This window comes from Acomys russatus, chromosome 9 (genome assembly GCF_903995435.1).
Source record: "Acomys russatus chromosome 9, mAcoRus1.1, whole genome shotgun sequence".
Classification (NCBI taxonomy): Eukaryota; Metazoa; Chordata; class Mammalia; order Rodentia; family Muridae; genus Acomys; species Acomys russatus.
The window spans coordinates 34,577,351-34,648,542 of NC_067145.1; the positions used below are offsets into that span (position 1 = coordinate 34,577,351).

The 71,192-nt window shown below is 41.8% G+C and overlaps 4 protein-coding genes across 5 annotated transcripts in view; 3 read left to right on the forward strand and 1 right to left on the reverse strand.

Annotated features, from left to right (window-relative positions):
* Positions 1 to 7,647: 7,647 nt before the first annotated feature.
* LOC127193610 (zinc finger protein 431-like) lies at positions 7,648 to 14,325 on the reverse strand. Its single transcript, XM_051150854.1, has 4 exons — positions 14,017 to 14,325; positions 10,615 to 10,741; positions 10,350 to 10,410; positions 7,648 to 9,300 (listed from the first exon to the last, which is right to left on the reverse strand). The coding sequence occupies exons 1-4, from the start codon at positions 14,323 to 14,325 to the stop codon at positions 7,710 to 7,712; spliced, it is 2,088 nt and encodes a 695-aa protein (XP_051006811.1). The 3' UTR covers positions 7,648 to 7,709.
* An 8,190-nt stretch (positions 14,326 to 22,515) lies between these two features.
* LOC127193850 (zinc finger protein 431-like) lies at positions 22,516 to 37,056 on the forward strand. The gene is made up of 4 exons (XM_051151102.1): positions 22,516 to 22,566; positions 33,724 to 33,850; positions 34,045 to 34,105; positions 35,283 to 37,056. Exons 1-4 carry the CDS (start codon positions 22,564 to 22,566, stop codon positions 36,853 to 36,855), a joined length of 1,764 nt encoding a protein of 587 aa, XP_051007059.1. The 5' UTR covers positions 22,516 to 22,563; the 3' UTR covers positions 36,856 to 37,056.
* Positions 37,057 to 49,259: 12,203 nt separating this feature from the next.
* On the forward strand, positions 49,260 to 55,365 carry LOC127193858 (zinc finger protein 120-like). The gene is made up of 4 exons (XM_051151114.1): positions 49,260 to 49,407; positions 52,453 to 52,579; positions 52,894 to 52,954; positions 54,264 to 55,365. Exons 2-4 carry the CDS (start codon positions 52,546 to 52,548, stop codon positions 55,057 to 55,059), a joined length of 891 nt encoding a protein of 296 aa, XP_051007071.1. The 5' UTR covers positions 49,260 to 49,407; positions 52,453 to 52,545; the 3' UTR covers positions 55,060 to 55,365.
* A 9,979-nt stretch (positions 55,366 to 65,344) lies between these two features.
* Positions 65,345 to 71,192, forward strand: part of LOC127193874 (zinc finger protein 431-like) — a 9,167-nt gene continuing 3,319 nt past the window's right edge. Inside the window, exon 1 of one of the 2 annotated variants that reach the window (XM_051151132.1) lies at positions 65,345 to 65,470. In XM_051151132.1, coding sequence (XP_051007089.1) covers positions 65,468 to 65,470 — 3 coding nt within the window. In that variant the 5' untranslated portion in view covers positions 65,345 to 65,467. The remainder of the gene's footprint in view (positions 65,471 to 71,192) is intronic. The other variant, XM_051151133.1, reaches the window with a different exon arrangement.

Below are 71,192 nucleotides of genomic sequence, written 5' to 3' on the forward strand. Positions count from 1 at the left end.
CAGCAGAACAGGAACAGGATGTCTTTCCACTGACAGGTGGTCTAGAAATAGCAAAGGTGTCAGATTTTAGAAACGAAATGACACAAATATGTCGCTAACTCTCCAGAGGGTAAAAAAAAACAACATTGTGAACAGGTGTGATGAGTTGGTTGTTCCAGCTGTAAAGGGATCTCAGAAGGAAGACTTTGCATGGATATGATTTGCAGTTCAAGTCCGAGATCCCACATAAAGAATGGACTGAAGTAGCAAATGTCAGATGCAAAGGAAATTCAAGGAATCCTAAAGAGTACTTTTTGAACTTTTCAGAAAATCATTCTGACAGTCTGGCTGAAATAAACGGTTTTCTAAGAACACACAAGTGATCAGCTTTCATACCAGAGAGCACTCGTTAGACAAATAAACATTTCCCACAGTTCCAGGTGGCCCTTTGTCATAGCTGGGAGTTGTCAGCATCAGGAAATTCAGGCAGCTGGTTATGGCGTATCCACAGTTAGGGAGGAGATAGTAATGAGTGCCTATGCTCAGCTCAGGGCCTTCTTTTTACGCAGTGTAGGATCCTAGCCTAGAGATGGTGCTACCCGGAGTGGACAAGTCTTCCCACTTTAGTCAACCTCATCAATTCAGGCATGCCCAGAGACCCAGCCCTGGGTTGATTCTTGACCTCAAGATGACTGTAGATGATTACAACAATTAAGGGCCAGTGAGAAAAAAATGATTTATATTTATAAAACATGGCAAAAAATGTGGCTTTATTTTGTCATGTGTTCTAACCAATTCTTTTTTAAAGCTCACCCCCACCAAATAAGAATTCAGTATAACTCAGAGCAGTCAACCAAATCTGGTGTTCTGACTTATTGTCCATGGGAGTAAAAATTGGCTTAACTTTTTTTTTCCAAGACAGGATTTCTCTATGTAACCCTATTTGTCCTGGATTCACTTTGTAGACCAGGCTACAAAGATCACGGAGATCTGCCTGCTCTGCTCCCGAGTGCTAGGATTAAAAGTGTGTACAACCACACCTGGCTGATTCAAATGTTTGGAGAGCACTTAGGTAATATTCATAAAGTATTAATGCATGTTCTTGGCACAGTACATTGTTAGGCATTCCATCAAAATGAAAGTGAGGATAATGTTCACCTCAGCATTTTTGGAAAAACCACTGCCCCAGATTCTCAGGAGGTGTCTGCTGGTATAGTACCTACTCACTTCTCCCGTGCTCAATATGAAAATGGTGGCTTGAGCTGTGGTACCCATGTTGTGACCATGAGGTGCCTAATATAAAGTTGAAAGTGGGAAATGTAAAGCCTAGAGTTCTGACTCTGCTGGTGAGTCAACCTGTGCTCTCTGAGGCAGTCTGTGTGTTTTCTGTTGCCACAGCTAAAATACAAATGGAATTGGGTATAGTCATGGCTAATTGCTTAGAAGGAAGGGCTTCTATGGTAGACATGCCCACAGGAGAATCAAGGGAATATTCAGAGAAATGAGCTATAACTAGTGCATCATACAAAATAATAATATTAATAATAAATACAGAGCGCCTCTGAGAAAAGGTCAGGTAGAAGCATGAAGTCCTGAATATAAATCATATGCTTGTTTTGTTACTGGGTTTGCTTATTGTCCATTAAAGGGCATGCTGTTAAGTTGAATGCTTTGAGAATGTCAATCTGTCTTTCACGTTCAGTATTTTTTTTAAGTAATGTATTTATCATTTATACAGTATTCTGCCTGTATGCCAGAGGGGACCAGATCTCATTATATATGGTTATGAGCCCACCAGGTGGTTACTGATAATTGAACTCCTGACCTTTGGAAGAATAGCCAGTGTTCTTAATCTCTGAGCTCTCCCCAGCTTCCCTTCACTTTCTAGGACCACCCTGGAGAGCACTGGGCATCTTCTGCCTTGAGCTGTGTTTGGTCTGTCAATTGAGTTGCCATCTGAAGGCAGGAGGCTTAGCTACTGTTCCTAAAGCTCCCTTATTTACGACTCCCCAAATATCTAGGTGATCCCTCATCCCTAACAGCCTCCTTTCCAAAACTAAGAGCTGTTCACTTTGCACACTGGGATTTCTGATAACTCCAGCAGGCTAATCCTTTTAACAGAAGTGGTGATGTGCACTGTGGCAGCTGAATAGTTCCTTACCAGCATTAGAGAACAATCCGTGAACTCATTCATGATTGCTTTCCATTTACACTTCAAATGAACATGCCAGTTGTTTGCATTACTGTTGCAGACATGAGGATAAGTCATAGAGGCTTTGATTGACAAAGTTCCAGAGACCTCAGACTATCCAGGATGATCTCTAGATGTACAGAACAGCTGTTGAGGCTTTGCTTGACAAGGTTCCAAAGATCTCCAGCTGACCACCACTGTCTAAATATTATGTATGGTCCAGGTGCAATATTATTTGAAAATCTGCTATTTCTCCTAAAACTTTTTTTTTTCTCGGTTATAAGGAAATTCATACAGGGAAAAACTTTTTCCCACAGAGAATGTTGAAAGAGGACATCCAGCCACAGGCTTAAGACAATAATAGTTTTTTGCTCTCACTGTGAGCACCCAAGCAGAAACTGCATGTAAGAAAGTTAAGACCTAGACATAACAATACCTGGCTAGACACTGTTACTTGCAGAAAAGTTTCCTTAGAATCTGCTTTGAGAGAAATAGAAGGTAGGTTTGGCATGGCATGCTTTATACATATTTTATAATAGAGGACCCCTTGGCAGTTAGCCTAGGCTCGGATAGCACACCTGTTGGTCCAGGACTGATAGTAGGTCAAGTTTTTTCTTTAGAGAATATTTATCTCAAGCTATATTGCTATGGCCATCTTGTAAACACATTGGCTTCAGCCTGAGGAAATTTATGATTAAACTTTCCTGTGTATTGTGTAAAAAATTAACAATCAGGTCATGCTGACCATTGCTTGAAAATTGATTGATTTTGTTGTATACTTTGTTTAACGTTACAGAACTTTTTGTATTTCCTTGTTATTCTGTTGATTTTTGTTTGTCCTAGTGATTGTAAAAGAAAAAAATCTCATGATGCAATCTGTAAATTGAACTGCATTTCAATAAAATACCGGGGTTTGCAAGCAAGCAAGTAACAGTTGTGAGAAAGTAAGCTACAGTGAGATGGGGAACAGCAAGAGAGATGGCTGGATGGGAAACAGTAAGAGAGATAGTGGGGAACAAGCAAGAAGAGAAATAGAAAGACAGGTAACATCAAGCAAGAAAAATTAGAAAGATGGGCAACAGCAAGGAGATAGGAAAATGAGTAACAGCAAGCAAGCAAGAGTAGATAGATAGATAGATAGATAGATAGATAGATAGATAGATACATAGATAGATAGGTAGATAGATAGATAGATAGATAGATAGATAGATAGATAGATAGATAGATAGATAGATAGATAGATAAAAAAACAGCAAGCAAGTAAGCAAGCAAAGGCTGGAGTCCAGCTTCGGATAAGGGTTGGGCCCTGAAGAAGGGTGAGTGTATGAGCAATGAGGGAAGAAAGAATCAGACATGGAACACCACTCAATTTCTTTGATGAGGGGCTGGAGAGATAGCTCAGAGGTTAAGAGCACCGTCAGCTCTTCCAAAGGTCCTGAGTTCAATTCCCAACAACCACATGGTGGTTCACAACCATCTATAATGAGCTCTGGCCTGCAGGTGTACATGCATAAAAAACATTGTATACGTAATAAATAAATAAATCTTTGAAAAAATTTCTTTTGATGAGAGATGGGACAGAGAGGAAGCCTTTGTGGCTTTACCTGCTCTGGCAACTTGTATCTCTTGTAAGCTTCACTTATATACAAAATAATTTCCTTAAAGACTTTAATCATTGGTTGCTCAGCTTGAAATCTTTTTTGGTTACATAGGTATATAGGAACAAGGGGAACAGAACAAGCAAACAGCAAATTTCCTGAGGACTAAAACTTAACTTTAGGATAAAATCAGTTTTCTTTTAATTCAAAACTTTCTTCCTTATAATTGGTATCATAAAGTCTTGTGGTTACAAAAGGTGTTAAACAAAGTGACTCTGTTTGATTTTAAATCGGCATATAGTTAACAAATCAAAGTTCAATCCCTCCACCTGATACAGTAAACTTGTCTTCCTGACCTTTAGATGATCCTTTCTTTTCATTTTTTTATATTTAAAATAAAAGTATCATTTAAAATATTATGCAGCCTTTTTACTTAGAGGCAGTTTGCCCTTTTGTCTTTCCATAACACCAGACAAGTCCTGGCCTGTCAAGTTTATTCAAAAGGGCAGGCAGCTCACTGAGCCAACACGCCTGTCTCTGTGACTTTGTCTTGAATTCCTGCATCAATACAATTTCTATCTTTACTGTAGTTTTGTAAAGAATAGGAAACTATTAGGACTTTAGGACTGTCTCCAAAGTATTCCTTTAACCTCATCATGAACTTTTACTTCAATATAATTTCTATACTTACTATAATCCTGTAAAGGAACATTAGAATTTTGAAAATGTCTTCTTTGGCTTTTAAGCAGGCACCAAGGTCTGTTGATAATGGCATGATGAAAATCTCTTTCTAATCTAGTTCCTAGTTTCCGAAGCTGAGCATAAAGAAATAGTGATTTTAATTACAGATTGTCAGCTTTCAATTATTCCCTAACTTTTTCTTAATTCTTCTAAAATCCTCTAAATCATTTACCAAAATCATTTGTTAATAATCTAACAATGAATCTGAATAAATTCTATGAAAGAGTCAATTTTCCGCATAGCTGTATTCTCCCAGGGAATCACCAATAACTTCATTAGTTTTTGTTAGGATCGGCTTTTAGTAATTTCCAATTCTAGCCTTTGGAAAGAAGCCAAACAGTGAGGAATTTCCACAGAAAAGGGTCAGTCCAAGGCATCCAGGCACTGGAACTTTATCAGGCAAGCCTTAGGGACATCTGGTTGTTGGGGCACTGGAACTTTGTCAAGCATTGCCCCCAGAATTCTTGCCCTCACCAAGCAAGGAGCAAGGAGTCAGAAAGACAGTAAGCAAGACAGAGTCTGGGGCACATAGAGAGAAAAAAAAAAAACTCCGGGACTTTAAGACCTTCAGCTTGTACCACATACGCCTGAGTTTCCTAGTGTTTCTTTTTTCTCCATTCCTCAACCTCTAGTCAAGAAGTGGTCCCTCTGGCTAGTTGTTTAGTCAACGGTTGCTTTCCCTTAACCAGCCGTTCACCACCTGCTAAATTCCCCCTAGCGCAGATCCGCCTCTCTTCTCTCCTCACCATTCTTGGACCTGGTCTGCCGTCATTATAAGTCAGTACTGCCTTGTAATTATTTAAGCTGTTTGGATTCTAGAAACACAATAAGTCTAATTAATTCTGCCCTCAGAAAACTGGAACTTGCTGCGCCTGATGCAGTCTAGGTTGGAATTGTGTCTTTGCCCTCTCTGTGAGTCGTTTCTTGGTTCATAAACTAAGGTGAAAGACCTTATCATGAAAATTATGAAGCCAGCCCAGATGCCCACAAATGATGAGGTGGCAAGCTTAAACCAGTGCCAGAGGAGTCACCTCCAACACACTCGAGTCTCCACTCTCAGTGGAAAGGTGAATGGGAGACATATTGCTCCTTTCTCTATTTCTTCTTTAACTTTAGTTATAAGAAACACATTAAAAGTATGTGTATACAGCAGGGAGTATGAGGCATCTATACAAGCGCATGGGCAATGCTTAAACCAGGCAGAACACGCTGATTAAAGCACCATCTTCCATCAGTGACCATCACCATCATCCTCTCCTCAGCACCAGCACTGCTGCCAACTCCCAATTGTCAAGGGACTTTAGAGCATCTTCCTCCTTTGTCTCTTTGTGAGCTTCATTTCTGGTGAATTACAGAGCTGGCTGTCATGCCTCCTCCGCAGTACCTTCCTGCTTCCTGACAGTGTGACTCTCTGGCAAAGGGACACTTCCTTTTTACGTCAGCACTATGCTTCCAGAACCCTCCGTCAGCCTTCAGTGCTTCTATGTATCAGGCCTATGGCTGTACAGACTGGCTTTTCTGATTCAAATAACCATTTGCCAGTCCCTAGGGGCACCTAGGTTCATTTCACACTGAACTTTGTATCCTCAGAGTCTCCTGCACCTTAGGTTTGCATGAACTAACTACTCTCTGGGTGTAAGCCTATATTACTTTGAGGAAAAATCCCCCTAGCCTCTTTTTTCTAGATGGGGATCATAAGACTTGACTTGTATATTCAATAAGTGTGGTTCAAAGAAACCATGATTAAACTGTTCTTGTTGAAGGTGGTTGCAGGCTGTCCAGACTTGTCTCTTCATGAAACAGGTTCAAGACTTCCACACAACCACAAAAACACTACATTAGCAAAGTGAACCACGACAGCATAATTTCCACATTCCTATTACGCATACTGATTTTTCTGCAGTGTGGGCTTGTTGATGTATTCCCAACAAAGTAGGAAAACCAATTAATTATAACTTGTATCACACTCAACAAGTCGACTCTGACTGAGGACTACTACATATCTCCCAATTGTATTGGGAGAGACAGAGAAAATATACAGCTTTCAGCACCAGTGCAGTTAAAGACCATTCAAAGCACACATTGAAATCCAGTCAATATTTTCTTCTATGCTGTGTTTGGATGTGTCTCTGAAATTCCAGAAACAGAGATGCCCATGTATTGATGAAAGAAAGAAAGAAAGAAAGAAAGAAAGAAAGAAAGAAAGAAAGAAAGAAAGAAAGAAAGAGACAGAGTGTTTGTTTTCCTCTGAGATTCCATAGAAACCCTGTCTCAAAAATAAGTAAGTAAAAGATAAACATAAGGGCAACAGCTGTGTACTCGGGTCTCTCCTCCTCTGGCCTTTATTTCCTTCTTCTGGGAAAACATTAGAGCATTGCTGATCCAAAGACATATTTTATCAGGCCGATTCTCGATGTGATGTGGCCACAGAGAGCAGACATCCTAAGACATGGATGGTGCCTTCATTTCAATGAGTCTGCTGACAAAACACTGAGAAGTCTGAGGTCCTTACAGCAGGGGAGTGAGCAGGAAAGCAGGAGCCCAGTAGCTGTGGCTGAGCCCAGGGGTTGTTGGCAAAGTGGATGACATTGAGGCTGAGTGAAGAGTAGTTTGGGGTCCATTGCCTGCCAGCTGTGCACTAGTGACCTTACTTGCCAATCATGAGAGAGGAACTCTGTATGTGTTCTGTTATGCATTTAGAGATTACTATGTCATAAAAAAGCCTTTTCCACAGTAGTTACAATCAAATGGTTTTTCTCCCATATGGTTTTGTGTGCTTTTATGCAATAGTAAATCACTGTGATGTGCAGAAGGGTTCAGTTTTCTTGGAAAAGACAGGCACCCAGTGAGCTCATGGAAGTTACTTTATTCAAACTTTATACAAAGCTACCTGGGGCTGGGAAAGGTTACCTTGCCCTTGCTGTCTGTGAGAACAGACAAGGCAGAAGAAAGAGCTCCAGGTCTGCCAGGAGCATCTTAGGACCAAGGTCAGTGCAGCTGCAAGCTCCCATGTAGCAGAACAAGTGCAGTTTTCTTCAATCCCTCAAGATTCAAACAGTCTCAAGACAATTTCTCAGCCTCTAATAATTAACCCAAGCATAGCAAAGGCCTTACTGCAACATTTCACTCAAAGCCGGTTATAAAAGTTTTACTTTATTTATCACCACATTTTATCACATTGACTTACATTTGTAAGGTTTCTATATTGTATGAATTCTTTCATGCCTTTTAACAGCACTGTGACATGCAAAGGCTTTCCCACATTGATTACATTTGTAGGGTTTCTCTCCAGTAGGAATTCTTTCATGCGCTTGAAGATTACTATGACATGAAAAGCCTTTTGTACACTGATTACATTTATAGGGTTTATCTAAAGCATGAATTCTTTCATGCCTTTTAACATCACTTTGACATGCAAAGGCTTTACCACATTGACTACATTTATAGGGTTTTTGTCCAATATGTCTTCTTTTATGAATTAGGAGAGAACTCTGATATGCAAAGGCTTTATCACAATGATTACATTTGTAAGGTTTCTCCATAGTATGAATTCTTCCATGCCTTTGAAAACTACTGTAATATGCAAAGGCTTTCCCACATTGATTACACTCATATGGTTTCTCACCGGTGTGTGTTCTTTTATGAATTAGGAGATAACTCTGACATACAAAGGCTTTTCCACAATTACATGTGTAAAGTTTCTCTTGAGTATGTGTTCTTTTATGTCTTCGGAGACCACTGCGATTTGCAAAGGCATTGCCACATTGTTTGCATTCATGGGGTTTCTCTCCAGGATGTGTTTTTTTACGTTGTTGGAGACTACTGTTACATGCAAAGACTTTACCACATTGGTTACATTCATAGGGTTTTTCTCCGGTATGTGTTCTTTTATGTATTAGGAAACTACTGTGTTGTTTAAAGTCTTTCCCACATTGATTACATGTATAGGGTTTCTCTCCAGTATGTGATCTTTTATGAACTAGGAGATTACTCTGACATGCAAAGGATTTATAACATTTATTACATGTAAAAGGTTTCTTTCCACTATGAATTCTTTCATGAGTTTGAAGATGACTGTAACTTGCAAAAGCTTTATCACAGTGACTACATCCAGTATGTGTTCTTTTATGTCTTAGGAAAGTACTGAGATGTTCAAAGGCTTTATCACACTGTTCACATTCATGGGGTTTCTCACCAGTATGTGTTCTTTTATGTTGTTGGAGACTACTGTTAGATGCAAAGACTTTACTACACTGATTACATTCATAGGGTTTCTCTCCAGTATGTGTTCTTTTGTGCATTTGAAAATAATGGTAACTTGTAAAGGCTTTCTCACACTGATTACATTTGTAAGGTTTCTCTCTAGTATGTGTTCTTTTATGCATTACAAGATCGTTGTGATATGGAAAGACCTTCCCACATTGTTCACATTCATGTGGTTTCTCTCCGATATGTGTTTTTTTGTGCCCTCTAAGACGACTTTGACGTGCAAAGGCTTTGCCGCACTGACTACATTTGTAGGGTTTTTCTCCACTATGAAACCTTTCATGCCTTTTAAGGGCACTGTGACATGCAAAGGCTTTCCCACATTGATTACATTTATAGTGCTTCTTATCAGTATGTGTTCTTTTATGAATTAGGAGAAAACTCTGACACGCAAAGGCTTTACCACACTGATTACATTTGTAAGGTTTCTTTCCAGTGTGCGTTCTTTTATGTATTCGGAGAACACATCTTTCGCCACATGGAATAACTTCAGAAGGTTTCTCTTCAATATGACTTCTTTCATGCCTGTGAAGATAATTGGCACATGTGAAAGCTTTCCCACACTTATACTTATGAATCTTTTTATCTGCATGAATTAATTTTATAATTTGGTCTGACTATAAGGAAGAATCAGATCTTAAGGTTTATCACTATGTTTACATTCATGGTGTTCCCTGTCATTACAGATTGCTTTTCATCTTTGAAGATACCCGAGATGGTGAGGGCACTTATTACAGGGCTCACATTTATAGCATCCTTTTCCTATAAGAGGTTTTATTCATATATTTGAAGAGAACTGGGAGATTTCAGAGCTATACCACACTGACTGCATTCATAATTTTTGTGCTAGTGTGAGCCATACTGTATATATAAAGTGAACCAGGACAAACAAAAGGATGTCCACATTCCTAAAGTTTTATCACATTCAAAAGTATACTCTAACTGTGGACTACATTATCTTGCACAGAAAGTGGCAAATTGCTTTTTATACATACATGGCTTGTATCTACTGTGACATATTACACACCTATTGAAGAAGAAATAAAAAATAAAAGGTTTCCATACTGCATTCACAGAGTTTGGCTCTTTGTTTCTCATAGACATGTGGTATAGGGATTAAGGTTTCTCCCAAATAACCTTCTGACCTACCATAACTGCCCCTCTCACTGAACTTAGCAATGTCAATACAGGTAATGCCAGGTTACTATGGACTATTTGCCTTTTATAAGATTTTAAATACATCTCATCACCTATTCAAGGGTACACCTTTTGTAATATCTGAATGTAGAACTAAAGGTCCTGGCAGTTCTACAGTGAAGCTCTAGTCGGGCTATGATTCAAATGGTGATATCTTTTAAGGCATTGTTTCCATGTCTTCTTTCTTGAAGAAATACCTTGCAAACACAAATCAGATACCTGACATTGAGGTGCATGGTTTTGTGAGAACTTAATAATCATCAACACACCTAAAGCTGTGTTTATTGTATTCCCACTGTGGCTTTCTCTTAAAACTTCCAGGACACATGAAAATGTCTTCAGAGGCATATTTGTATCAACTTGCACATGAAAATTACCTTCTATGTCTTCTAGAACTTCGATAGTGTTCTTCAATATTGTGGCTTTCCCAGTTATAGCCTAAAATATAGTACAAGAAAATGTTTGATATACTATTGGAAATTATGCAACATTTAAGTTGCTATCTTCAGTGAACATTAGAACCATGTCTGATTTATTCACCTAATACTTCCTCTTCCTCAATTGATATTACAGAAGATTATACACAACAAAGAAAGAGTTGTCCCCTCATTATACAAAGTTACAGAAAATTCACAGTCTTACCTATAGCAGTGAGGTTCCTGTAGGTCTCCAGCATCACGTCTTTGTAGAGAGTCTTCTGGGAAGGATCCAGCAAAGCCCACTCTTCCCGAGTGAAGCTCACATGCACATCATCATAGGTCACTGCATCCTAAAACATCACATACACGAGTACAACAGAAAGCATGATAGTGACAACACTGGACATGTATGCTTCATTGACAATATATTCCTATAATTCTGGTGCTTTCTCCACTTAATTTTTGACACAGAACTTCTGGCATAATTAACAAGTCTTATAGAGAGAAATTTAATAATGAGATTCACCATGTTGGCCCACATCTAACCCCAGATTCTGAATCCAGAATCACTCAGTGTGATCATTTCTAGTTCAATTCGTTTGTCCACAAATTTTGGGAATTCCTTATTTTTAATAGCTGAGTAGTATTCCACAGTGTAAATGTACCACAGTTTCTTCACCATTCTTCTACTGAGGAACACTTAGGCTGTTTCCATGTTCTGGCTATTATGAATAAAGCCGCTATGAACACACTTGCACATATGTCCTTGTTGTGTGCTGGACCCAATACATTTTATATAGCCACAGTCACCCTAACATCCAAAGCACATAAAGATTGAACAAAGACCAACTTCTTTCATGAACACAGATGTAAAACTACTCAATAAAATTCTTGCAAACTGACTCCAAGAACACATCAAAAAGATCACTCACAATGATCAAATAGGCTTCATCCCAGAGATGCTCAGGTGCTTAAACAAATAAACATCAGTAACAGAAGTAATATGACATAAATAAACCACAGCATCATCTCATTAGACACTGAACAAGCTTTCATCAAAATCTAACACCACTTCAGGATAACAGTTCTGGAAGCTGGTCATGATGGCACACACCTTTAAACCAGCCCTTGGGAGGCAGGGGTAGGCAGATCTCTGTGAGTTCAAGGTCATCCTGGTCTACAAAGAATGTTCAGGACAGCCAAGGCTATCACAGAGAAACCCTGTCTCAGAAAAATAAAACAAAACAAAAGTTATGGAACACAAGGGACATTTCTAAACATAAGAAAGTAACTTTACAGAAATCCTATAGCCAACATCAAATTCAATGCAGAGAAACTCAAAGAAGCTCCTGATTTTTTTTATAAGGAACCCAGGAGCATACAATGGGAAGAAGATAGCACCTTCAACAAATGGTGCTGGTTAAACTGCACCTCTGCAAGTAGAAAAATGCAAATAGCTCCATATTCATCAGCCTGCACAAAGCCTCGGATCAAGTGGATCAAAGACCTTAATATAAAGCACTGAAACTGACAGAAGGAAAAAGTGGGGAACAGCCCTGAACACACTGGTACAAGAGATAAACCTCTGATAAACCAATAGTGCAGACACTAACATCAACAATTAGTAAATGAGACCTCAAACCGAAAACCTTCTCTAGACTAAAAGTGACAGTCAATCAGACAAAGGGACTACCTAAGGAATGGGAAAAGATTCTTGCCAACTCTATAACTGATAAGAGACCAAACATACAAATATATACCTAGAAACTAAATGTTCACAAAACAAAAAAAATTCTATTAAAAATGGGGTACAGAACCTGAGACTGCTCAAGAAGAAAATCTCAAACAGCTATGAGACTCTTAAAGAAATCTTCTTTTGCCATTATGGAAATACAAATCAAAACTACTATGAGATTCTATCTTTAAAAGAAAGTCAGAACCAAGCGTGGTGGCACATACCTTTAATCCCAGTACTCAGGAGGCAGAGGCAGGCAGACTTCTGAGTTCGAGGCCAGCCTGGTCTACAAAGTGAGTCCAGGACATCCAGAGCTGGTTCACGGGGAAACCCTATCTTTAAAAAACAACAACAACAACAACAACAACATAAAAACAAAAAACAAGAAAGTCAGAATGGCTAAGATCAGTAATGGAAGTGACAGATCATGCAGGCAAGGGTGTGGAGCAAGTGGAACACACCTCCATTGCTCATCCGAGTGCAAACTAATAGAGCCACTATGGAAATCAATATCATGGTTCCTTAGAAAACAGGAAGCCCATCTACCTCAAGACCCAGCTATACCACCCTTGAGCATATATCCAAAAGATGCTCCACCATACCATAAGGACACTTGCTCAACTATATTCACAGTATCTTTAGTCTTCTTAGACAAAACTAGAAACAACCTAGATGTCCCTCAACTGAAGAATGGATAAAGAAAATGTGGTGCATTCACACAATGGAGTATTACTCAGCTGTTTAAAAAAAAAAAAGCACATCATAAAATTTACAAGCAAATGGTTACAACTAGAAGAATGTCCCCAAGTGAGGTAACCCAGACACAAGATGACAAATATGGTATGCATTCAACTATAAGTTGATATTATGTATTAGCTAAATGATAATCAAGCCAAAGTCAAGAGACCCAGAGTGGTTGGGTAACGAGGAAGGGTATGGGGAGGAAGCATGGATCTCTTTGGAAAGAGAAAATAAATTCTGAAGATGGACTTAGGGTGAATGGGGACAAGAGTGTGGAACATGTTTTATTTTCACTCTTTGTTTTCTCAATTAAATCTACTTAGTGGGATAGCTTTTATGTGACCATAAAAATATATTATGTGTTATTAACTCCATAGTCACAGAAAGAGGACATCAATTTGATTATTATTTCAAAGCAGAGTGGCTCCACACTCTAGAGCTCTCTCTGGAAATGGAGGTGATCAGAAAGGGGGGTGGGCTGTGGCTCTGCAGCCCCTCATGCCCCTGGCATGCATGAGGCAAAGGCAGCGTCTCTGACATCCACACACAAAGCTGTGGTGAAGGATAATTTAGTATCTGTGTCCTGCCATGGGGATTATGGCACAAGATAGAGACTGGCGTTATCACCTGCACAACACCATGCACGCCTGAAATGACTCTGCAGTTCAGATGCTGCTGTGTACCCAGAACTGCATTCCCCTGATGCACACCATGGTGACTGGTGGTGGTAGAAAGTTAAAAGGAATCCAATCAAGAAATGGGGGATGAGCACCACCTCCTCTCTACCAGCGTCTAGACTATTTGTAAATCTTATCACACAGGACTGAACGCGGAATGCAACATTCAGAACCTCTAGAAACCAGGCCTTAGGTTTTCAAATGTGTCTTCCCCACTGCACACCAAAAGCAATGCCTGTGTGTGCACTGAAGAGTGATGTTCTAGGCTCCACAGTTTCCTATGGCCAGGGATGCACAGCCTCCCCCTTCACAGGAATCCACACTCAGGGAGGCTCAGAGACTGAGGGCCTCTGACCATGTCACCACACGGACCAACAGAACAGTGTGCTTCACAGACCATGCCAGCAGATTGGACTCTGAGAGCTCAGCCAGCATTTTCTTCCTGGCCTGAGGTTAGAGGCCCCACACTCACCATGGTGTGACTTGTGGTCTTCGTCACAGCTCCTTCCAGCTGAATCAGAGGAAAAAGAACCTGCAAGCAGTCTCCCACTGGTGCTCCTGATTGCGAGGCCTGCCCAAAGGCCTTCAGTAGTTCGGACAATACAGCTGGGCCTCTGGAGAGTTGCAGCTCCCCTACTAGGTGATCAGAGGTCAAATGACAGAGATCAGGACAGCACAGGCCTACCAAGATCTGCACTTCCACTGTAGGGTCAGACAGAGGCCGAGTCTGGTAAATTTGTACTTTAGTAGAACCTTGCACTTTCCTAGGGCACCTGTGCATCTTCCAACGCACGGGGTCCTTTGTGTGCACGTTCCCTTACACACTTACTGTCCAGTGCAGCCATTCGCTGCCTCACACCTGCAGGGATGTCCTGCAGTCAAACTTCGCTCAAATTCAAAGAGTAGCAATAACTGAAGCAAAGAGTTCCTACAAATATGAAAGCAAGGAGTGGTTAATGGTAGATGAGTAAAAAAAGAAATAGGAAGAAAGAAAAAAAAAAGGACACTACTTCTCCTAAGTATGATTGGGTAGAAAGTTTATTATAGATGTAAAGGAGAGCACAGCCAGAGGCAGGAAATCTGGGAAAGTCCAGAGTAGACATGACCCTGAACCATATGAGGCCAAGGAGGAGAGGAGAGAGCAGAGACTGAGCAAGATGACAGAAGGGTAAACTATATGGCAAACACCAGGTAACCAAAATGACTAGATTGCATGAGGAAGGGCAGGCAGAGAAGAGCTGTCCAATCCTTGGGCTAGAAGGTGGTCGGTGTATGCTAGCCAAACCTTGTAACAAGTAGGAACTGTGGCATGCTGGGGAAAACCTGGCAGCCAGGTTGGCTTTGATTTGTTCAATAGGCACCTCAGCCCTTTGGCCCAGGATCTGAGACTTAACGGTAGGAAAAAACAAGGAGAAGGTTGAAATGATTTAACTATAATCTCAAAAATTATTTTTAAAAGTTGAAACAGGCTCTGTGGTCCAATATTAGCCAAGGACTGGACACGGGTACTAGAGTGCACAAAGTAGTGCTTAATTCTCTTTCTCTCAGGCTGCGCATTTTCAGTCAGGTAAAATAACAATTCTTTTAAGCATAGCCATGCCAATTTGTCAGGATCTTCTGTGCTGGTTGAGTTAGTTTAAGTACAGAAGTTTGGTTTCTAGAAATAAGTTCAGTTCCTTATACAGATGTTTTTAATTGCCCTGGTCTGTGAACCCACCAAAATGGCCAGTTTGGACTTTCATTGATATCTAAAATTGATGACCTGACTACTCACTGCTAATGCCAATACTGTCAAAGCAGAAAGCTCTCACCTTCCTCCCCCCCCCCACCCCTGTGTTGTGGTTACAACAGCTTCAAAGGTGGTCAGTGAGTTCAATTTTTACACAGGTCTCTATTATTTCTCTGAAAAAGGCAGGGAGCTAAGAGAACACTCATTCGCTGGTCTTTTTTCCTTCCCACTTACCAGTCAGGCACCAGCCTGGGAAGAGTTACAAGACTGACTGTCTGTTGTTTTCATTGAAAATCCCTGTTTGTTCTATTTTACCAATAAAGACTCAGGAGCCAAATGCTATAGTGAAAAACTTGCTAGCTCGGAGAGGCAGAGAAAGCACGCAGCTGACCTACCTACTCAGCTCACATCCTACATAAAAGGCCTAAAACATTCACTAGTTCAGCTGCCAGCCCAGGAGAAAAGGTCCAAAAAAAACCTATGGCCAAAGGCTTGCTAGCTCAAGGCCCAAAAAGCCAAAGGCCAAGGAGCTGAGGAGCTAAAATCCCAAGAGCTAAAAGGCCAAAGACCCCTTCTACTTCTAAATCTGTCTTAAGTACCCCTCAACTCTTTAATCCCTATCCGGATGGTTTCTTGCTCTGCCTCTTGACCTAGGGTTAATTTCATTAAATCCTGTGTACAAAAAGCTCTTGGATTAAAAGTGTAAGGTTGGCTGAACCACACCTTAATCATCTGTTTACAATAAACAGAAATTTCTGGGATTAAAGATGTGTTAGGTCTCAACCACAAGAAACAGGATTTTACAGTTCAAACTCAGGGATCACAATGGGACCAAAGACAGATTTTTACAGTTCACAATCTCATGGATCACAACGAGATCAAATAGCATGCAACAACTCTCTTCTTGGCACTGGGTAACTGAGGCAGGGTTCGGTTGTTCAAAGCAACTCTCAAATACATAAGATAAGGCAAGCCCAGACTACAAAAAGATAATTGCTATAAACAGAAATCATGAAAGCGCTTGAGGCCAGGCATGGTGTCCCATGCCTTTAATCCTAGCCTTGGGAGGCAGAGGCAGGCGAACCTTTGTGAATTCGAGCCCAGCCTGGTCTATAAAGTGAGTCCAGCTAAGGCTACACAGAGAAACTGTCTCAGAAAACCAAAAAGAGAAAAAAGGAAGAAAGAAAGAAAGAAAGAAAAAAGGAAGCACTTGAGAAAAAGGAATGAAATTCTTAATGACCAGGCAACATTGGAGAACAGAAAGAAGAGAATAAAGAGGTGATACATTTTAAAAATTGAAATTTAAGAATTAAAACCAATAATTAACTTTTGAAAAAGATAAATATAATTGAGAAACGAATCATTATACTGACTTTCAAAGAGCAGGCCCTTTTCTGGTAGAGGGAATGGAATTAATATGACTGTTTGACCTTGCTTGCCCCTGTGTGCAGTGTTGGCTGCTGAGATCTGGGACCTGACACACACAGATAAAGCCTGTTGCTGGGAACCAGGCCCAGGACCCTTGGAGGCAGGAGGAGCTGGCACAGAGGACTCTCAGAGTCAGGCAGTTTATTGCAGAAATAAGGCATGCCTTTATACTCCCCGTTCTCGTGTCCCACTGTGGCCCCCTCCTCCTTGGTTCCCAACAGGATGTACCCAACTCTGCCCTGTCAGTTTCTGGGCATGTCCAGGCAGGTCTCGGGCCAAATCTACATGAAGACCTCCTTCTGTGCATGCGTGATGCCTGCAGGCCTCATTCCTGCTCAAGGAATGTCTCCTTTCTCTTCCAACAGCCAAAGGCCTATGTCTAAAATTTCTGAGCTGACTTAACTATATCAAAGAGGATTGCACATGTCTCCATAGAATAGTCAATAATCATTGGCTCTACCTAACCTCCCCAAATTGTACACCCACCAATGTGGTCTGTTTTCATAAACATGCATGAATTAATACATGCTAAGAAATTACCAGATCACTCACTAGGCCTCAGTCAAGTCTTTCTTCATAACCATGACCCCGGAAGGTGACTGCCTTACACTTTAGTCTGTGACCTAGCTATTGCCTGCCCTATTTCACCCTGCAGTGCACACTGTAAACTGCTCCCCAGAGATCTGCCTGCCTCTGTCTCTGCCTCTGACTCACCAGTGCTGGGATTAAAGGCGTGCGCCATCACGCCCAGCTTGTTTTTGGTTTGTTTGGTTTTGTCTGTCTGTTTGTTTGTTTGTTTGTTTGTTTAAATCTATACCTTAAGGACTTAGGTACAGCTCCCAAAGCCTGAGCCCCAAGCTGTTACAGGCTCTGAAAAGCCTGCTCCCCTCCCCGTTAAGGACAATGGCCATATACTCACCATGCCCCGACTTCGGAGTTGTCCAGTGCTCCCCTCACAGCACTCAGCATCAGCGCTCAGGGCTCATCACATCAGCCACCACTAAAGCAGGCTCAGCAATGGAGCGAAGCTGCAGCATGGCACCCTGAAGGACCCTCCTACTCCTCTGGCTGGAGGGTCCTCCTGGAAGCCATGATTGGACAGTGAGTCTTGAGTGACATGAGCACCTCCCGTAGTGTTAGAGCGCTTCTAGCCCAGGGCCGGGAGGAAAAACAACTCCAGCTATTGCTATGTTGGACCCTGGAGTCCAATTTGGGAAAGAGGTCGCCGTGAGAGACCACTCAAGTCACACAGGCTGGAGGAATAGGTAAAATTTATTACTGACACATCAGAAGTCCCAATCGTCGATGTGTCAGGGTCCCTCAGCACTTGGGAGGTGAAGGACCCCGAGTAGCTGTTACAGGCTAGTTTTAAAGGCAAAAACCGCAAAGCAGGTGGGGTTGCTTATCAAGTTAAACCATATGGACATTAGGACATCTGGCGTTGGGAGACCTCTTGTGGGGACTTGGGTGTGGATCCCAAGGGCAGTTACTCGAAACCGTATGGGAACGTCTGATATTTGGAAGCTTACATGTAACTATTCTGGGAACTAGGGTGGAACTAGGAGAGGTTCTCAGGCCACTGGGCAAGCAAAGTTGAACAAGCATCTTATATCTTATAATTTTACAGTTTCTCAGCTGCCCAGCTGCCTGAAATACACAAAAACAAACAAAATACAGCTGTTGGCCAGCCTTGGTGGCACATGCCTCTAATCCCAGCACTTGGGAGGCAGAGGCAGGCAGATCTCTGAGTTCAAGGCTTGTTGGCTCTGTTTTTTAACAATTAAACTTAATTATACAACCCAACTAACTTACACAAAAAGGAAAAAAGGTTAAAGGGAAACAAGAGTGAACCTTCCAGTATCCGGCATCCATTCCACGGTGTCTCTGGCCTATGCGCTGATCCGGCCTGTTCGCTGATCCTCTTCCCGATCCATGTGCACTCAAGCCCGGTCTGAACCTGGCTGGCTCGCCAAGACTTCTTTCACCTGTGACAAAGCTTACAATCCTTCCCACACAGGCCAGCCTGGTCTACAAAGGGAGTCTAGGACAGCCAAGGCTACACAGAAGTCCTGTCTCGAAAAGCAAAAACCAAAACAAAACAAAACCAAAAAAAAAAAAAAAAAAAACCCAAAAACAAACCTATAGCTGTATTAGTAAAGAAAGGTTCTCTAGATGAACAGACCTGATAGAATGAATCTCTGTGTAGAAAGTGTTTATGTAATAATGGCTCACAGGCTGTGGTCCAACTAGTCAGACAATGTCTATCTACCCATGGAAAGCTGAAGAATACAAGAGAGGTTCCCAGACAGGAATGAAGTAGAAAAACACACACTCAGGCAAAATACTTTGACACATTAAATAATAACTGATTTTTTTTTTTAAATAACTGATTCTTTATTGCTGTGCCCCAAGAAAAGGCCAGTCAAGACATTTATCAACCACCTAAAATGATCACCTGACTCTTGGGTCATCTCAACTACTGCCATAGTAGGAAAGCTTTCACTTTTCTTCCTGCCCCTCTCTGTGCTGTGACTACACTGGCTCTCCTATGTTGACTCAGGTAGTCTGACCCCACCCTATTGCTCCCTGGGGCACTGACATTGCTGTCTTCTTGATTAAACCAACTAACTAAATTCCTAAGTTAAAGGTCTGTACCACCACTGAGTTTCAAAATTACCCATTTGAGTCATGTCAGCAACTGTTCAGTAAGAGAAAAAGGGTTTGCATGAGGAACACAGATTCTGCCTTCAGACTAGAATAGGAGGAACAGTTTATTGTAAGCACGGCAGGGGACACAGAGTAGGTAGTTGCTGCTGGAGTCACCAGTGTGAAAAAGAACCTGCGTACTGGAGGGGTGGGTGGTGACTTTGTAATACTGCAACATGTATTAATTCTTGATAGGTGAGTGTCATCAGTGGAGGGAAGGAATAACCTAAGAGACAAGTGTTGAGATTTTACACATGCTTTATTAGTCAAACACTCATCACACTTCCTTCAGCCAGCCCAATACCTCCCCTAGTCTGCTGAGTACAGCTGTAGCGTGGCCAATGGCTTCACCAGTATAGCTCGCAATCTGTCCCAGTGTACTGTGTGGTCCACAGAAGGCATCCTTCCTTAGGTCTGGGCCCCAGACTGGTCTGGTTTGGTCTGATGTGGTCTAGTGTGGTCTCTGACAGGTCTTTGGACTTGGAGACTTGTGTCCAACTTGATCAGCACCGTGGCGTGTTCTCAGTTGGTAAACACCATGGCCAGCCTGTAGTGGTCTTGTACTCAGCTTATATACCCTATCTATGTTGGGAGGAGTTGCACCCCTCTTAACCAATGAGGTATTGGGTTATGTCACTCAAGTTACGTTATGTTTATCGTTATGTTCAGGTGGGCAGCTTATGTCATTTCTTATCATAGCAAGCACACCGTTTCACTTATCGCTACCAACATGTGTTCTGTTACTATACTTTCTCCTCTTTGTTTTACATGTTCCCTAGAGTTAGTGAAGAAGTGGCTATATATTTTATGAAAGTAATCTTGAACCAATGAATATTGAATTTACAGTTAGGGCACTATCCTAAGAAGATACTTGTAATCCTCATGGACATAATTAAGTCAGCTGAATAAGTTGAGACAGGCCACTGGCTGTAGCTGTGTGTATCAGGTCACAGGTCTCAACAGATAACATTGCACAGAGGGGCAAGATCAAACACTGTCTCATTAATGTCCTTCCCTCTGCCAGAGAATGACCTGCTCTTTTTCAAAGTCAGTACAGCTATGGGTATTTTAATTATATTTATCCTTTTTTCTAAGATTTATTTCTTTATTATGTATACAATATTCTGCCTGCAGACAAGAAGAGGGCGCCAGATCTCATTATAGATAGTTGTAAGTCACCATGTGGTTTCTGGGAATCGAACTCAGGACCATCAGAAGAAGAGCTAGTGCTCTTAACCTCTGAGCCATTTCCCCAGCCCTCCCATATTCATATTTTTAAAAAGTCAATGATTGGTTTCACTTTTTAACTTGGATTTTCTTTAAATGCATCCCTGCTCTAATCTCTTATTTGTTTCTATTCTCCAGTGTTTCCCAGCCATTAAGAATTTCTTCCCATTATCCACAAGTGCTGTTGATCATTTATTTCTACTTAGAACAATGTCTCCTGAAGCCCAGGCTAGCCTCATGCAGTGTAATTGAGGATTACTTTGAACACCCAATCCTGCCTTTGCTGCCCAGTGCCAGGAAAACAGTCCTGCAGCTCTTTCCAGGCTGGGCCTTGACTGGTCAGTGAGAAGGAAAATTAGACCAATGCATGAGTGTCCTCCAACCACTCTGCCTCTTATGTGGACTTACAGATGTCGAGGGACCTGTGTAAGAACTGAGTTCACTGACCAACATTAAAGCAGGTGTAGTCACAGCACTAAAGGGAGGGCAAAAGGGAGGGTGACATCAGCAATGAGGAGTGAGGTCATCAATTTTAGACAATGGATAATTGCCCGACTGGCCATTTCTCAGGTCCACAGAGCAGGCGATCAAGAATCTAAATAAAGAACTGAACTTATTGTGAAATAAAATTACTATAGTTACATTATCAGTTAACTAAAAACCCACTCAGATGGGTACTGGGAGGGATTTTTTTCTAAATTTCAACTTTTGAAATGGGAACATCCTTCTTTAAACTGGATCTTTAATCTAGGCCCCAGCTCCTGGTGGCAGCCTACATATATAAAGGACATTGAAGATGGTAGCTCTTTCTCTTCTGCTCCTCAACACTGGCTAGGAAGATCATTATCACCAAGGCATCCTTGCCTCCTGTGGAATTCTGGTATACACTGAAGACCTGTTGAGATGTCCACCCACAAGGAATAAACCACTACCATATTCTTCAACTTTCCATGAGTAGACAGCCATTGTTTAACTAGTTGGACCATAGCCTATGAGCCATTATTATATAAACACTTTCTACATAGAGAAATTCATTCTGGAGAACCTTTCTTTACAAATACAGCTTTAGTTAGTTAGTTTGTTTGTTTGTTTGTTTGTTTTGTTTGTTTGAGGTTCCCACTAAGGAAGCTGTGCTGGCTAACAATGCTGCTCCACAGTGTTTGTCATCTGATTCCTGCTTTTCTTCCAGGGTTGTGAGGAGTCCCATATATACTGCAGTTATATGAAAAGTAGCTACAGTTTATCTGACTCCAGCGCGAGGTCACAGCACAAAAATCGTATTTTGTTTCCTAAAATCTCTCATTAATTATTATTACTCGTGGCACCCTTCCACCTGTGGGTCAGATTGTCCACTCTGCTGCAAGTTGAATAATGGACTGCGCACGCTATCACCGTGGTTCCAGGAGGAAGAAGGAGAGGTGTCTGCTGAGTCCTCTGATCTGGCTGAGGCAAGCTCTGATGGCTCTGTGTGATGAGCACAGGGTCACTGCCCACAAAGGGGAGGAGCTGGCGGCCGAGCAGCGGGATTGGGATTTATTGATCCTCCCCCGGGCTGGGTGCGGAAACAGACAGGTAGGCTTTTGGAGGTCAGACACAGTGCTACTGAAATACAAAGCTCTGCTGACCTGAAAAAGTCCTGGCCCTGGACTAGAAGCCTGAGCCTGGAAACACTATGCTGCGCGTTTTCTGCAGGCTCTAACGCAAACGGAGGTGCTCATGTCACTCAAAACTCACTGCCCAATCACGGCCTCCAGGCGGACCCTCGCGTCAGAGGAGGAGGAGGAGGGTTCTTCCGGGTGCCTTGCTGCAGTTTCTGCTCCTTTGCTGAGCCTGCTCTAGCGGTTGGTGTGATGATCTCCCAGCCGGGCTCTGAATGCTGCTGCTGGGTCCTGTGAGGGGAGCTTAGGAGAGATCCGAAGTGGCAATGACATGGTGAGCGCAGGGTCACTGTCCCTAACTGGGAGGAGCAAGCGGAGCTGCGGTGGTGGGTGGGATCTCCTGGGGCAGGGTGGGAACAGGAGGCCAGATGCAGCTGCTTATGCAGTTGTGAGGTTCCTTGCGGTCCTATTTGTTCCCTGGACCCGACAGTGGCATCTGTGTGACTTCACTATGGGAGCTGCATCTGCACAAAGCATTTGGAGCAGGGGCTTATGTGTAGAAACATGCTGGGCAGGGTACCAAACTCAGAGAGGCCTAGTTTCTCTAGCATCTTCTACAAGTTGTGCCCTTTGGCATTTAACATTTAGGTGTAGGATCTATTTGGAGTAATTCTATGGAGGTTGTAAATGACATCTCACATGTTGGGCGTGATGTATTAGGCTGTGGTGTAAAAGAGTGGAATTGATGACGTAAGGGTTTTACCAGGGCTTAGGAACTAAGGGACACCAAGTAGAGTCTAGCTGAGGGAGGGCTGCCTCTACAACACCCCACAGAGGAGTAGTATGCTATCCGTGCCTGCTGGAGATTAGGATGCTAGGATACGCGTGTTTGTTCATCAGGATTGCCCAGAAACATGACTACAAGCCATCACAAAGGAGACAGCTCTGATTTATAATCAGCCTCTAAGCCCATCCTCAAATCAAAGAGCAGGCCTCTAACAAGCTGCTCAGGGGGGCATTACACGGTCACAAGTAACACTAATGCTTGGTGTGCCATAAAGGTCCAGGTTTCTTCTGAGAAAAGCAAAGTTCTGGCCCATGGGCAAGCCATCTGGTGACACCTTTGAAAAGGAAAAACACTGTTGTGTTGAGGACTAGTTGATCAAGCATAGCTTTTCCTGAGGTCCTCGGGTATGAAGAATGACTTAGCACCTTCTCAAACCCAGGAAGATGATTGGCAGAGCTACTAACAACCTGGGGCCTAGGCGTTGGCCCCTTTCCTTAAGGCCATAGGTATAGATTGAAAAAAACCAGAGTTCCTTCTCTAAAACCAGAATATGCTTGGGAGAGCTGGTATTGGGCTGGAGCCAGGACCTTTGGGGAGGGCTTGCTTCAGATCCTGAGAACCCAACCCTTCCCACCACATGGGGCTGTGGTGATCAGTCGGTCCCAAGGCCACTGTGGGCTTGGTCAGCAATGTCCTTTGGATGCCCAGCGTTCCCTTGTGCGTCATTGTTATATTAGATCCTGCTGAGTTTGTCCCATTGTGTGATAGTTTCTGCTGCCTTCCTAGAAGTCTCCTGTCTGCTTCCATTGCTCCCCTGGAAGTAGTGGACAAGCTGCACTTCTTAACAAAGTTACCTGACATAAGACATAGCATGTGAGAATGGGGCCTTTTTGTTTGGTAGAAAGATCAGGAGTATCTGGAGGGTCAGAAACTTAATTTTAAGGGGTCACTTTGTGTTATTTCTGTGGGGGTCTTAAAGTCTGTTTTTTGGGGGCTTTTTTTGTTTTTTTAGTTTCCAAACTATATGATCATAGGTAACATTGCTCAAGTGCACATTTTTCTTGGCTGAGTTTCAGTATGATCTAATTGTATAATCACGCTAATTAAACTCTGATAGAAGTTTTTCACAAATAGCAACTAAATTTAGTTAAAGCCATGGTGTGTTGTTATAGTTGATTTAAAATTACACGTACTTAGGGTATGTATTCTGATGTGTTTGTGTGTGTGTGTGTGTGTGTGTGTGTGTGTGTGTGTGTGTGTATAACCTACACCCAAACAGCCCAATTACCACAAGCCACACAGTAAATCAGGTTCTCCACACAGTCTCATTCTATCCATCTTTGTGTGTGTCTACAGTAGACAGAGTTCTCACAAAATGACAGGCTGGCTATGGATCCCAGCAATCTTCTCAGTGCATTTTCCATGTACTTGAAATGAGCTTTCGAAGAATCAGAATCCTCCTGCTCATCGCAGTTATACTCATGGTGGCCTACACTTTATAGTAGAAGTCTTTTTTTTTTTTTTAAGATTTATGTTATTATTATGTATACAGTGCTCTGCCTGCATGTACACCTGCAGGCCAGAAGAGAGCATCAGATCACATTACAGATGGTTATGAGCCACCATGCAGTTGCTGGGAATTGAAGTCAGTGCCCTTAACCTCTGAGCCATCTCTCCAGCCCTGGCCTACATTTTAAAAGCACCCCAATGCTCTGTTGTTTAGGACAGGCTGGGTGCCTCAGGAGGACAGTGTGCTAACTGAGTGAAGGCAGTAGCAATGGGTAATGGGTTATATGCTTGTAAAGGACTGTCACGGCCAGTGCTGTATTGATCATCACACAGCATGTAATTGCAGCTTGCGTAGTGCCAGCCCACTTCTGTCTCCCACCGGATGTTAATCTTTAGTGCACACTCCCTTGTCAGATGGGTGGGAGAGCCTCAGCCGCCTGTGTACACAACAGGTCACACTAGAAAATGAAGGGCAGAAAGAGCACAGAATCTCGCTGAAGCAGTCACCCTCAGAGGGTGTTTCTAATGTCCTTTTTGTTGGTATGCAAAGAAGAAAAATGAAATATCAATATTTTTGTAGCAAGACTTGTTATAGAGATGATGAACAAATGTACTGTTATAGGATGCTATTAAAATGAAGACAGTACCTTTGTTTGGATGGTATGAGCTTTCTGCCAATGAGTGATACCACATGAAAATTTTAATATTGGGGTTAAGAAACAGACTGACTTGCTTTTTAAAAAATTTAAATAATACCAATAAATTATAGTTTAACAAAAATTTAGTAGTCCTTAGGCAAGTGATGCGTTTCTTTGTTTTCTTCTTGTCAATTAACCCACCTTAGATGGTAGCACTTTCATTTTTTTGCTCTGGACAATGTATTTAAATATTTAACATTTTTCTCTATCAGTTTGTATATGTTTTCCTGTACCATATAATTAATGTAGCTATATTGTATACCATTGCATATATATTTCTATTATTTGAACAGTTGCTCAGACATTAGTTTTCCTTAAAGAAAAGCAAGAGTGTTCTTTTGGAGTTAAATGTGCAGGTACCTCTGGAATTCCACAGTCCAAACTAGTGAAAGACAGCCCAAGGGAATGGCCTGGGTTTGTCTCCTCGATGATACCTATTTCACAGTGCCGAGAACAACACTTCTTAATTCACACATCTAGACAGGCACAAGAATAAGCTTGTCATAAACTCCTGTTTGGTGGTCACCAGCTAAACACGCAGAAGGAGAACTGTATGTGTCAAAGTTATGCTTTTTCTGTCTTCACTTCTCTTCGTTCATTATTGCTTCCCTTCTTCTTTGCATTTTCATTTAGGAAAAATGGAATTAATGTTTTCAATTGAAACTAGAATCTTCTCTGATACAATATTTAGCTTTTACTGTTTCCCCTTCCTCCACTACTCCCACCTACCCCATGCCTGTCCTATTCTCCTTTTCCCCACATCTTCTCCCTCTCCTCTGTTTCCTCTTTGGAAAACAATAGGTCTCCAAGAGAGGACAGCCAAAAAGGACAAAACAAGATGAAAAAAAACAAAAAAAAAAACCAGGGCAAAATACCTCATATTAAGGTTGGACAAGGCATCTCAATAGGTGACAGAGTCTGAAGAGCAGGCAAGGGTGTCAGAGCTACAACCACTCCCACTGTTCGGAATCCCACGAAAACACTAAGCTAACAGCCACAACATATAAGCAGAGGACCTGTAGGCTCCATGCTTACTCTAGGTCCCTGTGAGATTGCTGACCATGCAGGCAATGTAAGACATGAGTTGCTTCTCATGCCCTGTGCCTCCAGTTAAGCCAAACATTTGTTTGGCCAGTCAAACAAGTTCAGTATCACCATGCCCCTGCACATCTTGCAGGAAGGACAAGTTGGAGTTTTTTTGTTTTGGTTTGGTTTGGTTTTTAGTTTTAGTTCTTCGAGACAGAGTTTCTCTTAGGTAGCCTTGGCTTTTCCGGGCTCGCTTTGTAGACCAGGCTGGCCTCGAACTCACAGAGATCCACCCACCTCTGCCTCCCAAATGCTGGGATTATAGGCGTGAGCCACCATGCCTGGCCAGGAAGGACAGATTATAGGTGGAGAGTTTGTAGCTGGCTTGTTGATCTTAGTGTCTGCACTACTGGTGTTCTGTTCAGAAAGTTGTCTCTTGTCCCATAGAATTCAGGGCTGTTCCCCAGTTTCCTTTCTGTCACTTTCAGTGTGTCTGGTCTTTTTTTGTTTGTTTGTTTGTTTTTGTGTTTGTTTTTTGAGACAGGGTTTCTCTGTGTAGCCTTGGCTGTCCTGGACTCGCTTTGTAGACCAGGCTGGCCTTAAACTCACAGCAATCTGCCTGTCTTTGCCTCCTGAGTGCTGGGATTAAAGGCCACTATGCCCAGTAGTGTGTCTGCTCTTAATTTGAGGTCTTGGATCCACTGGTCCTAAGCTTTGTTCAGGCTGATGAATATGGAGCTATTTGCATTCTTCTGCAAATAGGTGCTGTCTTCTTCCCATTGTGTGCTCCTGGCTTCCTTATCACAAATCTGGGTGTCCATGGGGAGCTCAGGCTTCATATGGGTTCCTTAGGAAGGAGGCGAAGCTGTCTCTGACATGGACTCTATTGCCTGCTTTTTGATCACTTCCCCCCTGGCAGATTGCCTCAACAGAGCCACAGAGGAAGAAGATGTACTCAGTCCTGATGTGACTGGACTTCGTGTGCCAGGATGGGTTGTTGGCAGGGTGGGGGACTCCCTTTTCTGAGAAGTAGGGGGAAGAGGGACAGAGGGTGGGACCAGGAGGAGAAGGGGGGAGGGTGTTAATGCCCAGATGCTGCTCTGAAGAGGTCCAGGGTAGGATCTCAGGTGCTGGATGCGGATGCCCTTCCGGTTCACTTTATCTCTTGGGTAGCCAGAGCTGATGGCTCAGGCAACTGATCAGGATTGGAAGGAGGAAGAAGAAAAGAGAGTCCAGGGTTTCTCCTCTAGGGACTGGCTATACTGAGGTGGCAGAGGAGAACTTAAACTATCCACAAGTTTCCGATGGCTGAGGCTGTAAAAGTGGCTTCTGGCTAGAATGTACACAGGGGTCATAAAAGGAGGCTCTTTGATCTGTAGATAGGCCTCTTTGCAGAGATTTCCAGTAAGCCAATGTAAACTTAGGCTTATTAGCAGTAGAAGACTGATGGCCTTGAGTTTGCTAATTTATTGGTGAATCTACAGGGAAATAAGAAAGAGATAGAAAATAAACCACTTGCACACATGTATTCAAGAGAAAGGGTGGATGAAGTCAGGCATCTTAACTTCAACTAAAGTTAAGCTTCCCAATTTCAGCACCATTTATTGTAGATGACCATAATTATACTTCTGAGAAAAGGGTATTACCTCATAGTACAACAGGTTACATGTTTTAAATCTAAACATTTCTTATCTAAGTATCAATTACATAAGTTCTCAGTGAGTTCAGGGTGACAAGGCCTAAAAATTACAAGAATATCCGACTTATCAATTAGGACTGACCTAACTATACATTATCTAGCTATCTCTTAGTTCATTATGATCTCAGGGCAATGATTTTATCTGTCTTTCATTCTAAGAAACAGAGTAAATTTAGACATCTCTAGGCAGCCCCATTCTACCTTGGGTTCATGTGGAGGAATACTGAGTGAATGTATCAGCCATCAATAAAGCACTGTTTGGCCAATCAGCTGGGCAGAAGGACAGGAAGTGAGAGGAGGGAGAGGAGTTCGATGGTTGGAGGGGAGGTTGGATGGTAGGAGGAGGACGGTGGGAACTGGACCAGCCCAGGGGTCACAGTGACAAGTGTTTGGAATATATGTATGTTATAAGGCTTAGAGTAGCTTGTTTAGTTTATGAGTAGATTATAATCAGTTCAGACTCTGCCCAGCAAAGTGTTGGCAGCTTTAAAGTATGTTTTAGTCTCTCTGTGTCAGTTATTTGCTTGTAGGCCGAACGGTTACAAAATACTGTAACAGGTTCATGCAGAGTTTAAACAAACTTGCCTATATTTATGGTGAAATGCCAGAATTCATAGTGCCATCTGGCGTGGAGGCTTATCTGAAGCCACAAATCTGCTACAAGGCTATCCTTAGTGAGGCATTTGGAGGTCCACAAAGATTTTTATTACAGCCTTAAACTAACTTTAACTTTTAAAACTATTTGAATCAAATTGGGGATTAGTTCATCTGAATAACAAACAGTACATCTTCAACAAAATCCTGTAGGAAGTTGGCTCAATCAGAGCTGGTCAGTACCCGGAATGTAACAGTTCACACCAAGACCAGATGTTTTTACTCTTTGGTTTTTCGAGACAGGGTTTCTCAGTGTAATGTTGGCTGTCCTGGACTCACTTTGCAGACCAAGCTGGCCTTAGATTCACACTTTTTCCCTGGGTGCTGGGATTAAAGGCATGTGCCACCATGCCGGGGACTCTAATGCTAGATTTTAGAGAGATGCAGCAAAGCACAATTGACAGGGTAGTCAGAGGTTGGAAGCAGTTCTGGGGTACATCACAATACAGACCTTGCAAATACCGGATCACCTCCAGAGAACTCTCATGCCTACTGGACTCCAAATCAATGGCTCCTGACAGCATGTCAGAAGCTGGAAGCAGTTTGGGGGGTGCATCATGGTACAGACCTTACAAACACCAGATCACCTCCTAGACAGCCCACATGCCTAGTGAGCTCCCTTAACAGGGTGGCTCTTGGCAGGAGGGGGCTACAATCAGGATATAAAGTGAATAAGTAAATAAATAAACTTTTGAAACTCGGGTTTCTATGTGTGGTTAGAATTATGTCTGAGCCGGGCGTAGTGGTGCACGCCTTTCATCCCAGCACTCGGGAGGCAGAGGCAGGTGGATCGCTGTGAATTCAAGGCTAGCCTGGTCTACCAAGTGAGTCCAGGACAGCCAATGCTACACAGAGAAACCCTGTCTCAAAAAAACAAACAAACAAACAAACAAAAAAGAATTATGTCTGAGTCTTCAATTTTATACCATTGATCAATGTGTGTTTTTATGCCAATACCATACAGTTATTTTGTTGGTCAGGAGTGGTTCAGTTATCCTGGGGTTTTATTATTCCATATGAAACTGGGAGCTGTACCTTTCAAGCTCTGTAAACTATTCTTTCCGATTTCTTTTTTCTTTTTTAGAGACAGGGTTTCTCTGTCTGTCCTGGACCTACTTTGTAGACCTGTCTGGCCTGAATTTACAGAGATCCGCCTGCCTCTGCCTCTGCCTCTGCCTCTGCCTCTGCCTCTGCCTCTGCCTCTGCCTCTGCCTCTGCCTCTGCCTCTGCCTCTGCCTCTCTCCCGAGTGCCGGGATGAAAGACGTGCACCACCACATCTGGCTTGAAGGTCTATTCTTTTATGTTTGGGTCGATTCTTCTGTAAACATCAGTTAGGTTTAGTTGTTAGCATCAGTTAGCTCAAGCATTTCTCTGCTTAGTTTCTGTCTGGAGGGCCTGTCCATTAGTGAGAGTGACGTTGAAGTCTCCCAACTGTTGTCTTTAATTATCAATATGGCCTAATAAGTGTTTATTATTAGGCCTATAATTGTTATTACTTCAGTAAAACCCACTAGCTGTAGTGTATTTAACTGTATTATCAGTATGCCCAACTAGCAATCAATCAAGACTCGGACACCTGTTATATTTTAAAATAGCCTTAGTTAACCTGGGGCAGGGCAGACATTAATCCTCTAAACTTCTTCCCATAGTGGGGCAGGTATGGGATACCATACCATGCCATCTGCTTCTAATATTTTCTATCAAGCTACCTCCCATCCATAATCCCAAATACTTGCTAATGTTAATCATCTTGGCCAAATCCTCCATCCACGCCGGCCATGTGCTTCTTCTCCACCTCACCCATGGCAGCTCCCTTCCTTCTCCTCCTCCTCTCTCCTCTCCTTCCCTCTCTCTGACTACTTCCTTTCCCAGGTTCCTCTCTGACCCAACAGTCTGCAAACCATAGCTACTCCTATCCCATTTGCCCTGCCCGGGTATGTTGGCGTTTTATTGGTCAGACAGGAATAAAGTTTTAGGCAAGGTTACAAATATTTTGGGATACATGAGTCTGCTTATTTCAGTAGCAACCAGACCAACCCCCAACATCAGAGCATAGACTATGAAGGGTACAAGAAATACAAGCCTAGAAAGGCAGTCAGCAGCAAGATGCAATCGAGAGATGGCCTCCCTGGGGACTTTGCCTACTAGGCAACGCCCATTGCAGATATTCCAGCAGTAGGCTACCTCCATTTATCTCAAATGCTTGCCTAAAGTCCATTCCTGCATGATAGACCCTGACAAAAGTCTGTGGATTATAGAGAAAAGCAGAACTAGGTAGTTTCCGACGATGGTCCAGTGCACAAACAGAGGGATGAATTCAACTTCAAGGAGGTTATTATCATTAAAGGGAAGGCCCTTACTCTGGATTCAAAGCCTAAAAGGTCCTCAAAGGGAAAAAGTAGGCAAAGTGGTTCCTAGTCCTCGGAAATAACTTCATACAAAACCTGCTGCAACTATGGTCCACGCATGCTGGTGTCTATGCCAATTTATAAAGCAAATTTGGCAGGATTGCCCAGGTTGTGCTGGTTCTGGACACAAGAAAGATGCAAAATTTAAGGTCATGGATTCTTTGTCTGTGGTTTCAGTTTAGCACTCTTCCATCCATCTATGTTTGGCAGAGTCAGAGGCCCAAGGAGGAGACTGTGAGAGTTCATTGCACTGAGCTATAAGGATGAAGCCTCAGGTGCATTTTGAGACGAGAAGATGTAGAGATTCACAAGCTACAAGGCATCTGCCATAGAAAGCTGCATATAGGGGCTGGAAGTAACCAAACCAAGAGATGTGTGAGAAGTTGCAGGCATAGGGCCATCTAAGCCCTTTGAAACTGAAGCTCCATGCATCTGAGACAGAGCTACAGGATTTGGTGTTTCCCCTGCTGGGTTTCTTGCCTTGGTCCAATCTTCCCTTCCTATCTACTTGTTCTTTTCATATGGAATGGGAAGGAGTTTTCTGTGCCATTGGGTATTGGAAAGGTTTAACTTGTTTTCTAATTTTATAAGACGTGGCGGTCCAGAGATTGCCTTGTGTGTCAAAAGAGACTTTGAACATTTTAACAGTGTATGGACTTTTGCAGACTATTAGGATCATTGACGTTAGACTAACTGCATTTTATCACAGGATGACCATGAGCCTACAGTGACCACAGTCACAAAGTAGCTGGTTGAATCAAAAAAACTCCCAGATAAGATAAGATGATGTCTTTGAACACTTGTCTCTCTTTGATGACTTTGTTTGGGGAGCTTCTGGAAGGTTTTGTAGAAGCCTTTCTAGATGAAATTTCTTACTGGGGATGGGATTTGAATGTCTATTATAGACTCAACCCATTTCCTGTTCTATGTGTCTACTGTGTTGTGGTTGAAACTGATCTTTCAGCTTCCTTTTCATTATGGTGTGCCTTCGCTGTTATAGACCCTGTCCCTAAGTCACATAAGATACAGTAGGAGCAATTGCTATTCAGTGCCAAGCTATTTTGCAAGCCTAATGTTTATATAGTTTCAATTTTGTTGTTTTTGTTTTTGAAGACATAGTTTAGCCCTGACTGTCCTGTCCTCAAAGTAGGCTTGTAAACCAGGCTAGCCTTGAACTTAGAGATCCACCCGACTCTAGCTCCAGAGTGCTGGGACTAAATGTGGGGCAATATGCGTGGCGTTGTTGTTGTTGTCGTTATTGTTGTTGTTTTTATATTATTGGCAGATAGGCCTGGAATATAGGATGTTGTACATGTCAAGCATATGCTGTTGTGTTGTACTTCACCTACATGTTGTATTTTAAAATTTGCCAGAGTTCGTATTCTGTTTCCCAGGACAGCATGTGTTCATGACATTAATACTGCCTAAGCCTTTTTGAGTCATTGGATTGTAGGTGTATGACATTCGTCTCTACCTGTTGAGTTTACTTTCACTTTATGTTGGAATAAATATGAATATTTTGCCTATGAATACATACTTTATGTGTGCCTAGTCCTCAAAGTAGTCAGAAGATGTCTTCGGAACTCCTAAATTTGGAGTAGTGGATAGTTGTGAACCCCTATGTAAGTACTGGCAATTGAGCCCACTTATTTGCAGGACAAATGCTGGACCCTGCTGGCAAAGTTGAACAGTAACTAGATTTGGGGCATGAGGATGAGGAAACAGAGTGACAAAGGAAAAGACAAAAGTACAAAAGAGCTAAAGAGAAGCGTCTGGAGGGCTAACAGTCAACACTGCTGCCTCGAGTTTATTCCTCTCAGTCCCTTTATACAGTACACATACATGTGAAGCAGAAACTTCTCGGAACAGAAACTTGGAACAAGAACAAATTCTAACAATGACTTTAGTTTATCTATGTGCTTAGACTTCTTTCTACTTAAAGTCAAAGCTCCATCATCCTGACCTGGAATTAATAGTAAACCTTCTTTTCTAGGAAGTTAGCCAACACAAGTAACTTGCCAAGTCCCCAAGGCTGTGTGAGAGTCTACAAGCCAAGGTCGTTAATCCTGCAGCCTGCTTCTGTTAAGCACTCCAGAAAATGCCTCCCAACAGACCAGCCAGAGCTCCTCACTGCTGAGACATCTCTCTTGCCTATGTTGTTTATTTGGATCAACATTTGCAAATTCTTTCGGGGGGGGGCGCATTTCTTGGTTTGGTTTTTTTTTTTTTTTTTTTTTTTTTTTGGTTGGTTGGTTTTGGTTTTTTAGGGTTTTTTTTTGTGTCTGGTCTTTTGTTGTTGTTTTTGTTGTTTTTGTTTTTTGAGAGCCCTTGCCTTCTGTGTGTAGGGATTAGGGATATCAGCCAATAGACCCAGCTTGTTTATTGTTTATTATAGTTAGTAGTTGTACATAAAGCTTCTCTCATGTGTGCTCGGTACTATTTATCTGTTTGCTTGTCTGTTTTCTTTATGTTTATGAATTAGCATTTCTCTTTCAAGGCTATGTCCTATTCAAAGGGTGTAGATATGACAGTGGTGAACCTCCTTATTAAGTTTACTTCTAAAATGACTTGGTAATTTTGTTAGAACGTCTATGTCAGGAAATAATTGGAGAAGCACCAGAGTTATATGAATATATTGTCAATGAAGTATACATGCCCAGTGTTGTCCCTGTCATGCTTACTGTTCTACACATGTTTGTGATGTTTTAGGATGCAGTGACCTATGATGATGTGCATGTGAACTTCACTCGGGAAGAATGGGCTTTGCTGGATCCTTCCCAGAAGAATCTCTACAAAGATGTGATGCTGGAGACCTACAGGAACCTCACTGCTATAGGTAATACTGAATTTTCTTTCACTAAAATAAATAATAGTTATTTCTGTTATTGATGGTCTTCTGTAATTTAGTTTTAGAGAAGGAAGAAATAGGTGAATAAATAAGACTTGATTCTAAGGTTCACTGAAAATAGTAACTTAAATTTTCCATAATTTACAATAATATGTCATACATTTTCTGATACTATATTTTAGGCTATAATTGGGAAGACCACAATATTGAAGAACATTGTCAAAGTTCTAGAAGACATGGAAGGTAATGTTCATGTGCAAGCTGATACAAATATGTCTCTGAAGAAATTTTAATGTGTCCTGGTCATTTCAAGGAAAAGCGCCATTCTAAATAAGCTCAGCTTTAAAGTGTATTAATGATTATTAAATTCTCACAAAACCATACACTTCCATGTCAGGTATCTGATTTGTGTTTGTAAGGCTTTCCTTTAAGAAAGAAGACGTGGAAACAGTGCCTTAACAGATATCACCATTTTTGTCATAGCCCCACTAGAGCTTCGCTTTAGAACTGCCAGTCCCTTTAGTTATACACTCAGTTATTGCAAAAGTTGTACCCTTGAGTAGGTGATGAGTATGTATCCAAGGATTTCCAATAAGCACATAGCTAGTGATGCTCATATCCTTGTAGTAATATTACTAAGCTTAGTGTGAGGGACAGTTTATGAGAATCAAGAAGGTTGCTGGAGAGAAACCTTAGTTCCAACACCACATAGAGTCAAAATGTGTGAGTGCAATGTGGAAACCTTTATTTATTATTCTCACTTCTATATGTGTATTATCTGTCATAGCAGATACAAGCCATATATGGATAAGTGATACTGAAATCTCTCAGAGAAATTCGAAAATAGGTTGGTAGTCCCCAGTTTGAGTAGACTTGTTGAATGTGATACAAGTTTACAATTAATTGATTTTTCGAACGTCATTGGGAACATGTCCACAAGCTCACGATGCAGGAAAATCCCTGTGAGTGCTAGCAGTGTGGAAACTCTCCTGTTTGTCCTGGTTCACCCTGCAGGTGTAGTATGATCTGCTCTACTGGGAAATTTATGAATGCATTCAGTGTGGTAAAGCTCTGAGTTCTTCCAGGTCCCTTCAAATATGCGAGTCTCCTCATGTAGGAAAAGGATGTTACAAATGTGAGCCATGTAATAAATGCATGTAGGAAAACGATCCTATAAATGTGAGCCATGCAATAAATGCTCTCACTGTCACAGGTTATCTTCAAAGATGAAAAACAGCCCACAATGAAGGAGAACACCATGAATTTAAGCAAAGTGATAAAACTTTAAGATCTGATTCCTCTTTACAATTAGACCAAATTGTAAATGTTCCCACATTATAAAATTAATTCATACAGATAAAAAGATTCATCAGTGTAATGAATGTGGTAAAGCTCTCACATGTGCCAATTATCTTCACAGGCATGAAAGAAGCCATACTGGAGAGAAACCCTCTGAAGGTTTTCAATATGGTGAAGTCTTTGCACATCACAGTAGTCTCCGAGTGAATAAAAGAACACATACTAGAAAGAAATCTTTTGAATGTAGTCACTGTGGTAAAGCCTTTGCACGTCACAGTCATCTTCAGAGTCATGAAAGAATTCATACTGGAGAGAAACCTTATCAATGTAATCAATGTGGAAAAGCCTTTTCATGGTACAGTTGTCTTCAAAAGCATGAAAGAATTCATAGTGGAGAGAAGCCCTACAAATGTAATCAGTGTGGTAAAGCCTTTTCACAAATCAGTAGTCTCCAAATGCATAAAAGAACACATACTGGGGAGAAACCTTATGAATGTAATCAGTGTGGCAAAGCCTTTGCACGTCACAGTCATCTTAAAAGTCACAAAAGAATTCATACTGGAGAGAAACCCTATCTATGTAATCAATGTGGGAAAGCCTTTGCACGTCACAGTAATCTCCTATTACATAAAAGAACACATACTGGCGAGAAACCTTATACCTGTAATCAATGTAATAAAGCCTTTGCATGTCACAGTAGTCTCCGAAAACATAAAAGAACACATACTGGAGAGAAACCCTATGAATGTAACCAATGTGGGAAAGCCTTTGCATGTCACTTTTATCTTCCAATACATAAAAGGATGCATATTGGAGAGAACCCTTATGAATGTAGTGAGTGTGGTAAAGCCTTTGCATGTCACAGTTATCTCCTAATACATAAAAGAACACATACTAGAGAGAAACTATATGAATGTGATCAATGTGGTAAAGCCTTTACATGTCAGAGTCAGCTCCTAGTACATAAAAGAACACACACTGGAGAGAAACATTATGAATGTGATCAATGTGGTAAAGCCTTTGCATATCACAGTAGTCTCCAACAACATAAGAAAACACATACTGGAGAGAAACCCTACAAATGTAATCAGTGTGATAAAGCCTTTGCACGTCACAGTCATCTTCAACGGCATGAACGAATCCATACTGGAGAGAAACCTTATGCATGTAATCAATGTGGTAAAGCCTTTGCTTGTCACAGCAATCTCCAAATACATAAAAGAACGCATACTGGAGAGAAGCCATACCAATGTGATCAATGTGATAAAACCTTTACATGTCAGAGTTATCTCCTAATACATAAGAGAACACACACTGGAGAGAAACCTTATGAATGTGATGAATGTGGTAAAGCCTTTACACGTCAGAGTTATCTCCTAATCCATAAAAGAATACATACTGGAGAGAAACCTTATGAATGTGATCAGTGTACTAAAGCCTTTATACGGCAGAGTTACCTCCTAGTACATAAAAGAGCACATACTGGGGAGAAATGCTATGGGTGTGATCAATGTTCTAAAGCCTTTACACGTCATAGTTATCTCCTAATACATAAAAGAACGCATACTGGAGAGAAACCTTATAAATGTAATCATTGTGGGAAAGCCTTTGCACATCACACTCAACTTCAAAGGCATGGAAGAATCCATACTGTACCGAAAATTTACAAGTTTAAATCAATGTATAAAGTGTAATGGCATGGAAAGTAAGGCTTTGATGTCTGGCTTTAAGTGAAATGTGTAGAAAAGCCTTTATTCTGGCATTGAATAAAATGTTATAGCAGAGCCTTCGCTATGTTTGGATTAATAAGTCGAGGCTGAAACATTGTTTTGAGATTGCTTGAGCCATGAATAATGTTGTCTCTTGGGGGAACCTGCACTTGCTGTTGTATGGGAGCGGAATGCATGGCTGCATAGACCTTGGTCCTAAGTCACTCCTAGAAAACCTAAAGTTCTTCTGATTATGGCCAGGACTGAGATTTGTGTGGATTGTCTGCTCTCACGGGCAGCAAGAGCAAGACAACTTGGGTAGTTGGAATGTTTCCATGCCCCAATTTACCTTGTATAATGTCTGAATAAAGTAACTGGAGTGAGCTAATAGGGTGTCAGTCTTTTCTAAGAATGCTAAGCTCTGCTCCTTTGCAAAATGAAGGCTTAGTGTCTCGGTGAGCTGCTCTCTCTGCTGTAGCATCTATGACCATCATCAAACGATAATAGAGCATTTTTCACTGTGTAGTAGTCTCAAAATACATCAAAAGCACATATCTGAGAGAACCCTACTGATGTAATTGTTGTTTTAAAAAGCAAAAATCCCAAGCATTCAATTTTACCAATGAAGACTTGGGAGCCAGATGCTGGGGTAAAAGCGCTTAGTTCAGAAAGGCAGAGACAACAGCCAGCTGACCTTCCTACTATGCCTGAGTTCCAGAGGGAAAAAGCTTCCTCCTCCTTCAGTTTGTCTTAAATTCCCTCCAACTCAGTGTCCCTCCTTTCTTTTTTCTGTGTTTTCTTATGTTCACTTCCTGTTGACGGGTTGCTTGCTCTACCTCTTGACCCTTTGGTTGACATTATTTAATCTTGTTACAGAAAGGTCTTGGGTTAAAGATGTGTGCTAGGTCTAAGCCACACTACAACTAAAAACAGGTTTTTCCAGTACACAATCTTGGGGTCCACAGTGTGATCAAATATCCTGCTACATGTAATCAGTGTAGTAAAGCCTTTGCATGTCACAGTAGTCTCCAGTTACATGAAGGAACACATACTGGAGAAAAACTCTATGAATGTAATTAGTGTGGTAAAGCCTTTGCGTATTACAGTCATCTTCAAAGACATGAAAGAATTCATATTGTCATATTGGAGTGGTAATATCTTTACACATCAAGTTAGTCTTTTCTATCGTGAAAAAAAATTCATACAAGTTTAACATCTTTGGTGTGTAGTCAATGTGTTAAAGACTTTACATATCACAATAGTTTTTGAGGACCTGCAAGAACTCATAGAGATTGCAATCTATGACCATACGAGATGTGTTAAGATCTATAGCCAACCCACTTATATTAAGTTCACAGCATTATTTATTCTGGAGAAAGAAATCTGACAAGTAGCAACAATTTATTCACGTATAACTATTTCCCTCTGTTTGTACGTGCAAACTCATGGGGACAAAACACCTATGACTTAAATGATAAAGTAGCACATTTACATTTCACGGTAATCTCATCCAAGTATAGAGCTTTATGGGTGTGTATTAGTGCTTTTTTGTTCCAGTGATAAAGCACGATGTCTAAGGCAACTTATAAAAACATTTAACTTGGCTTATAGTTTCAGAGGGATATGGGATCGCCATGAAAGTGTCATGGCGACAAGTGTCACACATGGCAGCTAAAGCAGGAAGCTCAGAGCTTACCTCTTCAAACTGTAGCATTAAAAAGTGTGATAACTAGAAATGGTGTGTGGCTGGAAACTCTCAAGCCCTCCCCCATTGGCACATTTCCTCCAGCAGAGCAGGATTTCCTATATCTTCCCAAATGATACCACCAACTAAGAAGGACTGGTTTCTCTGACTGACTTCGAGACTAAATGCTTTCTGTTACACGAACTAATTCACGATGAAGAGAAACTGTGGGTAAGCCTGTAGATGCCTCAACACCTGGGTTACAGGACTGAATGCTTCTACAAGAACAACATGAGCAAAATTGTATTCGTTTAACAATTGTTTTAATTTTAATCATATGATGTCAGTGTGTGTGTGAGTGAGTGTGTGTGTGTGTGTGTGTGTGTGTGTGCGCGCGCGCGCGCACGCATGCTGAATCCCAAGAAGATTGGAGTCTTGGATCTTCTTATAGCAGGGATTACAAGAAGTTGTCAAAAACCAGACCTTGGTCTTGGCAATGAACTTGTCTTCACTGTTTTGCCATGTCTCTAGTGATACAAACATCTTAAAGTCTTTTTTTATATCTTCTTTATGTCAGGATATAGGAAAGAACACATACTAGAGATAAATTCTATCCATATAAATGATTCGTTAAGACCATAGACATCACAATTATCTTCAATTTCCAAAGAAAATCTTGTTTCATCTCTTCATCATAGCCTTGAAGGAACTAAATTATTTAGCATGTTCACTCAAGTGTACTGGTGAAGTTTGCTCTCTGTGTGTGGTGAATCTATCTATAGGTGTTTATTAGGCTCTTCTTATAGTGCTTCTGTGGTTTCTTTACCTTTAAATTTTCACTTGGTGATAGGAAGTTTTCTCCTGCAGTGTATAGAATGGGATACCCCTCAGAAAGTGGCCCATTTTTTACTTAAATATCATACTCTGTGAGATGAGATCATGTTTTTAACGTGAAAGTGCATGTGAAAGGCTGGTAGAGTGTTGTTCCTGGTTTTGTTTTTCATATCTTCATAAATTTCTTTGAGATGTCATTTCTTATCCAGCCTGGCATGGATGTTAGTCTTTAGTCAAGGCTACATTTGAACTTTTGATTCTCATGTGTCAGCTTCCTGAGTACAGTTCCAAGGGTAGAAGATGTTCCTCCAATGTGTCCTGATTTATCAACAGGATAAACAATGTTAATGTTAAAATGCTTACTAGAATGGAATATAAAAAAAAAATTAAACAGCTCATGTGTGTATCCAAAGCACCATGTTCATCTATCTCATAGATGTCATAAAGGATGATAATCAGCAATCAAGTGTACATCGCACAGCATAGCTTGATGTGCTGTGCATATCCATATATTATTTGATGTTCCATGCTTCTTCATGTCCCTGTTAGCTATCCATTTTGAACTTCATCTTGAAGTACTGCCTTCTAAGGGAAGTACCTAGAGTTTCTAGGTAATATAACAGCAAGGAGATTTACTTTCAATTTTTATTTGGGGGTGGTGTTGGGGGGGGTGGAGCACAGAGAAGAGAGTGAGCGAGTGTTTCTGTGTAATGTGATTATGGGTTTAGGCCACCATAGATACCTGGAGGCTGGAAGTCAGCTTTGTGGAGTCTACTTGTGCCCATCTTGATAGGTGATCAAGCTCAGTGTGCCAGGCTTGCAAACCATGGACATTCCCCCACTGAGCCATCTCACAAATGCTCAAGTAACGTTTGAGGATGACATGACATCAGTGAAATGTCGCTCTCTATTCAGATTATAAGCATATTGTCCTCTAAGGATGGAGGACAACAGGCCAAGTTGAATAAGGTCTTATATTTGCAAATGAAAATGATATACTACAGTGTCTCTTTTTTCTTACTACTGTTTTAAATGTGTTAGTTTATTCTGAAGGAGTAACCATGTCTTCAAAACACTTTTCTCAGAACCACAGATGAATGGCAGGGTATTGTCTCAGTGGGTAAAAGGTGGTTGCTGCTAAGCCTGATAACCTGAGTTCAGTTTCTGGGAGACCCAAACTCTACAAATTTTCCTCTTATTTTTACACTTGAGCTCTGTCATATGCATGTTCAAACACCAGGTCATACATAAATGAGTTTAAAACACATAGAAGGGCCCATGAGGTCACTTGCACCAAGACTCCTTGAGTTCTGTCTCTAGAACTCACATACTAGAAGTAGATAATAGACATCTGTAAGCTCTTTTCTCACTACTACTCGAACACCATGGCACAGGTGTATACATGCAAACACAGTTCAATCACTTTTAAATGGATGAAATTAACAAAGCAAAGAAAATAACCCAATTTTGGAAAACATATAAAATTATTTTCCACTTTATATAATTATGGAACTTCAGTAAATATTACTGTTCATCAAAACATTGATGGTTCCTTTTTAAATCTTATTTTATCCTTCCATTCTGAGATTCAAAGCTAACTAGTTTTTTTAAAAAAATCTCAGCTGGGCTTAGAGGTGCATGCCTGTAATCCCAGCACACTGGAGACAGTGTCAGGCCAGTCTCTCTGAATTTGGGGTCAGTTTGGTCCACAAAGTGAGTTCCTGGACAGCCATGGCTATGTAGAGAGATTCTGTTTCAAAACAAAATTCCAGAAAGAAAGAGCATACCTCAAATTATGGAAATTTTTCTAATATAATCTGTCTGGACTCATTTGGCAGGAATGTAGCCCACAAGAACATGTGACATGTGTACTTCTATTAGGTATGCTTGCTTCTTGTAAAGAGAGAAAATTAACTTGGGGGCAAGAAGACTGACATGTCTGAATGTGATCATATTCTTCTTCCCTGATGCCTGCAAAGCATTCAGTTAGGAGCCCTGAGTGTTGGTGACTCTAGATGACATCGAGGTTGTTGTTGTCAGGGGAACCTGAACATCAAACAGAGGTCACCCTAAGGCTGGGGAAATCAGGCATTTACAGAGAACCATGGGATATGGATGAGCCATTAGGGAGGAGCTCTGGATGGGAAAGGATGAAAAGGCCAGAGTGCAATGCTTGGGGTATAGCTGAGGACCAGCTCTCCTACTGTATTCTCTGCATCCACGCAGCTGTGCTGGGTCAGCTGCCTCCAGCTCTTCCACTCTTTCCTCTTTTCGGCAACTTCATGTAGCTGTCCATGACAGCTCACAGGGCCCACTAGATGGTCTTTGCTTGGATCTTAAAGCTCATCAGTCTCCACTCCGTCATCCTGTAACCTGCGGGCCTGGTAAGAATAAGGATATCCCAAAGCTTTTTATATCTCTCCGTTTGACTAACAATCTAGTGAGACAGTGGAATCCATAAAATATGAATTTCCCATGGAATCTCATTCTGGAAAAGACTGATTCCTCTAGAAGGAAACTGCTGAATGAACATTTACTCATTATCTGAATACCTTGCTGGCGAGAGAAGAGCTGAGAATTGGGAGGGATTTTACAGACAGTAAAAATTCATTATATGGCTTGGTCTGAATACTCAGTTATGCATATCTCCTGCCTTCTATATAAACATGTCAGGATCCAAGGATTGATTAGTTACCTCATATCTTCATCACTGTTCCAAATTAGTCACACTGAGTAAATATGCTAATATGTTATCAATTTTCATTAATAATTTGGTGGGGTTTTTTTTCCTATTCTAGTGCCATTTTGTTTTGTTTTCTTTTAAAGAATAGTCCACAGCCAGATGTGGTGGCACATGCCTTTAATCCCAGCACTTGGGAGGCAGAGGCAGGTGGATCGCTGTGAGTCTGAGTCCAACCTGGTCTACAGAGAAACCCTGTCTCACAAAACAAAACAAAATAAAATAAAACAAAACAAAACAAAGAATAGCCTCACTCTGAATCTCTGGCTGGCCTGGAACTCACTATATAGACTAGGCTGTGCTAGGACATCCGAGACATCTGCCAATCTTCCCTCCAGATGGGCAGTACGTGCACATAGATGGGCATGTCACAGCCAGGCAACTGAGTTCTTTTAATTGGCTTGTTGAGAATGAGTGGCAGAGCCTGGCTGGTTAGGGTAGGCAGGACACAGGCTCTCGTCCTAACCCTAGGAACAGAAGAAGGCTCCCATCACACACAGCCTTAAAATCTTCCAACCTGTGCAATATCATTTTCTTTATCACTGAGTCTGTTGTAAGTCATCAAAGGACTAGGGCAGACGTCTGTCCTTACTCTACAGATGGTGAAAACCCAGCTCACAGTCATTTCTGACTATGCTTAAGTGTAACTGCTCATCTTACTCTTCCTCTAATTCTAATGACTCACTAAATTAAGTGGAGGCCACCTGAGCCGGGCATGGTGGCACAGGCCTGTAATCCCAGTGCTTAGGAAGTAGAGACAGGACTTTCAGGATTTCAAAGTCACCCACAGTGGGAATGGTCAATGCGTTATGATGGGAGACTGTGATTGGCTCAAGTCAATACCCATTCTGTGCACTTCCAAAATTTCACTAGCAAGTGTTAGCTAAGGTATTTGCCACTTCAAGTTTTCTATTCTTGAAAATGTTTCCAAGGCAGCCTAGGTTACTTCAGGGTCAGCATCCTCTTGCTCACTCCTACAAGTGGCTGAATTAGCATCAGGCAGGAATGGTCTCCCTAATTTCATGTCTAATGCAAAGTGTTCAACCCTAAAATCATATAAACACAACCGAAAGAAGTGGACTTAGAGCCAGGCGGTGGTGGCGCACGCCTTTAATCCCAGCACTCGGGAGGCAGAGGCAGGCTGATCTCTGTGAGACTGAGGCCAGCCTGGTCTACAAAACGAGTCCAGGACAGCCAAGGCTACATAGAGAAACCCTGTCTTGAAAAAAACAATAAACAAACAAACAAAAAAAAAAAAGTGAAACGGACTTAGCAGGTTTTATTCATATACTTACACATAATTATTCACATTTATGTAACAAGGAAAAAATTAAAAGGAAGAATCTGGGAATGGGTAAAGAAAAGGCAAAGGATGGGGAAAGTAATGTAACTACATTTTAACTATGATATATAAAAATAAATTTTAAATTAAAAAGTGGCCAGATAGATAGCAAAGCAGTTAAGAAAACTGGGCTTTGGTAGAGAAGGAAACAGGACCACTCCCAGGAACAACCTGGTAAATAACCATCCCCTGTAGCTGTCTATGTCTCTGTGTCTCTGTCTCTGTCTCTGTCTGTCTCTCTGTCTCTGTTTCTCTCTGTGCATCTCTCTCTGTGTCTCTGTCTCTTCGTGTCTCTCTGTCTCTCTCCACCTCCCTCCCCGCCCCCTCTCACACACACACACACACACACACACACACACACACACACACACACACAGCCTGGAAGAGTTTCGTGGAAAAAGCTCCAGGTAAGAAATAGGGGTTTTCTCCCTGGAATGGCTGGAACCACAAATAAGCAGCTGTCAGGACACAGGTGAAACAGGATTTACAAAAAGAGAGCTAAGGAGCCCAGATGGGTTAGAAGGAGGTTTAAAAAAAAAAAAAAAAAAAGTAAGCTAGCTACATAAAATTACACAGATAGAAAGAGATTTTCCAGAGACTAATGATTTAGTTGTAGAATCAGGCTTGTAGATAGATATTTTGTATATAGTTAAGAAAATAAAGTCATCTTCCCCAAGCTAGCAGGTTTTTACCACAGCTTCTGCCTCATGCCATTATGAGGAATATAGCTTAGATAAATGTGAAAAGATAAATATTACAGGAAGAGATGTAATGTATTTTAACTGAAATGTATAACAATAAATTTTAAATAAAGAAAATGACACATGGCTTAGCAGTTATGGGCACTGGATATTGTTACCGAGGACACAGGGTCCATTCCCAGAAACCATATGGTAGTTAACCAGCTCTGGAACTCCAGTCCCAAAGGATCTAATGCCCTCTTCTGGCCTCTGCAGGTACTGTACACAGACAGCAAACAAAACACTCACATACATGAAATAAAAATAAAGCTGGAAACATGGAATTCCTTACAGTGATGCCACAGCTCTAAGGCAGACAGCAATCAGGGACAGTTAAAATGAACGCCTTCTGTCCCTGCAGGGAAGGAGCTGTGTCCTCTGAGCCAGCTTGCCCAGCAGGAAAAGCAGCCTGATTCTGAGGTCAGAATAGCTCAGCACAGCTGTTCATGTTTGAACAGTAACCACAGTGCTGTTAGGTGACTGTTCTTGATGTTTTCTGTATTTCTGTTCTCTGTCCTTGCTGTGTGTGAGGATCATGACATTGATAACATCTTTTGAATCTATCTTTTAGGTCATACATTATGATCTAAAAGGTAGATTTGCTCTGTAAGTCTCCATCTGCCTAAGTGGCTAGACTTGTAGTACTCCTGTCTCGATTTAAATCTCAAAGTGTACTCTGGGGCCTGACTTAAAAGGGACTTAAAGATGACAGCTTATGTAGAAGGAAATCTGTTCTTGGCTGCCCCCTCTTTAAGAAGTAGCCACTGCTGGATGCAGGCTGTTATTAAAGTGATTTTTAAAAATTAATCTTTTAAGTGTGTGAAGTGATTTCTCCCTGAGAATGGATATTAATTCTAGAATGTCTACACCTCCAACCTTTTAGAAGAATGTTTCTGAGACAAGCTGTCCTGGGCTGACTTCAGCAGCTTTGATTCCACCCTGTTGCTCCCTGGGGCACTGACATTGCTGTTCTCTTGATTAAACCAACTAAATTCCTAAGTTAAAGGTCTGTACCACCACTGAGTTTCAAAATTGCCCATTTGAGTCATGACAACTGTTCAGTAAGCGAGGAATACAGATTCTGCCTTCAGTCTAGAATAGGAGGGATAGTTTATTGTGAGCACAGCAGGGGACACACAGGGTAGGCAGTCGGCTTCTGGAGTCACCAGCGTGACATAATGAAATCAGCTCACTAAGTAGAGACACAGGCCATTGGCTGTAGCTGTGTCTGTCACACTACGGGTCTTGGCAGCTAACATTGCAAAAGGGGCAGGGTAAAACAGTGTCTTATTAATGTCCTTCCCTCTGCCAGGGAATGAACTGCTCTTTTTCAAAGTCAGTATAGCTATGGGTGTTTCAATTATATTTATCTTTTTAAAAATCAACTATTGCTTTCCCTTTTTTAATTTTGGTCTTCTTTGAATGCATCCCTGCTCTCATCTCTCATTTGTTTCTATTCTCCAGTGTTTCCCCGTCATTAAGATTTTTTTTTTTCCATTTTTTCACAAGAGCTGTTGATCATTTGTTTCTGTTTAGAACAATGTCGCCTGAAACCCGGGCTAGCCTCATGCTGTGTAATTGAGAATTACTTTGAACACCCAATCCTGCCTTTGCTGCCCAGTGCCAGGAAAACAGTCCTGCAGCTCTTTCCAGTGAGAAGGAAAATTAGACCAGTACCTGAGTATCCTCCAACCACTCAGCCTCTTATGTGGACTTACAGATGTTGAGGGACCTGTGTAAGAGCTGAGTTCACTGACCAGCATTAAAGCAGGTGTAGTCACAGCACTAAAGGGAGGGCAAGAAGGAAGGTGGGCGCTTTCCTGCTTTGGCAGTAGCTGACATCAGCAGTGAGGAGTGAGGTCTTTCAATTTTAGACAATGGATAATTGCCCGACTGGCCATTTCTCAGGTCCACAGAGCAGGCGATCAAGAATCTGAATAAAGAACTGAAGTTATTGTAAAAGCAGATTACTGTAGTTACATTAGTTCAATTAACCGAAACCCAAGCAGTTGGGTACTGGGAGGGATTTTTTTAAGTTTTTGAAGTAGAAAAATCCTTCTTTTATCTGGATCTTTAATCTAGGCCCCAGCTTCTGGTGGCAGCCTACATACATAAAGGACACTGAAGATGGTAGCTCTTTCTTTTTTTCTGCTATTCTGGCTAGCAAGATTTTTCTTCTTCTTCTTCTTCCTGATTTTCCTATCTCCTTCTTTGGAATTCTGGTATACACTGAAGACCAGCTGACACTCCAGCCACAAGGACTGAACCTCTCTTGTTTTCTTCAACTTTCCACTGGTAGACAGCGTTGTTTGACTAGTTAGACCACAGCCTGTGAGCCATTTTAATAAACCCACTTTCTACATAGAGAGATTCATGCTGTCAAGTCTATTCATCTAGGGAAACTTTCTTTACTAATACAGCTGAAGGGTTTTTGTTTGTTTCTTTGTTTTCATTTGTTTTGTTTTGTTTTGTTTTTTCACCTTGCCACTGAGGAAGATGTGCTGGCTAACAATACTACTCCGTAGTGTTTGCCACTGTTTCCTGCTTCCCCACCCCTCTACCCCCCCCCCCCACCCCACCCCAACCCTCTACCCCATAGCCCTGGGGTTGTCTGGAATCCTCTAAGTACCAGGTGAAAAGTAGCAGTTTATGTGACCCCAGCATGAAGTCACAAACTAAAAATCTTGTTTCCTAAAATTTCTCTTTAATTGTTAGTATTCGTGGACCCCTTCCACCTGTGGGTCAGATTGTTCACTCTGCTGCACGCTGAATAGTGTGCCTTGATTCCAGGAGGAAAGGGGACCAAGTGTCTACTGAGTCCTGTGATGTGAGCCTCTTGAGGCAAGCTCTGAAGTCGCTACAGAGGCAGGGTCACTGCCCACAAAGGGGAGGAGCAGATGGCTGACAAGGGGAGCCGGAGTTGTTTTCCCTCCCTGGGGCTGGGGGCGAGGACGGACACGTAGGCTCTTGGAGGTCAGACACAGTGCTGCTGAAATGCAAATCTCTGCTGATCTGTAAAAGTTCTGGCCCTGGACTGGAAGCCTGGGCCTGGAAACACAATGCTGTGCGTCTTCAGCACGCTCTAAGGCTAAGGGAGGTGCTCATGTCACTCAAAACTCACTGTCCAATCACGGCCTCCAGGAGGACCCTCGCGTCAGAGGAGGCGGGTCCTTCCGGGTGCCATGCTGAAGTTTCAGCTCCTTTGCTGAACCGGCTTTAGTGGTAGTGTGCTATAAGCTCTGAGCGCGCTGCTGCTGAGTGCTGTGAGGGGATCGCAGAGCATCTCCGAAGTCGCAGCATGGTGAGTATTTGGCCATGCACCATCACGGGGAGGGCCAGGCTTTTCCGAGCCTGTAACAGCTTGGGGCCCAGGCTTTCGTAGCTTTACCTAAGTCGTTCAGATACAGATTTTTTTTAAAACCAGAGTTCCTTCTCTAAAACCAGAATATGCTTGGGAGAGCTGGTATTGGGCTGGAGCCAGGACCTTTGGGAGGGCTTGCTTCAGATCCTGAGAACCCAACCCTTCCCACCACATGGGGCTGTGGTGATCAATCGGTCCCAAGGCCACTGTGGGCTTGGTCAGCAATGTCCTTTGGATGCCCAGCGTTCCCTTGTGCGTCATTGTTATATTAGATCCTGCTGAGTTTGTCCCATTGTGTGATAGTTTCTGCTGCCTTCCTAGAAGTCTCCTGTCTGCTTCCATTGCTCCCCTGGAAGTAGTGGACAAGCTGCTCTTCTTACTTGACATAAGACATAGCTTGTGCAAGACCTCCCTAGCCCAGCTTTTATACTTCCTAACTTCTACTTTTTCTATGATTACATCCTCTGGGACACTACACTTAGGACCCTGTCACTGAAGATCAGCCTGCAGTTTCGGGGCACTAGTGAACTTAAGAAATAATCTGGCAATGTCTCTGCTGTGTAAACCTCCCATCTGCCTAAGAGGCTCCATTGCAGTCTCCACTCCACACTTAAATTGTTCAAAATATAACCTGGGGCGTGAACCTAAAAGAGACCCAAAGAAGATAGCTTCTGCAGAATGCAAAATCTCTCCTAGGCCTGCTCTTACTTCAGCATTGACCAGAGTTGGATGCATGCTATTTGTACAAAGGTTTGTCATAATTAATCTTTTAACTGTGCATGGAGTGATTTCTCTCAGGGGTGGCACATTAATTCTAGGACAGCTGCATCTTCAGCCTTTAAGACAAACTGTTTCTGAGACAAGCTATGTTGACTCATAGCCTTGATCTCAGTCTGTTGCTTCTCTGGGTAATGACCTTGCTTCCCTCCTGATTAAATTTTCTAAAGTCTTACATTGAGGGACAGCGGCACAACAGAATTTTTAAATTACCCATTTGAGTCATGTAATGAACCGTCCATTGCAGTCACAGGAAAAGGGTTTGCACATGGAGCATGGCTTCTGCCCTCACTGGAACTGGAGGAACAGTTTACAGTGTGCACTGCAGGGTGAAACAGGGCAGGCAATAGCTGTGTCACAAACTAAAGTGTAAGGCAGTCAGCTTCCGGGGTCACCATTATGAAGAAAGACCTGACTGGGGCAGGGTGAGTGATTTTTAAATTTTGTAACATGTATTAATTCATGCATGTGAATGAAAACAGATCATATTGGTGGGTGTACAATTTGGGGAGGTTATCTGGAGCCAATGATTATTAAATTTCCAGTTACAGAAAGTCTTACAGAGAGATGTGCAATCCTCTTTGACATAGTTAAGTCAGCTCAGAAATTTTAGACACAGGCCTTTGGCTGTAGCTGTATGTGTCAGGTCACAAGTCTCAGCAGCCATCGTTTTACATTGGGGGCAAGGTCAAACAGAGTCTTATTAATGCCTTCCCTTCTACCAGGAAAGGGCCTGCTCTTTCAAAGTAAGTATAGTGATGCATTTTTCAATTATATCTTTTTCAAAAATAAAATCTTGGTCTTACTTTTTAAATTTTTATTTTTTTAATACTATCACCTCTTTTTAGTCTCTTCTATTCTCCAATGTTTCCTGGCCTTTAAGAATTTCGTTTCTTTTTCTCAAGTGTTTTGTTTGTTTCTGTTTAAAGCAATATCTTCTTGTAGCTCAGGCTTGCCTATCCTATGTAATTGAGAATTGCTTTGAACACCCAATCCTGCCTCAGTTTCCCAGTACCAGGAAGACAGTCCTACTATTCTTTCCAGGCTGGGCCCTGACTGGTAAGTGAGAAGGAAAAGAGCCCAGCGAATGAGTGTTCTCTGAGCTCCCTGGCTTTTTTGGGGGGAATAACAAATAAATAGGGACCTGTATAAAAATTGTCACCTTTGAAGCTGTTATAACCACAACACAAGGGAGGGGGAGAAAGGAAGGTGAGAGTTTTCTGCTTTGACTGTATTGGCATTAGCATGAGTAGTCAGGTAACTGGATTGGTGTGTACAGGTTTCTTTTTCTGTAGCCTGTAGAGTATCTTCAAGCCTGCACCCTCTAGCTCGCTCTACATTCAGTGACCTGTGTTGGGGTTGTATTAAGCAGTCGGGCCCTGCTGTCAGTTTTCAGAGAGCAAAATTCTGTCCTAGTGTCATCACGGGTTGTTTTGAGAGATCTCTATGGGACCTCCTTGGCCAACAACACAAATTAATGTAACCCAATCTCACCATTGCAACCCTGCCTGCCTGGACAGACACAGTTCAGACTCCATACCCACTACTACTTTGAGTCTCCACTAGGGTAACCAAATAGATTCCAGGAAGTTATTAGGACACTATGTTTCTATGCCAGCTCCCAAATGCCCCCGAATTCCAACTGTTTCTCCCTGCACTGAAGTCTCTCCCTCCATCACCACTCCAACTGATTCCTCCCACCCCAGGCCCAATTCACCCTAAATCCACCTTCAGAATCTTGTTTTTTCCCTTTCCAAGGAGATCCATGCTTCCTCCCCATACCCTTCCTCTTTCCCTAACCACTCTGGATCTCTTGACTGTGGCTTGATTATCGTTTAGCTAATAGATAATATCAACTTATAGTTGAATGCATACCATTTTTGTCACTCTGGGTCTCAGTTACCTCACCTAAGGTGATTTCTCTAGTTGCATCCATCTGCCTGTAAATTTTATGATGTCTTTAACAGCTGAGTAATACTCCATTGTGTAAATGTACCACATTTTCTTCACCCATTCTTCAGTTGAGGGACATCTAGGGTTTTTTTTTCCAGTTTCTGGCTAAGAAGACTAAAGCCACTATGAGCATAGTTGAGCAAGTGTCCTTATGGTAGGGTGGAGCACCTTTTGGATATATGCTCAAGAGTGGTATAGCAGGGTCTTGAGGTAGATGGATTTCCAGGTTTCTGAGGAACCATGCTATTAATTTCCATATTGCCTCTATTAGTTTATACTCTCGGGTGCAATGGACGAGTGTTCTCCTTCTTCCATATCCTTGCCTGCCTAAGCTCTCATTTGTATTATTATTTTTATTAGTTATTCACTTTACATCCTAGTCATAGCCCTCACCCTCGTCCTCTGTTTCCCCTATTCCCCCTCAAAGAAGTCGAGTCCCCACCCACCCACCCCAGCATATCAAGTCACAACAGGACTTAGCACATCTTCTTCCCCTATGGCCTGGTGAAGTAGCCCCACCAGGTGAAAGTGATCAAAAAGCAGGCAACCAGGTTCATGTCAGATTCAGCCCCTGTTCCCCTTACTAGGGGACCCACATGAAGACTGAGCGTCTGTCTCATCAGTTACATCTGTGTCAGGGGCCTAGGTCCAGTCCATGCATGGTCCTTGATTTGCACTTCGGTCTCCACAGGCTCCCCTGGGACCTGGTTAGTTGGCTCTATTGGTCTTCTGAAGCTCCTGTCCCCTTTGAGTCTTTCTATCCTTACCCCTACTCTTTCTCAAGACTCCTTGCATTCCACCCAATGTTTGCCTGGGGGTCTCTATATCTGTTTCCATTAGCTTCTGGCTGTAGCCACTCGGATGACAGCCATGCTAGGCTCCCATCTGCAAGCATAACAGAGTATCATTAATAGTGTCAGGGGTTGGCTATCTCCAATGGGGTGGCTCTCACGTTGGGCCAGGCATTGGTTGAACATTTCCTCAATCTCGACTTAGTTTTTTTGTCCCTGCACATCTTGTAGACAGGGTCTTTTGGCTCAGAATTTTTGTGGGTATGTTGGTGTTCCCCTGCTTCCTCCAGGAGTCCTGTCTAGTTAGAGGGTGGCCTTTTCAGTCTCCATGACCCCTGCTACTAGGAGTCTCAGCTAGAGTCACCCTCATATCCTCCCAGGAGACTACCTTGTCATAGGTCTCCAGGTTGTTACAGAGAAGCTCCTGCCCAAGGTTTCTCTTCTCTCTGCCGACCCTCTGCCCCACCCCCACCACCTCTCCCCAGGTCAGATATTGACCCTCGTTTCTCTATGTGCTCCCTCTTAACCCTGGTCCCTCCCTTTAACCACTCTGTTGTCTATTGTATTCCCACTTCTAAGTGAGACTTAAGCATCCTCCCTTGTGTCCTCCTTGTTACTTAGCTTCTTTGGGTCTGTGTATTGTATGGTTATCCTGTACTATATGGCTCAAATCCATTGGTAAGTAAGTTCATACCATGTGTGTCCTTCTGGGTCTGGATTATCTCACTCACTCTTCTAGTTCCATCCATTTGCCAGCAAGTTGCATGAATTTTTTTTTTAAGCTGAATAGTATTCCGTTGTGTAAAGGTACCACAGTTTCTTTATCCATTCTTCAGTTGAGGGATATCTGGGTTGAAGCAACTATGAACATAGTTACCCAAATGTTCTTATGGCATGGTGGAGCATCTTTTGGGTACACCCAGGAGTGGTACAGCTGAGTCTTGAGATAGAGCTATTCCAAATTTTCTGAGAAAGTGCCAGATTGATTTCCAAGGTGGGTGTACAAATTGGCACTCGCACCAGCAATGGAGGGGTGTTCCTCATTGCCACATCCTCACCAGCAAGTGCTGTGCTATTGATCCGTTTCCTTGGGCTATTGATCCGTTTCCTTGGGCTATTGATCCGTTTCCTTGTCTCATTCTCTTTATGTTCGTTAACTATTTAAAAAGCACAGAAGTGGCAAACGCTGAACCTCATCATTAAGTTTCCTTCTAAAATGTCTTGGTAATTATGCTAGAACTGTATCATGAAGTAAGTAGGGGAAGCACCAGAATTATATGATTATATTGCCAATGAAGTATACATTTCCAACCTTGTCCCTGTCGTGCTTTCTGTTGTACTCATGTTTGTGATGTTTTAGGATGGAGTGACTTACAATGATGTGCACGTGAACTTCACTCGGGAAGAGTGGGCTTTGCTGGATCCTTCCCAGAAGACTCTCTACAAAGATGTGATGCTGGAGACCTACAGGAACCTCACGGCTATAGGTAATACTGAATTTTCTTTCTTTCTTTCTTTCTTTCTTTCTTTCTTTCTTTCTTTCTTTCTTTCTCTTTCTTTTTTTCTTTCTTTCTTTTTTTTTTTTAATTTAAATAAGGGGACAACTGTACTTCTTTTTTTTTAATTTAAATAAGGGGACAACTGTATCTTTGTTATTGATTCTCATCTGCACTATCCATCAAGAAGGCGGAAGAATGAAGTGAATAAATCAGGCATGGTTCTAAGGTTTATTGAAGATAGTAACTTAAATTTTACATAATTTCCAATAATATATCATACATTTTCTGGTACTATATTTTAGGCTATAATTGGGAAGACCACAATATTGAAGAACACTATCAAAGTTCTAGAAGACATGGAAGGTAATTTTCATGTGGAAGGGGATAAAAATATGTCTCTGAAGACATTTTCATGTGTCCTGGAAGTTTTAAGGAAAAGCCACAGTGTAAATAAGCACAGCTTTAAGTGTACTGATGATTGTTAAATTCCCACAAAACTGTGCACCTCAATGTCAGGTATCTGATTTCTTTTTGTAAGGCATTCCTTTAAGAAAGAAGACGTAGGCCAGGCATGGTGGTGCACGCCTTTAATCCCAGCACTCAGGTGGCAGAGGCAGGTGGATCACTGTGAGTTCAAGGCCAGGCTGGTTTACAAAGTGAGTCCAGGACAACCAAGGCTACACAGAGAGACCTGTCTCGAAAAGCCAAAAAAAAGAATGAAGACATGGAAAGCATACCTTAACAGATATCACCATTTCATCATGGCCAGCCACATCAGAGCTTCACTGTAGAACTGCCAATCCCTTTAGTTTTATACCACTCAGATATTGCAAAAGGTGTCCCATCGAATAGATGCCGAGTATATGTCCAAAACCATAGTAAAGCTAATGTTGCTCATATATTTGTAGTGACATTGTAAAGTTCAGTAAGAGGGGCAGTTTATGAGGGGTCAGAAGGTTGTTGTGAAGAAACCTTAATTCCTATACCACATGTCAATGAGAAACAAAACGTCAAACTCTGTGAATGCAAGGCAATGTGGAAACCTCTTATTTGCTATTCTTGCTTTCATACGTGTGTCGTGCTCCGATGGACAGGATCCTCGTGTGCATGAAGGATATTGAAAACAGTAATGTATCTCTCTCTCTCTCCCAGATCAATTACAAGATAAGTAGTACTCCACAGTTTGACTAGGCTGTTAAGTGTGATACAAGTTTACAGTTAATTGGTTTTCCAACTTTATTGGGAGCACATCAAAAAGCTCGCGCTGCAGAGAAATCCCTGTGAGTACTAGGAATGTGGAAATTCTTCTCTTTGTCCTGGTTCACTTTATAAATGTAGTATGACTCACAGTAGAGGAAAATTTATGAATGCAGTCAGTGTAGTAAAGCTCTGAGTTCTCCCAGTTCTCTTCAAATATATGAAAAAAAAACCTTGTATATGTGAAGGATGCTATAAATGTGAGCCGTGTAATAAATGCCCTCACCATCACAGGCATCTTCAAAGATGAAAAACAGCCCATAATGTAGAGGAACACCATGAATGTGGTTAAAACCATAGGATCTTATTCCTCTTTACAACTAGGCAAAATTGTACAATTAATTCATAGAGATAAAAGGATTCATCAGTGTAATGAATGTGGTAAAGCTCTCACATGTACCAATTATCTTTGCAGGCATGAAAGAAGTCATAGTGAAGAGAAACCCTCTGAATATACTGAACATAGTAAAGACTTTGCATATCACAGTCATCTTCAAAGGCATGAAAGAATTCATACTAAAGAGAAACCCTATGAAATTATTCAATATGGTGAACCATTTGCACATCACAGCATTCTCCAAATACATAAAAGGACACATACTGGAGAGAAACCCTATAAATGTAATCAATGTGAGAAGGTATTTGCATGTCACAGTCATCTTCAAAGGCATGAAATAATCCATACTGGAGAGAAACCTTACAAATGTAAGCAATGTGATAAAGCCTTTTTACGACATAGCTCTCTCCTAGTACATGAAAGAACACATACTGGAGAGAAACCCTATAAATGTAAACAATGTGGGAAAGCCTTTGCATGTCAGAGTGCTGTTCAAAGGCATGAAAGAATTCATACTGGAGAGAAACCCTATGAATGTAATCAATGTGGGAAAGCCTTTGCATGTCACAGTAATCTTCAAAAACATAAAAGAATTCATAGTGGAGAAAAACCCTACAAATGTAATCAGTGTGACAAAGCCTTTGCACGTCAGAGTTATCTCCTAATTCATAAAAGAACACATACTGGAGAGAAACCCTATGAATGTAACCAATGTGGGAAAGCCTTTAAATGTAACAGTGATCTGCTAATACATCAAAGAACACATACAGGAGAGAAACCCTATGAGTGCAACCAGTGTGGTAAGGCCTTTGCATATCACTGTAGTCTACGAATACATAAAAGAACACACACAAGAGAAACCCTAAGAATGTAACCAATGTGGGAAAGCCTTTGCATGTGACAGTGATCTCCTAATACATAAAAGAACACATACTGGAGAGAAACCCTATAGCCAATGTGAGAAAGCCTTTTCGTGTCACAGTGATCTTCAAAGGTATAAAAGAACTTAGTGGATAGAAACCCTACAAATGCAATTAATGTGAGAAAGCATTGTACATCAGAATTATCTCCTAATTCATAAAAGAATACGTACTGTAGAGAAACCCTCTGAATGTAATAAAAGCAGTAAAGCCTTTGCATGTCACAGTTGTCTCCTAGTACAGAAAAAAAACACATACTAGAGAGAAATGGGTGCAAGCCATGTATGTGTAAAGGATATTGAAAGAGGCAGTGTACCTCTCTGCCTTTCCTGGTACAACTGGAAGATATATAGAAGTCCTCATTAGAGTAGACTTGTTGAGTGTGATACAAGTTATAATTAATTGGTTTTCCTACTTTGTTGGGAATACATCAACAAGCCCACACTGCAGAAAAATCAATATCAGTAATAGGAATGTGGAAATTATTCTGTTGTGGTTCACTTTGCTAATGTAGTTTATTTGTGGTTGTGTGGAAGCCTGAAAACATGTTTCATGAAGAGACAAGTCTGGACAACCTGCAACCACCTTCAACAAGAACAATTTAATCATGGTTTCTTTGAACCACACTTATTGAATCTACAAGTCAAGTCTTCTTATGATCTGCATCTAGAAAAAAGAGTCTGGCTTACACCCAGAGAGTAGTTAGCTCATGCAAACCTAAGGTGCAGGAGACTCTGAGGGTACAAAGTTCAGTGTGAAATGAACCTAGGTGCCCCTAGGGACTGGCAAATGGTTATTTGAATCAGAAAAGCCAGTCTGTACAGCCATAGGCCTGATACATAGAAGCACTGAAGGCTGATGGAGGGTTCTGGAAGCACAGTGCTGAAGTAAAAAGGAAGTGTCCCTTTGCCAGAGAGTCACACTGTCAGGAAGCAGGAAGCTACTGTGGAGGAGGCATGACAGCCAGCTCTGTAATTCACCAGAAATGAAGCTCACAAAGAGACAAAGGAGGAAGATGCTCTAAAGTCCCTTGACAGTTGGGAGTTGGCAGCAGTGCTGGTGCTGATGGAGAGGATGATGGTGATGGTCACTGATGGAAGATGGTGCTTTAATCAGCGTGTTCTGCCTGATTTAAGCATTGCCCATGCGCATGTATAGATGCCTCATACTCCCTGCTTGATACACATATTTTTAATGTGTCACTTGTAAGTAAAGTTTAAAAGAAAAAAGAGCCACAAGTCTCCCATTCACCTTTCCACTGAGAGTGGAGACTCGAGTGTGTTGGAGGTGACTCCTCTGGCACTGGTTTAAGCTTGCCACCTCATCATTTGTGGGCATCTGGGCTGGCTTCATAATTTTCATGATAAGGTCTTTCACCTTAGTTTATGAACCAAGAAAAGACTTGCAATGCTTCTCAGAGAGGGCAAAGACACCCATTTCAACCTAGACTGTGTCAGGCACTCCAAGTTCAAATTTCTGAGGGTGGAATTAATTAGGCTTATTGTGCTTCTAAAATCCAAACACAGCTTCAATGATTATTAGTCCATAATGGCTTATAATGAAGGCAGAGCTTGTTAGCTATGCAAACAACTGGCACGTTTATTTGAAGTGTAAATGGAAAGAAATCATGAATTAAATGAATGAGTTCCCGGATTGTTCTCCAGTGCTGGTAAAGAACTATTCAGCCGCCACAGTGCACATCACCACCTCTGTTAAAAGGATTAGCCTGCTGGAGTTACCAGAAATCCCAGTGCACAAAGTGAACAGCTCTTGCTTTTGGAAAGGAGGCTGTTAGGGATGAGGGTTATTGGGGAGTCATCAAAAGGGGAGCTTTAGGAACAGTAGCTAAGCCTCCTGTCTTCAAAAAGCCAACTCAATAGACAGACCAAACACAGCTCAAGGGACAAGATGCCCAGTGCTCTCCAGGGTGGTCCTAGAAAGTGAAGGGCAGATGGTCATTCTCAAAACATTCAACTTAACAGTGTGCCCTTTAAAAGGCAATAAACCTTCCCAGAAACAAAATAAACACACGTTTTCTCAGAAGCTCATGAATCTTGCTGAACTTTTCCCTTAGGAGTGCCATATTTATTTATTTATTTGTATGGGGCATGCTGTGGACTGTGTACAGTTTACCCTTGTTCATTCAAATCCTGATTAATCCACTATCTGGTTTCAATTTGGACATTGCTTTGTGATGTTTATTATAATTATCTCTTGTTTCAAGTTTGTGTAAACATGTCCCCATTTGTTCTCTCTATTGTCTATAAAAACCAACTAGCCAATGCTGACCACTAATAGAGAATAGGGTGAGACCTCCTCGTCCAGTGAGCAGAGGAGAAAGAGCAGAAAGGAGAAGAGGTATGCATGTGGAGAGGACCAGGAAAACACCAGGAGGAATGAGTTGGACCAAGATATGAGTAAAAAGCAACTACAATGTGGGAATTCTGAATGGGAGGAAACTATATCACCTTGGAGGTTTAGGTTGGAGTAATTACTGTGCAGCATTGGGCTCTAGGCTAATTAAATAGATCCTAGTCTCTCTGTGTGGTTATTTGGCACAAAGCTGGTTAAGGATTAACTGCTGATTTGTTTTAAAAAATAATAATTCAATATTAAATATTAATTCAACAGAGACACTAGCTATAGCTCATTTCTCTGAATAGCTCCCTTGATTCTCCTCCTTTGGGCTTGTCAACATATAACTGATGGTCATAGAATCCTTTCCTTCAAACAATTCCTCCTCCAGTGTCCCAAGCTGTGGCTATACCCGATTCCACCTGTATTCAGCTGTAGCAACAGAAGACACAGACTGCCGTGTAGCACAGGTTGACTCCGTGGGACTGAGGCCCCTGTTCAGTGACTCACCAGCAGAGTCAGAACTCTAGGCTTTACATTTCCCACTTTCATCTTTACACTTGGCACCTCGTGGGAAAAGATCTTCACCAACCCTACATCCAAAAAAGGGCTAATTTCCAAAATACAGAGAGAACTCTGGTAATTAAATGCCAACAAACCAAATAATCTGATTTTTAAAATGGGGTACATAGATAATCAGAATTCTCAATGTGGGATACTCAAATGGCTAAGACGCAATTAAAGAAGTGCTCAACATCGTTAGTCATCAGAAATGCAAATCAAACAACTCTGAGACCCATCACAAAGGCTAAGATCAAAAACACAAGTGATGGCACATACTGGCGAGAATGTGGAGAAAGAGGAACACTCCATTGTTGGTTAGAGTGCAAACTTCTACAACCACTTTGGAAATCAATCTAGAGGTTTCTCAGAAAATTAGGAATAGTGATAACTCAAGGCCCAGCTACACCACTCTAGACGTATACCCAAAAAGTGCTCCACCATACAACAAGGACATTTGCTCAGCTATGTTCACAGCAGCTTTATTCATAATAATCAGAAACTAGAAACAACCCAGATGTCCCTCAACAGAAGAATGCATAAAGAAAATGTGGTACATTTTTATCCAATGGAATACTACTGAGCTATTAAAAACAAGGAAATAATGACATTTCAGGCAATGGATGGCACTAGGAAAGATCATTCTGAGTGAGATAACCCAAACCTAGAAAAACATACATGGTATGTACTCACTTACAAGTAGGTATTAGCTACATAGTACTGGATAAACTATCATTCACAGAGCCAAAGAATCTAATTAACAAGGTGGGTCCAAGGGAGGATGCTTGACTCTCACTGAGAATGGAAAATAGAACAGACAGAAGTGCTTGAAGAGGGGGAACACGATATGATAGGGAATGCTCAAGGAAGTAAGGGTGGGAACCAGTTGTGGGGAAATTGTGGGAAGGGGAAGGACAGAGGGTTTGCTGGGAAGAGAAACTGTGGTGGGGCATCTCTGAGACAAGCTGGAGACCTGCAACAGGGTTGGCTCCTGAGAGGATATGGGAGTGATTATAGATGAAACCCCTACTAGCAGGGGACATGGAGACTTGAAGAGGCCACCCTCTAACCAAACATGACTACTAGTGGAGTGAGGAGAACACCAACCCACCCACAAAAACTCCATCCCAAAATGTATCCTTCCTACAAGATGTACAGGCATAAAGACAGACCTGAAACTGATGGGATGCCCAAATAACATTGGAGGGAGTCAACCCTGGCACTTATAAGAACACTCTGCTATTCTGGTACACTGTAGCCTGACATAGCTGTCCTCTGAGAGGCTCCACCCAACAACAGATTGGAACAGATGCTGAGAATCAATGCCAAACACTTGGAAGAGCGCAAGGAGCCTTGTGGAAGAGTGGCAGAGAGGGTAGAAGGAACGAGATGGGACAGGAGCTCCATAAGAAGACAAACAGAGCCAACTTACCTGGGCCCAGGGGACTTGCGGACACTGAAGCACCAACCATGGAACATGTATGGACTAGACCTAAGCCCTCTCCACATATGTACCCAATTGGCATCTTGGTCTTCGTGTAGGGCCCCTAAAAGGGGGAGCCTCTGTTGCATGCGTTTTGATCACTTCCCCGGGTGGGGTTGCCTTGCCAGGCCACAGGGGGAAAGGATGTGCTCAGTACTGATGCAACTTGATGTGTTGGGTGGGTGAGTAACAGGGGCAGGGCCCCCTTTTCTAAGGAGCAGGGAAAGGGAAGAGGGAGGGAGAGTGGTCCTGGGAGGAGAGGAGAGAGGAGGTTACAATTGGGATGTGAAGTGAATAAATAAATAAAAATTTAAAACCACATACTGCTATTTATTACAGATTCAATATGTATTATATATTATACTGTAATTAGTGAATCAGGGTCAGCTGAGGTTCTAAATGAGACCCTGTTTCAAACAAAGACAATAAATCAAAATTACATTTGTGACAAGCCAGCTGACTCCTTTTTTTTACAGGTCAACTATTTTTTTTCAACTTGCTCTTCCTCTATATTCTTGTGATTTCCACATGATAAATTGTCTCCATTGATCATGGTATGTTCAGAGAATTAGGTGATAGATAACCAAGTTGCTAATTGCAAAAGATTCTGCTTTTGTAGTCACTTGCTAAGGACATCAGCCTTGAGCTAGAATATAAAAAGGCTGCCCTGCTTTTAATCAGAGCCGCTTCCTTCTCTTACCTCAGAGGAGACTGCAAGTTTGGCCCATCTGTAAAATACACTTTTGCCTTACAACATTTCAATGGTTGTTCCTAGTTTATGACACCACAACAATATTGACCATTTTTATGCTTTTGGTCTAGTTGAGATGTGTTATATTACTGAAGTGATTGTGTACAGCAGTATGGCTTCAGAGTCATGGGTACAAATTAATCTCCAAAGTGCTAGGATTCATAGTATATGCTACCACGCTTGGCAATTTTTCATTTTTGAAAATGATTGGGCACTGGTGACAAATACCAGAAATGACTTTAAGGGGTATTGTATTATCCCAATTCTCCAATGCTCCTTTTTATCTATTTTATTTAAGTCTATTACTATTCTTTTCGTGTGTGTGTGTGTATGTGTGTGCATATGTGTGTGTGTTTGTGTGTGTGTGTGTGTGTGTGTTTGTGTGTGTTTACTATGTAATACAGGCTTGCCTCAAACAGTGATCTTCCTGACTCTGTGCTCTGAATACTGGAACTAAAAAAATGTACAACCATGCATAGCCTGAACAATAAGTTTTATTGTGCATGTTCTCTCTCTCTCTCTCTCTCTCTCTCTCTCTCTCTCTCTCTCTCTCTCTCTCTCTCTCTCTCTCTCTCTCTCTCTCTCTCTCTCTCTCTCTCTCTCTCTCTTTCTTTCTCTCTCCCTCCCTCCCTCCCTCTCAACTTAGAAGAGCTTCATGGAAGAAGCTCCAGGTAACAAATAAGGGTTTCTCCCTGGGATGGCTGGAACCACAGATAAGCAGCTGTCAGGATACAGGTGGAATAGGATTTGCAGAAAGAGGGCTAAGGAGCCCACATGGCTTTGGAGGGACCAAGAGAAAGGAGACTAACTAGGTGAAAGGACACAGATAGAAAGAGATTTCTAGAGACTAGCAATGTGGTTTGTAGATTCAGGCTTATAAATAGATATTTTGTATATAGCTAAGAAAACAAAGTACCTCCCCTGAGCTAGAAGGTTTTTTACCACAGCTTCTGCCTCATATGTCATTATGAGGAATATAAATATAAATATAATATAAATGTAAACATTACAGGAAGAGATGTAATGTGTTTTCATTCAAACATATAACAATAATTTTTAAATAAAGAAAATGACAAGGCCAGGTGTGGTGGCACATGCCTTTAATCCCAGCACTCGGGAGGCAGAGACAGGCAGATCACTGTGAGTTCGAGGCCAGCCTGGTCTACAAAATGAGTCCAGGACAGCCAAGGTTACACAGAGAGACCCTGTCTCTAAAAAACAAAAAACAAAACAAGAAAATGACAGATGGCCTAGAAGTTGTGAGTATTGGGTGTTGTTACCGAGGACACAGGGTCCATTCCCAGAAACCATATGATGGTTAACCAGCTCTGTGACTCCAGTTCCAAAGGATCTAATGCCCTCTTCTGGCCTCTTCAGGCACTGCACACAGACAGAGCCGACAAAGCACATAAAATAAAAATAAAGCTTAAAAATGGAGATATGATAGATATTGACTTTCATTCAGAAATTTAGACACAAAAAGGTAGGAAAGATGTTTACTTCGAGCTTGACAAATACTAATAGCTAAATCCCTATGAATGTAACATTCATATAACTAGTGATTGTTCCTGCTGTATGTAGTTTACCTCATTCATGTGTAATAATATAAATGTGTATGTTAAAAAAAGAAACATAATAGAATTATTTTAAAACATAGAATTCCTTACACTGATGCCACAGCCCTAAGGCAGACAACAGTCAGAGACAGTTAAAATGAACACCTTCTGTCCCTGCAGGGAAGGAGCTGTGTCCTCTGAACCAGCTTGCCCAGCAGGAAAAGCAGCCTGATTCTGAGGTTACAATAGCTCAGCACAGCTGAGCACAGTGCTGTTAGGCGATTTTTCTTCATGTTTTCTGTATTTCTGTTCTCTGTCCTTGCTGTGTGTGAGGATCATGACATTGATAACATCTTTTGAATCTATCTTATCATACATTATGATCTAAAAGGTAGATTTGCTCTGTAAGTCTCCATCTGCCTAAGTGGCTAGATTTGTAGTACTCCTGACCCGATTTAAATCTCAAAGTGTACTCTGGGGCCTGACTTAAAAGGGACTTAAAGATGACAGCCTACGTGGAAGGAAATCTGTTCTTGGCTGGCCCCTCTTTAAGAAGTAGCCACTGCTGGATGCAGGCTGTTATTAAAGTGATTTTTAAAATTAATCTTTTAAGTATGTGGAGTCTTTTCTCCCTGAGAATGGATATTAATTCTAGAATGGCTACACCTCCAACCTTTTAGGAAAATGTTTCTGAGACAAGCTCTCCTGGGTTGACTTCAGCAGCTTTGATTCCACCCTGTTGCTCCCTGGGGCACTGACATTGCTGTTCTCTTGATTAAACCAACTAAATTCCTAAGTTAAAGGTCTGTACCACCACTGAGTTTCAAAATTGCCCATTTGAGTCATGACAACTGTTCAGTAAGAGAAAAACGGTTTGCATGAGGAACACAGATCTGCCTTCAGACTAGAATAGGAGGGATAGTTTATTGTGAGCAGAGCAGGGGACACAGGGTAGGTAGTCGCTGCTCAAGTCACCAGTGTGAAAAAGAACCTGATTACTATAGAGGAGCAGGTAATTTTTTAATTTTGCAGAATGTATTCATTAATGTCATATAAATGAAGACAGACCAGATTGTTGTGTGTACAATTTGGGGAGGTTAGATTCAGCCAATGAATACTGAATTTACAATTAAGGTACTGTCCTACAGACAAAGGTGTAATCCTCATTGACATAATAGAGTCACTTCTATAGGCCATTGGTTGTAACTGTGTGTGTCTCAGGCTTTAGGGCTCAAAGTTAACATTACACACAGGGGCAAGGTCAAACAGTATCTTTTCTCTCTCTCTCTCTCTCTCTCTCTCTCTCTCTCTCTCTCTCTCTCTCTCTGTGTGTGTGTGTGTGTGTGTGTGTGTGTGTGTGTGTGTGTGTGTGCAAAGTTAACATTACACACAGGGGCAAGGTCAAACAGTATCTTCTTTCTTTCTAGTATCTTCTTCTTGTTTCTTCTCTCTCTTTCTCTCTCCTTCTTTCTTCTCTCTCTCTCTCTCCTCTCGCTCTCTCTCTCTCTCTCTCTCTCTCTCTGTGTGTGTGTGTGTGTGTGTGTGTGTGTGTGTGTGTGTGTTTAGGTTGGTAGAGACAGGGTTTTTCTGTGTAAAAGTCCTAGCTGTCCAGGACTTGCTTTTGTAGACCAGGATGGCCTGGAACTCACAGCAATCTGCCTGCCTCTACCTCCAGATTGCTGAGATTAAGGGTGTGCCAACTGGTGCCAAACAGTATCTTATTAATGTCCTTCCCTCTACTAGGGAACGGCTTGATCTTTTTCAAAATCAGTATAATTATGGGGGTTTTTTCAATTATATTTTTAAGTCAATTATTGATTTCCCATTTTAACTTGGATTTTCTTTAAATGCATCCTTGCTCTCATCTTATTTGTTTCTATTCTCCAGTGTTTCCCAGTCATTAAGAATCTTTTTTCCATTTTTCACCAGTACTCTTGATCATTTATTTCTGTTTAGAACAATGTCTCCTGAAGCCCAGGCTAGCCTCATGCTGTGTAATTGAGAACTGCTTTGAACACCCAATCCTGCCTTTGCTGCCCAGTGCCAGGAAGACAGTCCTGCAGCTCTTTCCAGGCTGGACCTTGGCTGGTCAGTAAAAAGGAAAATTAGACCAGTGCGTGAGTGTCCTCCAACCACTCTGCCTCTTATGCAGACTTACAGGTGTTGAGGGACCTGTGTAAGAGCTGAGTTCACTGACCAGCATTAAAGCAGGTGTAGTCACAGCACTAAAGGGAGAGCAAGAAGGAGTGTGGGCGCTTTCCTGCTTTGGCAGTAGCTGACGTCAGCAATGAGGAGTGAGGTCATCAATTTTAGACGATGGATAATTGCTTGACTGGTCCACAGAGCAGATGATCAAGAATCCGAATAAAGAACTGAACTTATTGCAAAAATCAGATTACTGTAGTTACACTAGTTCAATTAACCAAAACCCAAACAGTTGGGTACTAGGAGGGATCTTTCTTAATTACAGCTTTTGAAGTGGGCAAATCCTTTTTTAATCTGGATCTTTAATCTAGCCACCGCTTCTGGTGACAGCCTACATAGATAGAGGACATTGAAGATGGTCTATTTGTCTTCTGCTTGCCCAACGCTGCCTAGCAAGAGCCTTTTTCTTATTAGCATTAGCACCTCCTTCTTTGGAATTCTGATAAACGCTGAAGACCAGTTGAGACACGCAGCCACAGGGGCTATACCACTGTATTCTTCAGCTTTCCACGGGTGGTCAGCCGTTGCTTGACAGGGCAGCTGTTAGCCATTCTACTAAATCTGCTTTCTGCATACATTGAGATCCATGCTATCAGTTTTGTTCCTCTAGGGGACCTTTACTAATATAGTTGTGTTTGTTTGTTTGTTGGCTTTTTCAGGTTCCCACTGAGGAAGCTGTGCAGGCTACCAATGCTGCTCCACAGTGTTTGTCATCTGCTTCCTGCTTTTCTACCAGGGTTGTGTGGAGTCCCATACGCACCAGGTGAAAAGTAGCTGCAGTTTATCTGACCGCAGCGTGAAGTCACAGCACAAAAATCATATTTTGTTTCCCAAAAATCTCTCTTTCTTTTTGTTTTTCTTTTGTTTTTTAGAGACAGAGTTTTTCTGTGTAGCCTTGGCTGTCCTGGGCTTGCTTTTATAGATCAAGCTGGCCTGGAACTCACAGCAATCAACTTATCTCTGCCTCTTGAGTGCTGAGATTAAAGGCGTGGTGGTTCTATGTGGTGAGCACAGGGTCACTGCCCACAAAGGGGAGGAGCTGGCGGCTGAGCAGCGGGGGGCTGAAGTGGTCGGGCCTGGAGTGGTAGGTCTTCCCTGGGCCTGGGGGTGGACACAGACTGGTAGGTCAGACACCATGCTACTGAAATGCAAATCCCTGCAGATGGGAAAAAAACGGTCAGACTTGGACTGGAATCTTGGTCTGGAAACGCCATGCTGTACGTTTTCTGCAGACTCTAACGCTAAGGGAGGTGCTCTTGTCACTCAAGACTTACTGTCCAATCACGGCCTTCAGACGGACCCGCGCGTCAGAGGAGGAGGAGGAGGGTTCTTCCGGGTGCCAGGCTGCAGTTTCAGCTCCTTTGCTGAACTGAGTTTAGCAGCTAGTGTGAGGATCTCTCAGGCCAGCTTCTAGGTTCTGTGAGAAGCTCAGGAGAGATCCAAGCGATGGTATGGTAAGCACAGAGTGACTGGCCCTAAACGGGGACGGGAGCTTCGGTGGTGGGTCCTCCCCAGGCTGAGTGGGAAACAAGGGCCAGAAGCAGCCACTTGTGGGGTTCCTTGTGGTCCTATTTGTTCCCTGGACCCCACAGTGGCATCAGAGTGACTTCACTATGGAAGCTGCATCTGCACAAAGCATTTGGAGCAGGGGCTTATGTGTAGAAACATGCTGGGCAGGATACCAAACTCAGAGAGGCCTAGTTTCTCTAGCATCTTCTACAAGTTCTGCCCTTTGGCATTTAACATTTAGGTGTAGGATCTATTTGGAGTAATTCTATGGAGGTTGTAAATGACATCTCACATGTTGGGCGTGATGTATTAGGCTGTGGTGTAAAAGAGTGGAATTGATGACGTAAGGGTTTTACCAGGGCTTAGGAACTAAGGGACACCAAGTAGAGTCTAGCTGAGGGAGGGCTGCCTCTACAACACCCCACAGAGGAGTAGTATGCTATCCGTGCCTGCTAGAGATTAGGATGCTAGGTTACGCGTGTTTGTTCATCAGGATTGCCCAGAAATATAACTACAAACCATCACAAAGGAGACAGCTCTGATTTATAATCAGCCTCTAAGCCCATCCTCAAATCAAAGAGCAGGCCTCTAACAAGCTGCTCAGGGGGGCATTACACGGTCACAAGTAACACTAATGCTTGGTGTGCCATAAAGGTCCAGGTTTCTTCTGAGAAAAGCAAAGTTCTGGCCCATGGGCAAGCCATCTGGTGACACCTTTGAAAAGGAAAAACACTGTTGTGTTGAGGACTAGTTGATCAAGCATAGCTTTTCCTGAGGTCCTCGGGTATGAAGAATGACTTAGCACCTTCTCAAACCCAGGAACATGATTGGCAGAGCTACTAACAACCTGGGGCCTAGGCGTTGGCAGCTTTCCTTAAGGCCAGAGGTATAGACTGAAAAAAACCAGAGTTCCTTCTCTAAAACCAGAATATGCTTGGGAGAGCTGGTATTGGGCTGGAGCCAGGACCTTTGGGAGGGCTTGCTTCAGATCCTGAGAACCCAACCCTTCCCACCACATGGGGCTGTGGTGATCAGTCGGTCCCAAGGCCACTGTGGGCTTGGTCAGCAATGTCCTTTGGATGCCCAGCGTTCCCTTGTGCGTCATTGTTATATTAGATCCTGCTGAGTTTGTCCCATTGTGTGATAGTTTCTGCTGCCTTCCTAGAAGTCTCCTGTCTGCTTCCATTGCTCCCCTGGAAGTAGTGGACAAGCTGCTCTTCTTAAGACGCTTACTTGACATAGCCAGACTTGTGCAACCTCTCTCCACCCCAGCTTTTTTACTTCCTAACTTCTACTTTTTCTATCTTTACATCCTCTGGGACACTACACTTAGCACCATCTGGACCTTAGGAGGCCAAGGCAGGCAGATTGAGGCCAGCCTGGTCTACAAAGTGAGTTCAGGACTCACAGAGTCCTGGCTACAGAGAGAAACCTTGTATTAAAAAAGAAAAAAATGTTTCTGAGACAAGATAATGTTGACTCATAGCCTTGATCTCAGTCTGTTGCTTCTCTGGGTAATGACCTTGCTTTCCTCCTGATTAAACTTTCTAAAGTCTTACATTGAGGGACAGCGCCACAACAGAATTTTAAAATTACCCATTTGAGTCATGTAATGAACCGTCCATTGCAGTCACAGGAAAAGGGTTTGCACATGGAGCATGGCTTCAGCCCTCACTGGAACTGGAGGAACAGTTTACAGTGTGCACTGCAGGGTGAAACAGGGCAGGTAATAGCTGTGTCACAGACTAAAGTATAAGGCAGTCAGCTTCCGGGGTCACCATTATGAAGAAAGACCTGACTGGGGCGGGTGAGTGATTTTTAAATTTTGTAACATGTATTAATTCATGCATGTGAATGAAAACAGACCATATTGGTGGGTGTACGGTTTGGGGAGGTTAGCTAAAGCCAATGATTATTAAATTTCCAGGTACAGAAAGTCCTATAGAGAAATGTGCAATCCTCTTTGACATAGTTAAGTCAGCTCAGAAATTTTAGACACAGGCCTTTAGCTGTAGCTGTGTGTGTCAGGTCACAGGTCTCAGCAGCTAAAATTGCACACAGGAGCAATGTCTAATATAAGTGATGCATTTTTCAATTATATGTATCTTTTTCTTTTTTCTTTTTATATTATTTTACATATTTTTTATTTTTTACATGTACATTTTTATTATTACACATGTATACAATAAACTACATACAGCAAGAAGAACCACAAAATAATCAGGAATTATATAAATGTTACATTCTTAGTGTTTTGGCTATTTGTATTTGGCAGCCTTAAAGAGAACACCTTTCTATCTTGGTGTGTCTAGAATTCTGAATATAAATCCATATCTATCATATCTCCTCATTATCAACTTAAAACATCTATCTAGACCTAAAAACACCTTAACCACTAAACAACTAAGCTTAATTGTAAAACTAAACTATCTGGTCTTCAACCCCCTCAGAGAGGTGAGAAGGAATAAAATTAATTACCTGAGTATACAGGGGGTGCACATTAGCAGCTTCCCAAGTGAGAAAATGACAGAGACAGTTTGCTTCCTGAGTAGTCACCCAAAACCCTCTATAATGTTGGAGCATCATCTTCAAGTAAGCAAGTCCTCAATAGTTCCTGATTCACAAACATGTCTGTCAGATATATTGGTTCCTTTTCTTTTTTCCTTCTCTTTTTTATTAATTTATTCAGATTACATCTCAATTATTATCACCTAGCTTGTCTCCTCCCGTTCCTCCCTCCGTCACTCCTACACCCTATTTCCGTCCCCTAGGTCTGTGACAGAAGCGGACTTCCTCCCACACCATATGGCCACAGCCTATCAAGTCTCATCTTGGTAGCTTTCCTATTCTTTCTCTGAGTGCCACGAAATCTCCCCACCAAGGGGAAGCAGTCAAATATGGGGCACTAGGGTTTATGTCCAAGTCAGTCCCTACTCTCCACACAACTGTGGGCAATGTCCCATCCCTTGGCTAGATCAGAGTAGGGGTTCAACATTTATTGCATGTATTGTCCTTGGTGCAGTATTTTGAGCAGACCCCCCTGGGTCCAGATATGTCCATCATGATGTTCTTCTTGTAGGTTTCTAGGACTGTCTGTCTGGATCCTTCTATTTCCCCATTCTCCCATACTTCCCTCACCTAGAGTCCCAAAAGGAGGTCCCGCATCTATTCCAATCTCCTAGTAAGTGAAGACTTTGAGGGGATATCCCTGTTGGGCTAGTGTCCAATTATAAGTGAGTATATACCATGTGAGTCTTTCTGAGTCTGAATTAACTCAATCAATATGGATCATTTCTAGTTCCATCCATTTGCCCACAAATTTCAGGATTTCCTTGTTTTTAATAGCTGAGTAGTATTCCATAGTGTAAATGTGCCACCATTTCTTTATCCATTCTTCCACTGAGGGACATTTAGGTTGTTTCCAGGTTCTGGCTATTATGAATAAGGCTACTATGAACATGATTGAGCATATGTCCTTGTGTGGTGGAGCATTTTCTGGTTATATTCCGAAGAGTGGAATAGATGGGTCTTGAGGTATCCCTATCCCCAGTATTCTGAGAAAGCACCAGATTGATTTCCAAAGTGGTTGTACAAGTTTGCATTCCCACCAAAAATGTGACACCAGCATGTGGTGTCACTTGAGTTCTTGATCTTGGCCATTCAGATGGGTATAAGATGGAATCTCAGAGTTGTTTTGCTTTGCATTTCTCTGATGTCTAAGAACGTTGAGTATTTCTTTAAGTGTTTCTCAGCCATTCGATAGTCCTCTGCTAAGAATTCTCTGTTTAATTCTGAGCCCTATTTTTTAATTGGGTTATTTGGTTTGGTGGTGTTTAATTTCTTGAGCTCTTTATATATTTTGGATATTAGACCTTTGTCAGATGTAGGGTTGGTGAAGATCTTTTCCTAGTGTGTAGGCTGTCACTTTGTTCTGTTGACAGAGTCTTCTGCCTTATAGAAGCTTCTCAGCCTCTTGAGGTCCCATTTAGTAATTGTTAACCTTAAGGCCTGGGCTGTTGGTGTTCTGTTCAGGAAGTTGTCTCCTGTGCCAATGAGACTCAGGCTCTTCCCTACTTTTTTTTCTAACAGATTCAGTGTTTCTGGTTTTATGTTGAGTTCTTTAATCCACTTGGACTTGAGTTTTGTGCATGGTGATAAATATGGGTCCAATTGCATTTTTCTACATGTAGACATCCAGTTAGACCAGTACCATTTGTTGAATATGCTATCCTTTTTCCATTGAATAGTTTGGCTTCTTTGTCAAAAATCAAGTGTCCATATCTGTGTGGATTCATTTCTGGGTCTTTGATTCAATTTAATTGATCAACCAGCCTATTGCTGTGTCAGTACCATGCTGTTTTAATTACTGTTGCTCTATAGTACAGCTTGAGATCAGGTATGGAGATTCCTCCTGAGGATCTTTTATTGTACAGGATTGTTTTAGCTGTGCTGGGTTTTTTGTTTTTCCATATGAAGTTGAGACTTGATCTTTCAATGTCTTTTTAAAATTGTGTAAGTATTTTGATAGGGATTGCATTGAATCTGTAAATTGCTTTTAGTAAGATGGTCATTTTTACTATGTTAATTCTCCTGATCCACAAACAAGGGAGATCCCTCCATCTTCTGATGTCATCTTCGATCACTCTCCTCAGAGATTTAAAGTTTTTTTCAAGTAAGTCCTTCACTTGCTTGGTTAGAGTTACTCCTAGATATTTTATATTGCTTGTGGCTATTGTGAAGGGTGTAGTTTTCCTAATTTCTTCATCTGTTTGTCATTTGTATATAGGAAGGCTACTGACATTTTTGAGTTAATTTCATATCCAGCCACTTTGCTGAACATGTTTTTCAGCTGTAGGAGTTCTCTGGCGGAATTCTGGAAGTCACTTATGTACACTATCATATCATCTACAAATAGGGATAATTTGACTTCCTCCTTTCCCATTTGGATCCCCTTGATCTCCTTTTGTTGTCTTATTGATCTAGCTAAAACTTCAAAAACTGTATTGAAGAGATATGGAAAAAGTGGGCAGCCTTGCCTAGTCCCCGATTTTAGAGGAATTTCCTTGAGTATCTCTCTATTTGATTTGACTTTGGCTATTGGCTTGCTGTATATAGCCTTTGTTATGTATAGGTATGTGCCTTGTATCCCTGATCCCTCCAAAACTTTAAACATGAATGGGTATTAGATTTTATCAAATGCTTTTTCTGCATCTAAAGGAGATGATCATGTGGTTTTTTTTTTTTTTTCTTTCATTTTGTTTATATGGTGGATTACATTGATGAATTTCCGTATATTAAACCATCCCTGCATGCCTGGAATGAAACCTACCTGGTCATGGTGAATGATATCTTTGATCTGTTTTTGTATTTGTTTTGCGAGTATTTTATTGAGTATTTTTGCATCAATGTCCATAAGAGAACTTGGTCTGAAATTCTCTTTCTGTGTTAGCTCTTTGTGAGGTTTAGGTATCAAAGTAACTGTGGCCTCATAGAATGAGTTTGGTAATGGTCCATCCATTTCTATCTTTTGGGGTCGTTTGAAGAGTATCAGTATTAGCTCTTCTTTGAAGGCTCTGTGATGAAACCATCTGGCCCTGGGCTTTTTTTGGTTGGGACACTATTAATGACTGCTTCTATTTCTGTAGGGGAAATAAGACTATTTAGATT

Excerpts from the sequence above, each read along its gene's own strand:
- LOC127193858 (XM_051151114.1), top strand. The coding sequence starts at position 52,546 with ATGCTGGAGACCTACAGGAACCTCACGGCTATAG. Across the intron at positions 52,580-52,893 it reads CAGGAACCTCACGGCTATAG|GCTATAATTGGGAAGACCAC; the intron begins GTAATACTGAAT and ends ACTATATTTTAG. Across the intron at positions 52,955-54,263 it reads AGTTCTAGAAGACATGGAAG|GCATGAAAGAAGTCATAGTG; the intron begins GTAATTTTCATG and ends TTATCTTTGCAG.
- LOC127193610 (XM_051150854.1), bottom strand. The coding sequence starts at position 14,325 with ATGCACAGGTGCCCTAGGAAAGTGCAAGGTTCTACTAAAGTACAAATT. Across the intron at positions 10,742-14,016 it reads AGACCACAAGTCACACCATG|GATGCAGTGACCTATGATGA; the intron begins GTGAGTGTGGGG and ends GTGATGTTTTAG. Across the intron at positions 10,411-10,614 it reads CAGGAACCTCACTGCTATAG|GCTATAACTGGGAAAGCCAC; the intron begins GTAAGACTGTGA and ends ACTATATTTTAG.
- LOC127193850 (XM_051151102.1), top strand. Across the intron at positions 33,851-34,044 it reads CAGGAACCTCACTGCTATAG|GCTATAATTGGGAAGACCAC; the intron begins GTAATACTGAAT and ends ACTATATTTTAG. Across the intron at positions 34,106-35,282 it reads AGTTCTAGAAGACATGGAAG|GCATGAAAGAAGCCATACTG; the intron begins GTAATGTTCATG and ends TTATCTTCACAG.